The sequence below is a fragment of the Schistocerca piceifrons genome, chromosome 8 (genome assembly GCF_021461385.2).
Source record: "Schistocerca piceifrons isolate TAMUIC-IGC-003096 chromosome 8, iqSchPice1.1, whole genome shotgun sequence".
Lineage (NCBI taxonomy): Eukaryota > Metazoa > Arthropoda > Insecta > Orthoptera > Acrididae > Schistocerca > Schistocerca piceifrons.
The window spans coordinates 292,110,749-292,175,493 of NC_060145.1; the positions used below are offsets into that span (position 1 = coordinate 292,110,749).

Below are 64,745 nucleotides of genomic sequence, written 5' to 3' on the forward strand. Positions count from 1 at the left end.
TTAGAATATCGTCCACATATAAGGTGATGTGACGTTTTAAGAACTCAGGTAATATGGAATTTAGCCCACGAATGAATGCTGCCAAAGAAATGTTCAAACCAAAAGGAAGTTTCCGAAACTGATAACAAACGCCGAAACAAAGGAAAGCTGTGTATTTTCTACATTCTGGATGAAGTTCGAGCTGATAAAAGCTGGATCTGAGATCAATGGAAAACAACACTTTTACACCATTAAAATTTTGAAGAAGTTCTTCCAACGTCGATAATAATGGAACAATAAGAAAGTTCATAGAGAAGCTGTGGCTTTGACAAAAGAATTCTAAGTTGGTTTGTTGGCGTACATCTACACTTTTTCCAAAGATTGCACCTTGTAATTTAATCTTACGTAACGGAAGTGTGGGGCAATCGTTCGATTTGTTGCACTTGCTAAAAGCTGTTTCACTAATTACTGAAATGGGACTGCCAGAGTCAAGTACTGCCGTAAATTTTACGTAATTTACAGTAATGTGAATCACAGGATATGCAATGTTGTTATGTTTTACCTCGTGTTCCTGGAGTAAGATGTCCCTAATGCCTTCCATTTTTACGTAATTACTAGCTACGGCAGCTGCGTCGTCAGTTTCATAAGTACGTTTTGTGGCTGCCAGCGGTGTGAGTCATTGCCTATTGTCTCTTTGTTGGCGCGCGTCGTTATTGGGATTTGGAGACCTAACTTCTACAAATTCACTGTGACGAGAGGGCCCTGCCCTGTTTAAATCCCGCCAGTTCTGATGCAATTCAGGTCTGTCGTTACGATCATATCGTCTGTCATCATGTCGGTAGATGCCATAGTTTCTTTCTTGTCGGTCACGTGGTGGAGAATTTCTCACTGAGTCGTAACTGCGTGCTGGACCGTTGCGTCTAAAGTTATTCTGTCTCCCTTGATAATAATTATTTTGGTTCCCAAATTGTCTGATTCTCTGATTGTCTCTGTGATAGTCACTACCGCGGAGAGGTGATCTTTCCCTGTAATTATTACTACTCTGCCAACAGTTGTCATACGGGTGGTGTCTGTTTTGGTCACGATATGTGTTGTGAGAATAGCCTTGTCGTGTCCAATTATTATTTCTTTCATCGCGGAATTGTCACAGGTGTGACCTGTAATTGTTGTGCTCCTGTTTCCGCGTTCCCCGATTGTCAGTGTCAATTTCCAGTCCCTGAAAAGCCTCAGTGTCTTCTCTGCAACGTCCTGCTAAAATAATATGTCGTGAATGTTCAGGTAATTTGATTAAGCAAATGCGGATGAGTTCTGAGGGGCTGTATGGGTTTGACAGGTACTGATTCTTGTGCAACATGTCTTCAAAATATTTCACAAGACTGGAGAATTCAGATTGTTCTAAATGTTTCATCATTATGATGCCATGTTTTACTCGGTCTTGTGTGGCTTGAGACCAATATGCTGAGAGGAAGGCATGGTAAAATTCTCCTTCACTGTGGCAATCGTAAATGACCGATCGCATTCTTACAGCTGGTTCATTCTCTAAGTAGCCACACATAAATTCTAATCTGTGTTCTAACGACCAGTTGGGAGGAAAACAATGAGAGAATTGATGGAGCCATGCTTGTGGATGAATGTCGTTGCCAGAATTCTTAAATGTTTTGAATTTACGTGTAGTAATGCACAGCTTATAGTCAAAATCATCATGTCGGCGAGTCGCATATCGGTCATTGTTAGGTCGTGTCGGCCGTTCCATCTCAAAATTCGGTGCACATTGCCAATTTCTTTCATAACTTCCGAAATGCCCTGTGTTATTATTTTGCGGCTTTTCCGTATTTCTAAGTCCCTCTTCCCGTGTTGGAGCGCGAGTGTCCTCTGAAATACGTAATTCTTGTATTACTTGTGTCAGCTGATCTTGTACTTCCCGGATTTCTCTTTGGTGTTGCGTATTAATTTGATTCAGATTTTGTTTCAGTTTCCTAATTTGTTCGCTCTCTTCTGTGTCATCAAGGACTACCGGTTTTGTGTCATTCAGATTATCATCTACCTTCATAGATAAATTATTTAGCTGGTCTGAAAGTTCAACTACTTTCTCTGATAATGAACTAATTTCCTCCATGTGTCTTTCTGAACCAATTTTCAGAGTATCTACTGTGTCCTTTCAGTTTTCTTGAGTTTTTGCAAGTTGCGTAACCGAATCGGTAGATGCAACTGAGTCAATTTTAGCTTGCAGGGTCTCATGATTTTGATGAACAATAGTTTGCAGTTCTTTTATGGCTGCTTCATGATTCTGTAATGCATTTTCATGCCGCGAAAAAATAGGTTGAAAATGCTCACAAATTTGTGTTTTTACGTCATTACAGGCTTTTTGACATTTCGAGTCAATGTTATGTAACTCAGTAGTTAGATCTTCACGTGTTTGTTCAAGTGTGGTGTCTAACTTTTGAAGATTTTGTTCCATTGTGTCTAACTTTTTAAGATTTTGTTCCACTGTGTCTAACTTTTTGAGATTTTGTTCCACTGTGTCTAACTTTTTGAGATTTTGTTCCACTGTGTCTAACTTTTTGAGATTTTGTTCCACTGTGTCTAACTGTTGCTGTGTTTGTCTCTGGTGTTGTTCGATTGTGTCTAACTTTTCAAGCTTTTGTCCTATTTGTTGCATTAATTGTAATAACAATGCACTGGTGTCTGAAACATGTGCCTCAGTGCTTTTCGGCAGTGAATTTGCACCGGCAACATTCACATTTTGACAAGCGGAAAATGTGTCTTGACTCATTTGAAAAAACGGTGAGGACCCAAAACCTGAGTCTACAGTATTTGCAATATTGTGTTCTGTCATTCCCGATTCCTGAGGCGAGCTGTTGCCGACCGATCGATCGATAATGCTTCCCTGTTCACTACCTGTTTCACTGTCTACACCATTATTTGACGCCCGCTCCATTTCCCTATGCACAGTTACCAAATTACTACTTTGAATGTCTGTTAATTCATTACTCGGTGGCGCTAACACACTGCTTTCGTTTTCACTGTCATTTCTCAGTTTACTTTGGAGCCTAGTGTTACGTTTTTCACACGCCATTATTGTCACAATATTTCACACGATAACACAGAAAAGCAGAATTTGAAGAGCAAAAATAAGAGAACACATTAACATAGCACTAAAAATAATATGTAGTTGATTGCAAGCGCAGCTGCGAAATACTTGGTGCAAATCTACATGCATGCCACAACTGTTTTACTGTAAAACAATGAAAGGCTACAACTATAAAGGAGATTCTCTCTACAATTACGCGCTAGCAATAAACAATAGCTACACTAATTACACAAACTACAAGAAAAAAATCAGAAGATTCCAGTGAGGTATCCTCGGCTAAGGGTCGACATATGAAACGTCCCCTTTTTGGAATTATACATGACTGTCCTTAAACTGATACACAATATTTTTTTTAGCGCATCGCAATCTGACTTTCAAAAATCCCTACAAATAAATTGGCCCTGACTAACATTAACCTATGCGTTTCACAAATCGCTTACCTCACAAAAATCTTGGTTACTCGAACTACTGCAATACAGCAAGCGCCATTACTGCCAGCTAAATAAAAGATTCAAACTATGGAAGGCACTAACTACTGATAGGGATAGTTAGCAAATGAAAGATATTAATAGAGAACAAACAATGTATTTACCTTAATATCATATATATATATATATATATATATATATATATATATATATATATATATATATATATATATAGCAGTTCATGACAAATTTCAAAACTCCGCCATCTCTCTCCCCACATCCACCACTGCTGGCGGCTCACCTCCAACTGCGCAGCGCCACACGCTGCTAACATCCAACCGCCCAACACTACAACGGCAGATATTCCAACAACAATGCAAACTAGCCATAGACCGCACACAGCACATACAGAGCGCTACGTGGCGCTACCAACAAGGAAACATAAACAGCCTACTTACACAAGACGTCCTGTGGTTGCACGAAAAGCGTTATTCAACATGGTGGCGTTGCTGTCAGGGGTCCTCAAAGCCATAATCCGTACGTAGCGGTCATCCACTGCAGTAGTAGCCCTTGGGCGGCCTGAGCAAGGCATGTCATCAACAGTTCCTGTCTCTCTGTATCTCCTCCATGTCCAAACAACATCGATTTGGTTCACTCCGAGATGCCTGGACACTTCCCTTGTTGAGAGCCCTTCCAGACACAAAGTAACAATGTGGACGCGATCGAACGGCGGTATTGATCATCTAGGCATGGTTGAACTACAGACAACACGAGCCGTGTATCTCCTTCAGGTAGAATGACTGGAACTGATCAGATGTCGGACTCCCTCCATCTAATAGGCACTGCTCTTGCATGGCTGTTTCTTTAGGCGGGTTTAGTGACATCTCAGAACAGTCAAAGGGACTATGTCTGTGGTACAATATCCACAGTCAACGTCAACGTCTACCTTCAGGAGTTCTGGGAACTGGGATGGTGCAAAACTTTTTGTGATGTGTGTGTATATTAATGCTAGAAAGATTTGTTTACAGCACGTGATGCGACCTATTAAGTAATACAGTTATAACAAGTTTTAGGACTTTGATGTTAATAACAACCAATACAAGGTCTCTTAAATCTGTAGTTCAGAGATCATGTTCTACTGTCAGTTCAGTTCTAAAAATTCTAGAAGGCAAAGTTTTATTCAAGTGAGCTAAAACTTTTTCTGTGATTTTAACCAACTTACCTACATGTATGCAAAAATTGTGAAGATTCTAAATTGATTCATAACATTGTAATTAAATATTGTGTGTCTGAGAAACCAGTCATTTAGAGACTGCTACCGTGTGCATAAGGTGGATGACAGCAGATGTTGCCTTGGCCGTCTGCTGTGCCACATACATAAATACAGCCTGAGAGGCAAGACGAGGCTTCACTTCACACCCAGCCACCGAGAGGCAGGACGAGGCTTCACTTCACACCCAGCCACTGTAAGATCCGCATCAGTCAAATGCCGGAGTGCGCGCTGCCTCCGATGATGTCAGAAACAGGCTGTTGCAAAACTCTTATTATTTTCAGTAATAATTGGAAGTAAACTCGCGAGGACTGTACACCTTCCTGGATCGCTTAGATTTCGTAAAAGTAACTGTTAGTGTGCCGCCTGTAATATTAACAAATTCGCATGGCAAGTGGTGACAATTATTTTCCACTTTTGTGGCGACCATTTACTTTTGACTATCAGTGGTCAGGGCGAGACAATTTAGTAGGAAATTAACGCAGGGGTCGCCTCTGAACTCCTGATAATGCTGTATATGATAGAGAGATTTACTGTCAGAATGAACATAATGAACATTACAGTGTTGTGCATGTGGAACTTTACCAAATATATGTATCAATTAGAATTCAAAATCTTCATTTACAATCATAGTCCTGATCCTTCTGAGCAAATAGAGAATAGAAACATTTATTTATTTTAGTGGCCTGGACAAGAATGTGGACTTGCAGACTGGGAACTATGGTCAGTATGTTTTCCATCGCTTTCTGGCTGACCACAGAAATAGTTACCAGGCCCTCGTAAAAGACGGCAAACAATATTTACTATAATTTCAATTTCCTCCAATGACTCACGATGATTATTATGATAACCAACCCGCCACCCCACAAGTGAACAAAGCACGACATATTCGTATTACTCATACCTTCATACAAAACCAATCTATTACCCTTCGTTCACGAGCACTAGTTTTGAGCATGGCATATATGTTACAGAGAACTCATAATAAAAGTAATATGTTACCATCACTACAAGAGGGAGACGGCATCCATCTCTCAAACCAGCTGCTATGCCAGACTGAGTGCTAAAAATTATCAGGATAACGGCTCCATATGTAACTGCTGGATGATCACTCAGACGATACCTTCCTAAAATGCATATGGACACCACATACAAGGCATATAAAATATTCTCTGGTTACATCTAACTTTACACATATTTAATAGTCGACTCCTGAACTTCCATTTCCTGCCACAACATATAAATATTAAACATTACTGAAGGCTCCATGTTGCAAAAACTTGAGTGTTGGATCAGAAGCCAACAAAACAGAATAATAAAACAAGGAAATACAAAAATGGATTAAAATGTTATATCACTATAACATAGAAACTATGATTCAACCTGCCAGCAGAACTAGCACAATGGCCAGAGGTTTTATTTTCGAAAGGAAAATTTATTCATAAATAATTCAAAGTTCACGTAAATTGAAATCACTGTTTTTGATAGCTGCTAGGACAACCAAATATATGTTTAATGTCTGCACAATTAGGAGCATCAACTTGTTAATGAATGATGTCACTTACGATATCAAGACTAAAAACTTATGGCCAGTATCGAAGGCTTAAGTTGACACAAAAATTTGTTCTATTAGCACATGCAGGATTTAGTCATTCTTCTTTAAAAGTGCCGTTGATTGTAACATATGAATTACTGGCCTCTTCATGATCTTTGCACAAGCTAGGAAATAAATAGCCAAATATTTCAGACAAGGAAGAATATGAATGTCATTGCTCCTTGTTTCACTTGTAGCAATTAAAGCTGTCTTGTTAGGGTTCTGACTAACCACACACTCGGAAGTCGCCACATATTTGGAAATAAGTAGCCAAATACTTATTTCAGTCCTTGTTTTCTAATCAGACGAAAGAGTAAATAACACCGAATTTTGCAGAATGTACTGATATTACATTCATAAAAAAAGTCACACTACAACACTAAGATGAAAGAAATTTGCATATAATTCGACATGAACCTACAGTAGTTTCTTGGACTTTGCAACACACAACATTATGCAGTCACTACGTTTACATGCGACACAACTCCTGGAAGTCGAAAAACGGATTTCGGCAACCGTTTTTCTCTGTCTTGTGTACATTTTAATCTTGAAGCAGATTTGCTAGTCCAGTGAAATATGGCTTTTGGAAAACAACTGTTCTAGTTTCTGTTTTAGCCAGCACAATCGCTATTTCTCTTCAGTAAGATATTATTGGTATAGATAGCTTTATGTTCAATCTAATGTTTTTGCTTCTCCTTCATTATATAAAAAGTCACTCCATCCACATTAGTCGAATTTTTTTTTAGAACAAGACGTAACATGGCAACCCAAGCACATCCCAAAAACGGCTGTACATTTACAGGGTGACATTTATTGAACTATATGAAATAAAATCGTCATAACTTCTGAACAGTTTGCGTTAGAACATTAAATCTACCTGGTTAGCCGCAGGGGATGATTGAAATTAGTACGTGCATGTGCCTTGTTGTTGTCAGCCACTTTCGTTTGGATAGGTTTGACAATAAGGAAAACTGGCGCATTTGGGGGGCTGAGTATCCGCATTTCGCGATCAAGAAGTCTCTTCACCCTCAACAGGTGACTGTGTGGTGCACAATGTCCAGTCACGGAATAATCATTGTAATATTCCTTAATGTCATAATGACTACTGAAGTGCGTGTGAAGGTTCTGGAAAATGATTTCAACCCCATTATACAAAGTGAGCCTGATTTCGACAATATGTGGTTCATGCAAAACAGAGCTCGACCCAGTCAAAGCAGGAGAGTGTTCGATGTCCTGGAGGAGCATTTTAGGGACCGCATTTTGTCTGTGGGGTACCCAGAGGCCACTGACGTGGGCCTCAATTGGCCGCCATATCCTCCAGTTATGAACACGTGCGACTCCTTTTTGTGGGGCTATATTAAAGACAGAAATAACCCTAAAACAACTGCTGAGCTGAAAATAGCCACTCAGAAGATCATTGACAACACTGATATTCCGACACTTCAATTGGTCATGAATAATTTCTATATTCTTCTGCGCAACATCATTTCCAATGATGGTGGGCATATCGAACATGTCGTAACCCAAATATGAATATCTATAGTGATGTTTACATGTTGAATAAAGTGTATGCACGCCATAGTTTGTAGCTAATTTACGTTTTTTCATATAGATTAATAATTGTCACCCCGTAAGTGTGAGCAAGAATCAGTTGTCGAAGTGGAATACTGGGAGCCAGAACTGAATTTCCAGAATTGATTTTAGAGTGCTTGCATGATCATTCAGAAGCCCTACTCTTCTCCTGTCACCAAATATACCTTCACCCCTATTGTCTATCCCAACCATTCTTCCCTCTTAACCTGCCACATTTCCACTCTTTATGTTATCTTATTCAAATTCATATGCTTTTCTGTTGTAGCTGACACTTAATCAGTATTTGATGCATTTCTATTACAAACATCACTTCAACAACATTACTCAACAGCAACATCAGCTACTGCAACATAAATTTTATTTTCGCTGAAAATTAGGATTGTTGTTGTTGTTGTGGTCTTCAGTCCAGAGACTGGTTTGACGCAGCTCTCCAAGCTACTCCATCCTGTGCAAGCTTCTTCATCTCCCAGTACCTACTGCAACCTACGTCCTTCTGAATCTGCTTATTGTATTCATCTCTTGGTCTCCCTCTACGATTTTTACCCTCCACGCTGCCCTCCAATACTAAATTGGTGATCCCTTGATGCCTCAGAACATGTCCTACCAACCAATCCCTTCTTCTAGTCAAGTTGTGCCACAAACTTCTCTTCTCCCCAATCCTATTCAATACCTCCTCATTAGTCATGTGATCTACCCACCTTATCTTCAGCATTCTTCTGTAGCACCACATTTCGAAAGCTTCTATTCTCTTCTTGTCCAAAACATTTATCGTCCATGGTTCACTTCCATACATGACTACACTCCATACAAATACTTTCAGAAATGACTTCCTGACACTTAAATCTATACTCGATGTTAACAAATTTCTCTTCTTCAGAAACGCTTTCCTTGCCATTGCCAGTCTACATTTTATATCCTCTCTACTTTGACCATCATCAGTTATTTTGCTCCCCAAATAGCAAAACTCATTTACTACTTTAAGTGTCTCATTCCCTTATCTAATTTCCTCAGCATCACCCGAGTTAACTCGACTACAATCCATTATTCTCGTTTAGCTTTTGTTGATGTTCATCTTATATCCTCCTTTCAAGACACTATCCATTCCGTTCAACTGCTCTTCCAAGTCCTTTGCTGTCTCTGATAGAATTACAATGTCATCGGCGAACCTCAAAGTCTTTATTTTTTCTCCAGGGATTTTAATACCTACTCCGAACTTTTCTTTTGATTCCTTCACTGCTTGCTCAATATAGAGATTGAATAATATCAGGGAGAGGCTACAACCCTGTCTCACTCCCTTCCCAACCACTCCTTCCCTTTCATGTCCCTCGATTCTTATAACTGCCATCTGGTTTCTGTACAAATTGTAAATAGCCTTTCGCTCCCTATATTTTACCCCTGCCACCTTTAGAATTTGAAAGAGAGTATTCCAGTCAACATTGTCAAAAGCTTTCTCTAAGTCTACAAATGCTAGAAACGTAGGTTTGCCTTTCCTTAATCTTTCTTCTAAGATAAGTTGTAGGGTCAGTATTGCCTCACATGTTCCAATATTTCTACAGAATCCAAACTGATCTTCCCTGAGGTCGGCTTCTACCAGTTTTTCCATTCGTCTGTGAAGAATTCGCGTTAGTATTTTGCAGCTATGACTTATTAAAATGATAGTTCGGTAATTTTCACATCTGTCAACACCTGCTTTCTTTGGGATTGGAATTATTATATTCTTCTTGAAGTCTGAGGGTATTTCGCCTGTCTCATACATCTTGCTCACCAGATGGTAGAGTTTTGTCAGGACTGGATCTCCCAAAGCTGTCAATTAGCCTAATTTGAAAAATGTCATGGATAGGGCAGGCTCCTCTACACCTGCATAATCATGGTCAGCTTCATAGTGTGTGCCAAACCATGCACCACATGAAACATCTTGCTATCACATATTTCATTCCACTGATCAGTCAACACAGTAGAAAATTTTGTACAAAAGAACCATGTAACTGTAAGCCATGCCTTACATAATCGAGAGTGTAAGAAACACAGCATTTTAGAACAATACTTCGAGCTAAAAAACTCCTCCCATAAAATGTGAAGTGATCATTCCATCCAGTCTATCACCATACCACTATGCCCTAACAACTTCCTGTAACACCACAGCTGCAATATCAACCTGCATCTTGGCTGGAGCAAAACAGCTGCCTCATCACAAGTAGCAATCTCTTATCCCATCTTATTCAACATGCACTGGTAATCACATAGGTAAATAAACGTATCAGGACCAGCCCAGTTTAAAACACAGTGCAAACTCATTATACCAGAATGGTTTGAGTTATAGCACTGCAAATTGCAATACGCTACAAGGATCACACTACCACTCTGAACTTTAACCGTAAATACCCTACTTCTTTGATTGATTACTGTTCCATTTACTATGACTGTTCCATTTACTCCTGTACTGGTAGTTAGCTTTTTGCTCCAGTAAACTGAACTGCACAAGTATCCGATCGATGTTATTTGCTGTATGCTAGTTTTCTGTAGCTTTAATGAAGATAAATATATAATACATAAGTGATATTTTTGGATATTGCATGTTATCCACTTTCTTATCACTATCCCTAAACATATTGCACTGGCTGGACAACCATTCTTTTCAACTGAATCCAGCTGCCACATCCTCCTTAAACACTCTCATGTAGTCTCCATACAACTGGATATCCCTGTTTAATTCCACTTTCATCATACCCCACACACCATACTCTATCCCACTCTCCACAATTAAAAATACAGCCACATCCTACGGTTTATGTTGAACTTAAAGGCATGTTTCTATTGGCAACACTGCTTGCAACTTGCTACACCAACACATTGGCAATGTATTCGTTGTTCATCACCCACCCCCACTTAACAAAAAAACATTTGTACATATGTAATCACATTGTCTGCTACACTGAACTAGCAGCAAACATTGCACATTATGTATTCCCATCAAGATCTACGCTATGACAAGTGAAGGTGAAAAATTAATGACATGTAGTGCCATGTTAATAATACTCAATGAAATGAACAGTCGAAGAAAAAGACAAAGACTTTGCTAGTTGACAAAAACATATTGTAGAAGATGTAGTGATAGGGATCAGGACTACAATATTGTGTGACCTGGGAAAAATGGCATCTACAACGAACCATACCAATGCTGGCTTTGTTCCTGCTTTCTACATCTACATCTACATGACTACTCTGCAATTCACATTTAAGTGCTTGGCAGAGGGTTCGTCAAACCACAATCATACTATATCTCTACCATTCCACTCCCGAACAGCGCACGGGAAAAACGAACACCTAAACCTTTCTGTTCGAGTTCTGATTTCTCTTATTTTATTTTGATGATCATTCCTACCTATGTAGGTTGGGCTCAACAAAATATTTTCGCATTCGTAAGAGAAAGTTAGTGACTGAAATTTCGTAAATAGATCTCGCCGTGATGAAAAAGGTCTTTGCTTTAATTACTTCCATCCCAACTCGCGTATTATATCTGCCACACTCTCTCCCCCATTACGTGATAATACAAAACGAGCTGCCCTTTTTTGCACCCTTTCAATGTCCTCCATCAATCCCACCTGGTAAGGATCCCACACCGCGCAGCAATATTCTAACAGAGGACGAACGAGTGTAGTGTAAGCTGCCTCTTTAGTGGACTTGTTGCATCTTCTAAGTGTCCTGCCAATGAAACGCAACTTTTGGCTCGCCTTCTCCACAATATTATCTAAGTGGTCTTTCCAACTGAAGTTGTTCGTAATTTTAACACCCAGGTACTGAGTGGAATTGACAGCCTTGAGAATTGTACTATTTATCAAGTAATCGAATTCCAACGGATTTCTTTTGGAACTCATGTGGATCACCTCACACTTTTCGTTATTTAGCTTCAACTGCCACCTGCCACACCATACAGCAATCTTTTCTAAATCGCTTTGCAACTGATACTGGTCTTCGGATGACCTTACTAGACGGTAAATTACAGCATCATCTGCGAACAACCTAAGAGAACTGCTCAGATTGTCACCCAGGTCATTTATATAGATGAGGAACAGCAGAGGTCCTAGGACGCTTCCCTGGGGAACACCTGATATCACTTCAATTTTACTTGATGATTTGCCATCTATTACTACGAACTGCGACCTTCCTGACAGGAAATCACGAATCCAGTCGCACAACTGAGACGATACCCCATAGGCTCGCAGCTTGATTAGAAGTCGCTTGTGAGGAATGGTGTCAAAAGCTTTCCGGAAATCCAGAAATACGGAATCAACCTGAGATCCCCTGTCGATAGTGGCCATTACTTCGTGCGAATAAAGAGCTAGCTGCGTTGCACAAGAGCAATGTTTTCTGAAACCATGCTGATTATGTATCAATAGATCATTCCCTTCGAGGTGAATCATAATGTTTGAATACAGTACATGCTCCAAAACCCTACTGCAAACCGACGTCAATGATATAGGTCTGTAGTTCGATGGATTACTCCTACTACCCTTCTTAAACACTGGTGCGACCTGCGCAATTTTCCAACTTGTAGGTACAGATCTATCGGTGAGCGAGCGGTTGTATATGATTGCTAAGTAGGGAGCTATTGTATCAGCGTAATCTGAAAGGTACCTAATCGGTATACAATCTGGACCTGAAGACTTGCCCGTATCAAGTGATTTGAGTTGCTTCGCAACCCCTAAGGTATCTACTTCTAAGAAACTCATGCTAGCAGCTGTTCGTGTTTCAAATTCTGGAATATTCCATTCGTCTTCTTTGGTGAAGGAATTTCGGAAAACTGCGTTCAATAACTCCGCTTTAGCGGCACAGTCGTCGGTAACAGTACCATCGGCACTGTGCAGTGAAGGTATTGACTGCGTCTTGCCGCTTGTGTACTTTACATACAACCAGAATTTCTTCGGATTTTCCACCAAATTTCGGGACAGTGTTTCATTGTGGAACCTATTGAAGGCATCTCGCATTGAAGTCCGTGCCAAATTTCGCGCGTCTGTAAATTTTAGCCAATCTTCGGGATTTCGCGTTCTTCTGAACTTCGCATGCTTTTTCCGTTGCCTCTGCAACAGCGTTTGGACCTGTTTTGTGTACCATGGGGGATCAGTTCCATCTCTTACCAATTTATGAGGTATGGATCCCTCAATTGCTGTTGCTACTATATCTTTGAATTTGAGCCACATCTCGTCTACATTTGCATAGTCTGTTCGGAAGGAATGGAGATTGTCTCTTAGGAAGGCTTCTAGTGACACTTTATCCGCTTTTTTAAATAAAATTATTTTGCGTTTGTTTCTGGTGGATTTGGAAGAAACGGTATTGAGCCTAGCTACAACGACCTTGTGATCACTAATCCCTGTATCAGTCATGATGCTCTCTATTAGCTCTGGATTGTTTGTGGCTAAGAGGTCAAGTGTGTTTTCGCAACCATTTACAATTCGCGTGGGTTCGTGGACTAACTGCTCGAAATAATTTTCGAAGAAAGCATTTAGGACAATCTTGGAAGATGTTTTCTGCCTACCACCGGTTTTGAACAAGTATTTTTGCCGACATATCGAGGGAAGGTTGAAGTCCCCACCAACTATAACCGTATGAGTGGGGTATTTATTTGTTACGAGACTCAAATTTTCTCTAAACTGTTCAGCAACTATATCATCGGAGTCTGGGGGTCAGTAGAAGGAGTCAATTATTAACTTAGTTCGGCTGTTAAGTATAACCTCCACCCATACCAATTCGCATGGAGTATCTACTTCGACTTCACTACAAGATAAACCACCACGACAGACACAAACACTCCACCACCAATTCTGCCTAATCTATCTTTCCCGAACACCGTCTGAGACTTCGTAAAAATTTCTGCAGAAATTATTTCAGGCTTTAGCCAGCTTTCTGTACCTATAACGATTTCAGCTTCTGTGCTTTCTGTTAGCGCTTGTAGCTCAGGGACTTTCCCAGCACAACTACAACAATTTACAACTACAATTCCGACTGTTCCTTGATCCAAGCACGTCCTGTATTTGCCATGCATCCTTTGATATTGCAGCCCACCCCGTACTTTCCCGAGGCCTTCTAACCTATAAAAGCGCCCAGTCCACGCCACACAGCTTCCGCTACCCGTGTAGCCGCCAGCTGAGTGTAGTGTACTCCTGACCTATTCAGCGGAACCCGAAACCTCACCACCCTATGGCGCAGTATGATTGACACCAACTGAACAGCACTGTCAGGAGGGTCAGTATGGAGCTAGATCAGTTGCTTTGGGTGTCTACTTTGTAAAGCATAGGTTTGGTTCCTGTTGACACTACTGGTAGGTGGGACTTCACAAGGCATAGTCTGCAATGCAATAGCAAAGGGAAGGGTAAACTGGCTGGGACAACAGCAAAATCTTTAATGGGGGACAATGAAACTCATGGGAGTACGTCTTTTTTAGACTAAGATCAGTGTCCAATGTTTCAGCATTGAATTAAATTAAGCCTAATGAGTAGCTCAGAGAGGCAGGTACTAGAGGTGTTAAAATATAACAAGATTTTCATAAAAGTACGGTGAAAAATAATGTTAGTATATCACAAGCTCCTCATAAAAGCAATGTGGAAAATAATATTAGTAATATTTCATCAGAATATCAGGGGGCTAAAAAACGAAGTAGATGAGCTTTTTGTTTGCTCACAAGATGTACAAACTGAGGATGGAGCAGATGAACTATGCCTCTCTGAACACCATATAGTCACAGGTATGGAAAAAGATAAATGTAGGGGCAGCTCTTGCAATTTGTTGACAACATATCTCCCCTGAAGTCGGTTAATGAACCCTGTTGTCCTTGATTTCTTTGCTGCAGAGCATTCTGCGTTATTTTTGCGGCTATGTTAAAACGCCAGTTCTTTCACCCTTGTTTTCCACAATTTTTGCGGAAGATGACGCACGCTTACCGGTACACCTGGACTCACAACGTCTTTCACATCTTCTTCAGATATGTTTTGTGGAAACTGAACTCAAACTTACTTGTTTTAGTTGCCTGTGATTGAATATGAATGGTTGCAAAAGAAAGTATGTTCTGCCAGGTACAACACTCCCAAATAAATCACAGAGAACTTCAAACACATATAAAGAAATACGTAACAAATTCTCGGATTACTTTGTAAGCCCACAAGGCAAAATAATTACAGCTGAATATTGTAGCATAGTACTGAATGCAAAAAAAACATAAACAATCATAATTTTGTTTACCTCTTTGTCCACTGTAGCCCTTGTTTCATTTGATTCCTGAAAACCTAGGAGCCGGAAATAATCGAAAAAAAATCCACTTAGTTTCATACAGTGAGTCGGTCCCACTTCCTAATTTCCTTCTTTCTTCTATTTTTCTTTTCTCACGTTTATCCTGTGGTATGTGAGACACGATTTTTGTCCACACCATTGCTGCCGGTGCCAAGTGCCCCAGCAATTTTTCTGAGAGAGTCACGCTTGAGCTTCGTATTTTTGTAATTGGAACTTCTAAAGTTCCATAGGCACTCCTCAGTCTGATGGAGTGCGATAATTGCGTGAATTTTGTTTTTTGTCCACACCAGCCACAGGCTGGCAGAGTGGGGTAAGTTCGTGAACATTGCTTTTTTTCTCTATCCAGTTTAGAAAAAGAGAATCCAACCACACGGAAAACAGATGAACTATCCCGACACAGATGGTGGCAACATTTTGGCGAACATCGGTACTACAGAGCTGCATTAAACTGAGCTGGGAACATGTTGCAGAACATGTTTTGAGCTCAGTGCAAACGTGCCTTTTACCCTCTCACATCGCTCATCTGATAATTTATTTTTTTACTCTCATGCCCCCAACATCAGCTCCCACACTATATTTCATTTCTACTTCTTTCATCGTGATACCATTCAGCCAACTGTTTAACCACAGTTGGTCTTGAAACCCGCAGTGTCATCTCTATGCGATTCACTCGTTATCCAGCTTTGTATTAACGACACAACGTTGCAATGAAAAATCATCGTTAGCACGTCAGGTACGCCTGTTTTTATAATATAATATATTTTATAATATAATGTATTTTAATGTTTGTTTAAATTACACAGACCTTACAACATTTACGTAGCTGAAGTGCAGTCACATTGTTGATGTGAACGTATCCCTCATTAGGGAAATGAAAATAAAGAAATAAATGAAAACATTATTATCCGACTGAGGAATTCTTCTCTTAAGCCGTAAATATTTGTAGTCTCTAGGTGTTGGCAAATATTCACAATGTCTTCTTGCGGTCTCCAGATTCAGCATAGCATTCTAGTTGTGTTTCTGTCAAACAGCAATTATTATATCGCTGCTATTAATGCCACAGGGCACAGATGCACATGAAGCTGTCTGCGGCAAAGACCACGTAGCCACGAAGTATGGAGTGCCGTATCCGTATGTCAATTTGAAACATAATGCAGACATCGAAATAGGTAACTTACAGAATGGGAAGACAAGTACTTGCCGAGGAAGGAATTTTGCCGAATCTTCAGGCACTTGCCAAACCAGATTGTTATGAAGTCGGTTTAATTATTGGCCAGGTGTGTGCGAATGAGATTTGGCTTGTAGTTTGTTGACATTTAATATTTGAGCAGTATAGGTTATGTTTATCCGTAGACATCTGGACAGCGAGATTATGTGATACACCTGGCGAGAACGCCAAGACCTGCTAATAAGGATGAAACTGAAGATACGCAAGATGAACGAAAGAGACCGAGCGATCATGTTGTGATAAAATCATTTAAAGATCTCCAAGAACATTGGATTGCAGAGCACGCAAAACATGTAAGTTCTAACAAAGCAGCTGTGTGCCGTATAGAGTAGGCAAAATGTCAATGTGACAACGGTATTATATTGTAGTAACCAACTAACAAATGGGTGAACACTTGGTACTAACAGAATTCGCGTTCTTTGTCTGGAAACATTGTCACTGTTGCTTAAAACATTATTATTATATGGATAATTTCCTTAAAGACTATTCACAAAACAACGAGCAGTGGTTCGGAAAGACAGTGTTCTTAAATATGTGCACTAATATGTTATTAACATATTGAGCTCCATAAACACACAATCATCTTCTTATTCGTGATAATAAATACTTAGTAGCAGGCTTCCACTTAGTAAATTTTCTGATGACTACATATTTCATTGAACTTGTAAGAATAAGTGAAACAAAAACGTGTTAACTTCTTACATTATTGCTGAAACATGTTTCATAATGTTAGCTTGTGAAATATATTGGTGTACATTTTAGAGACGGTTGTATGTTAAAAACAGTAACTGTCTTGCAATAAATAAAAAAATTATGGTCCACATTGATGTTTGTGAGTCTAATTTTGTGTTGTCATTCTGCTCCATGTGTGTAGAGCTGTATACTATTATTTAGGCTACAATTTTTAGGATGGTTTTCCAATCAGTCAATTCAGAGTCAGTCTGTTTGTAAAAAATGAGTTAACTGTAGCCTGTATGTGTCCAACTATTATTGTTGTTGTTGACATGTGGAAGACATTTGAAGAAATTCACTGTTAAGGAAGTAAAACATAATTCCCACCATGTACAAACACACCGGCACAACACACAATTTCTATTTTGCCATAATTAGATCTGTTCAAATTCATGGAGGACTATTTTAACCAAATGTAGCAAATCAGAATATAACCCCAATATTTTAGGGAATAAAGGAAGTTATCAGCTGAGCCATGCTGCCTTTACAGTGTCATTATATTGAAGCAATCTGCAGTCACTGCTGGAAATACTGATTTTTCTTAATGCTGTTGTCACACCCTTATAAATAGTGTGGGACACAACATTAGTCATCTAAACCCGTGAATAGTGGGTGTGGTTTTGTTCTGTAACATAATGGTGATGTACCATGTGATACCATGCATGTGCTAACAGAAGGAGAGCATGACACTGCTATTATCTCCTTGTCTATATACTATTTTTTAGAATATAGGTTGTGGTGACAGATTGATCTGTAGCATAGTCCAAAGTATAGGTTAGGTAGAAAGGGGGCAGTTTGGTGAGAATTTGTGAAGCGGTATCAAAAGCTTCACATATTCCAAATATTATGTCAAACTAATTGAATAATTCAATATTGAACTGTTAGCTGGTCACATTAAATCACATTCTAAACAATTTTTTGTTTGTAATGAGAGTTAAAATCTTTTTTTTTTCCTTTATCTGCTCTGGATTTGGAACACTGTGACTGTCTTGTTAAAGGTTTCAGGAATTACTGCAACCAATTTCCATTTTTTCTTCAATTTTTATTTATTCATGACCGTAATAAACAGTGATTGGTTGCAGTAATTCCTGAAATCTTTTTTTCTTGTCATTCAATCATTCATTCATCATATTACATAGATCCTATCAAGCTGGATAATTTTCAGTGCTGTAGCGTGAGTCAAGATATTCTTTAATGAAGACAGATAGCATAGTTAGTTAGTAGCATGTTCCATAGATTATAGATTCTTTTACCAAAATTATGTTGAATGAGCCAGTTTTCAGCATATGTTTGTATATTTAGTGTTAACATTAATTGAAAAACTTTATTTTTGGGTCTACTAGTACTGCACTGATTAATGTTATTTATTCTTACACCATTGCAATTTAAGTTGCTGCTTTAGTAAGGAAGGTGTTACTTTGGGGAAAAAAAAGCTGTTATTCCATTAATGTGTAGTCTGCCATGAGTCGACTGGCAGCCACAGCAGATCCTCACATGTAACACCATGGCCTGGCATGGAAGTAAAACATCCATCACTATGCATGCAGCAGTCATCATTTCCCACACCATGAGTGTGGTCTTTCGGCACACATCACAAAAAATAAATTGAAGATATCTCCCTGAACATGTGATGGCTCTCACGAAGGAGACACATTAAATGGTAAACAACAGCCTTTTGAGAACAGTATTAATGGTTACCCCCTTCGAGAGAGATCTGAATAGTTGTATCCATTAGCAGTTAAATTGTGACTTAGACATGGAATATACCTCACCTGCCCTGAAGAGGGAAGTTTAGCTGGACTGTTCATCATGTTTATGTGATTGGCTACTGCTTAGTGTTTCTGATACAGGGTGATTCAGGACGTACGTCACATAATTTGTGAGGTCATTCTATGTGTGAAAATAAATATTAAAAGAATTCGTAGCAATGTGTGTCCAATTTTCGATTGTTACTGAACTGGGGTGGGTTGAAAATGACACACATCCATGGATGAATATTAGTGAAATGCTTTGTAGATGCTGTGGTGGACAGAATAATGGTGGGACAGATGACTGATCCATCCTTCAAAAGGTCTCCACAGTCCCATACCCATCTCAATGTACTTGTCCAAGGTGTGTTGTGTAGCACACCAAACATCATCTCAAAGGGCTTTAATGTGGGCTACAGCATTGGTGATACGAGCAACAAGTTCTTCATGTGTAGCCACCTTCGTAGCGTACACCTGCCCTTCAATTAGCCCCATAAACAGAAGTGTAATGGGGTTAGGTTGGATGATCTGGCAAGCCAGTTGATAGGTCTGCCATGATCAATCCACAGTTGAGGAAGTGTGTTATTCAGATACTGGGCTACATGTCTGATCATTAAATTGGTGACCCATCACATTGCAGGTACACTTGCCATTGTTGCTGTAATGTTATGTCTTCCAGAAGTGCAGACAGGTCCCAGCAAATGTATGTATGCTGTGACTTTCCTGTGATTTGTCAGGAACACAAGCCCTACCACCAGGTTATCAATCATACCACACCAGTTGTTCTCTGGCAGCCTAACTTTGAATCTTGTTTCCTTAGTGTCAAGAGAGTTCTCCATCACCCATGAATGAGAATTGTCAGCGTTTTTAATACCATTGCATGCAAATGTAGCCTCATCTGTAAATAAAGTGTGTTGCATGACACCTCTGTGTACAGCAAACATTTGACAAAATTATAGTCTCCTTACCGAATTACCTGGATGTACAAAGATGTTGCATGGGCTGCACATGGAATGGGTGCAAGCCCTCGGAATGTAAAGTTCGCCACACTTGCAGTTGTGGAATATAGAGTTGACTGCTTAAGTGCCGTGTATTGGTGATGGGACTGAATTGTACCATTGCAATAATGTCTTCCTTTTCCTCAGCTGACTCGACAGCCTCACATTCTGATGTTACTTGTATACTGGGTAGTATTTTGGATTTGTATAATGTTCAAAAAAACCCTGGGAAATTCTCTGTCGCAGGGGGTTTGTTGATCAGGAAAACGTCTCTCATGTTCTGTCACAGCCACATGTGCATAACTACCATAACTACTGTAAACAAACAATACATCTTCGTGGGTGAACATATGCTTCATGTTGATATTCACGGACATGATGGACTTGTTCAATTAAACTCTCATGCACAACACGCACACGGCCTCACAACTGCACACTGAGTCAACCCACAATTGCACACTGGGTACGCATGCAGTTGTTGCCTTGGTGCAAGTGCTTCTATCTGTTGGAGAATCCCAACACCTCTTGTAGGAGTGATCAGTCATCTGTCCCTCCAGTATTCTGTCCACTATAGTGCCCACACAGCATTTTAGTAAATAATATTCCAACTTGTTTTCACAGTCATTCATGGAAGTGCGTAGTCTTCAACCTGCTCCACGTCCATAATGATCAAAACTCGGGCACATGTTCACAGGACGTTTTTGGTTTATTTTCACAATTACAGCAACGTCACAAATTATGTGACATTTCTCCTGAAATCACCCTGTATATGGTGTACATTGTAACCTGGACGTTGGGGTATGCTACAATAAGCAAAAAAGGGTGCAAATCTCCAACAGCTAACATTTTTGTATTCTTACAGCACTTGTATCCAAAAAGTTTTCTTTAACATGTCTGACTTTGGGACTGCCTCTAATAAGCATGGTGCATTGACACAAGGAATGGTTAACATTTTTCTTTATGTTGTGTGTTCTGGCAGAATTGTGTATTGTTCCTTTTTATGCTAATATGAGATGTGATAGATGTGCAGCAGGAAGAGAGGTAGTTGCAATAGTGGTTTCATGAAAGATAGCTATGGGAAGTTCAGTAATGTAGGGCACACAAATAAGCAACGAAAAATTAGTGAGAGGAGGTTAGTATTAGCATACCCATTTTATTGTTTCATAATATCATAAAGTAAGTTTTGTATTAATGTACTGTAGTGCCTTAAATGGAGATTTGAAGAAAATAGTGTTTAACTTGTTTACTTATGTGTTTGCTGTTTTACAGGTCACTCGGATGTTGCCAGGTGGTTTCTCCGTTATGGGAGTCTTTACAGTTGGCCCTGGTGATGTTTTTGCAGATTCATTAGGGCTGAAACAGCTGCGGCAAGTTTTGGTCCGCATTAAAAAACATCTTTCCACTAATCATTTCCTTTTTGGTGATGGCTGCTCAGTTGACAAGTTATTACTTCATTTTGACAGCAAAACACACAAGTATGTTTCCTGACTTGAGTGCCTTCATTATGTTTTTGCACAACTTAGTTAAGAGATTTCGCAACATTAATGATTCAGAATTCTGTTGTTCCCGAAATTTAATGAGACTGGATAAGTTTTCTTGTGGATATTTGTCATGTAAAAACAAAAGTTTAGTTGTTTGAGAACAACCGTAAAGAGAGTGTTCCCATATTTGACACAGAATGATGAACTTTCCACTCTCTTTTCTGTCTTGCCCCTGAAGGAGAATTGTATTTATTTTCTGTTTTGTAACCTACTATAGTACAGATTTAATTAACTGGTGTGTGTACAGTTTGATTAAAATTATGAATGTGGCCCTATCGTGAATCTAACCAAGCTATATATTTGTTTTGTAGAATGCATGTGATTTCTGTTCCTACAAATCGTATCACAATTTTAATATGGTGATAGAAAGTAATGAGTGGGATACAAACACCCTATATGAGGGTTGTCTGTAAAATAAGATTCACGGTTATTTTTCACAATGAAAAATGTGTTGATTGGCATTAAATAATACATGTATGGAAAGCTTAGATATTTACCTATTTTTGAGATCAATGCGTTTATGCATGCAGTGCACCATCTTCTGTATACTTTCATCATAGAGCTCTCTCACTGTGCCATGAAGAAGTCTTAAAACCTCTTCTTTCAGCTCCTTTCTGCTTGTGAAATGCGTCCCACCCAGGTGTTTCTTCAATTCAAGGAAGAGATCGAAATAATTGGGGCTATGTCTGGACTGTAGAGCAGGTGTGTGACAGTATCCCATCCATATCTGTTGATGAGATCGGTTGCGTTACAGTCGATGTGTGGACAAGTGTTGTCCTGATGGAAATGCACTCCCATCATGAACATGCCATTCCTCTCGTTTTAGACGGTGCAGCGAAGGTTCTTAAATATTTCACAGTAATTATCTGTATTGATTGTTGTACTGGCAGTTAGGAATTTGCAGAATTATAGTCACTTCCCGTCCCAAAGCATTCTCACCATCACTTTGCTGGCAGATGGTGTTTGTTTAAACTTCTGCTGCTTCGGCGACACTGGATGTTTCCACTGACAGGATTGTTGTTTCATTTCTGGTGTTGTGTAGTAGACCCAGGTCTCGTCTCCAGTGACAATAGAGTTCCAGAATTCCTTGCCATCAGCTGTGTGGGCCTGAAGAAATTTGTGAGCTGCTTCCACACATTTCAGTTTGTGGACTTCTGGAACCATTCTCAGGACTCACCTTTGCACAAACCTTGGCATAGCCTAAATGATCCATCAAAATTTTGTCAATTCTGATCTTGCTGATATCAGGGATAATCCTGCAGAACTCCCGAACCATCACCCTTCAATCTCTCAGTATTGCTTCTCCCACTTTTACAGTTGTTTCATCCAAAACTCATGGCTGTTGAGAACAGTGTTCATCGTGGACATCTGTACTTCAATTTTTGTATTCTCTATATCATTTGCCCAAATTTTTATGCTCATACAAGTTTCTCCGAAGATTTCACACAGTTGGGAATGAATGTCTACCACCACAATCTGGTTTGCACACAAAAAATGAATCTCAGAGCAAAATTCACATCTTGTGTGAGACACAAGTGGGATTTCCATCTTAAACGACTGCCAAGCCAGGACTTAGTGTTGCAGATAGCTCGCGAGTGCGGGAAATGAGAGAGGCAGAGCCAAGCTACACACCAGTTTTGCTGGATCCTGCATAACAGCGTTGCTTGCAAGTGCAGGTTCTTGGGAACCTTATTTTGCAGACAACTCAGATACATACATGTTCTTTTGGCCTTGGCTACATTGATTTGGTGCTCCAACTCGACTGATGAGATGGGTTGTTGGGTGGGATAGGTTACAGGTGAAAGGTGAGGAAATGTTGAGGGGCTAGTGACCATGGGTTGGGGTGGAGGGGCAGCAGCAGAATGATACAGGGTTGGAAGGGGGAAATAGAACATAGGAAGAGGGAGACTGGAGAGGGCTTGTGAGTGAAAGGGAGGGCAGGGGCTACCTTCCCACATCAAGTTCACAAACCACTTTTTGCAACCTTCACCACGTTACTAGTATGTGGATCACTGTGGATGTTGCCTTTACAGGGTAGTCATAAATACTCTGAAAAAGCTTGTGAGGGTGTTGCAGGGCAGGTTGTGCCGAGAAATATTGTCAAGGAAAAAAACTGATACATTGTGCCATTTCAGAATTATTTAGCATTGGAGTTAGCCAATTAGGCCATTTTGCACACAAATTCAAGCAGCCTGCCAGAGGCAGTGTTTCGAGACACATTCTATGCATTCGAGGGACTTTTGTTAGCGAGTAATCACAAAAAAGAAATAATAATAATAATAATAATAAATCTGAATTTTTTATTTATAATTTCATGTGTTACCAATTCTGAATTTCATGTGATACCCTAGTGCCGTAAGAATAGTACTATTATAATAGTGCACAGAGTGGTGGCATAATGTAGTGGTTAAGGATATCATTAACATGCAGAAAGTTGTAGGTTCAAATCTTGTCAGATGATTTCTAGTTTTTTGTTCATTATTTGTGTGCAGTTAATTGCTTTAAATGTAATGTTTTTCATTTCTGCTTCCTTGTAGCATAATGTTAATCATGATACTAACATTTCATGCATCTATTTTTCTTCCTATGATTGTTTCACCTATTGATATCTTTGTGCATAATATTGAAAAATTTGAAATTGGCAGTTTGTCAGAAACCCAAATATGAAGTAATTTAATTATAAAGACTGTGCAGTGGTATCAGAATTTTAGTTTTTGTTAAAAGTTGTAGAGGGTAATTGTCAGTCAAACATTTGAAACATAAATTCTTGTTGTACTATGGAAAAAATAATGCAGATGAGGTAATGGGAAGATGGAATTATAAGAAAAATTAAATTCAGTCACAATAAGGGACAGAAATAATAAATGCAGTAAAATGGACAGAAACACAAAATGTTAAAACAGCTGAAATGAAATAGACAATATATAAAAATAATCAAAATCACTTGAACAGAGGTCATGAATGAAAAAAGAATGTAAATAACATTTAGACAGGGCGGTGATTCTTCTGGAAAATCTGGAATTCTCAGGGAATTACATTTCATCAGGAAAATTTGGGGAAATCTCAGGGAAGTTAAAGAATTTCATAAAATGTCAGGATATTCTGCATTTGTAACTTAACACTGAAAATGAATTTTATAATGTATTATAAATCACAAATTTTAAAATAATTAATACTTAAACAATTATGAGTATTATTCCATATAAATTACTGATGTTTAAAAACTGAAGTTAGAATACAGCTTATGGCAGGTACAGTAGCTTAGCTGAGAGGAAAGTAAAGTCATTATGTTGTATGCTGCCCCCTCTCCCTTTCCCCCCACGCACCATTATTTTATCATGAGCCTCTTGACAGCATCTTCCTCCTTACACCTGGAATTCTCAGGTATTCCCCTCTCCCATCTCCCCCCACCCCTAAGTTTGAGTAGCCACCATGTGAGAACAAATGAGAAAGTGCATGTTGTGATTACAATGATGTGACAAAGGAATAGAAATAAAAAATTAAATTTAAGAACATAATTGAATAAACATGGTGATCAAAGTAATTTTGATGATGATTTAAAAATAAAAAAAGTTAAAGCAGCCGTTGAGATTCATACCCACAACCTTCTGTGCATAAACAATGAGTTATCATCAATCTAGGCAGTACTATTATGCTTAAGGCACTAATGTATCATGCGAAATACTGGTGCTTTCAAAATAGAGATCCCAACCCTGGGGACCTCTCCTTGTTAGTAGACACTCAGAAATGTAATAAAAAACATGAAGCAATATTCCCAAGTCGTTCATTTAACAACAAAATAATCAAGAATGAAAAGTAACTAACTATTCACAACAGCTGCTAGTGTTCTCCTCCAACCCAAATGCACACATGGCACTGTTGTGTCAAGAAATCTGCAAGTTTTCTGAATTCAGAAGTTTCCCTGGTTTCATCAAAGCCTAAATTATTCTCACAAGACACTCTTTTACAATGTCTGCTGGTGTCGCTTTGACAAATCTCTGCATGTGGCCACACAGATAAAAATCTAAAAGGGCAAAATCTGGGGCTGGACCGTATTTCCCAATCCGCCTCTGCGGATACAATGCATCTAAATGCTCCTGTACCCCATCAGCGAAGTACAGTGATGTACCATCATCTTGGTACACATTACGTAACAGACTACTAGAGGAACGTCTTCTAAATACAATGGAAGGATGTTTTTGTGCAATGCTAAATACATCTATCCATGGAAATGAGGAGGAAGTAGGACAGTACCCAACAAACAGTCTCTTATATCTGCCCAAATGTTCACACCTATTTTATGCTAATATGATTTCGCATATATGCTATGTGCATTTTTGTCATTTGAAATGAGGCTGTTTAGAGGGCTCAATGGCCTTTCTCTGGTGAAACATACTTAACCTGTCCACAACACTATCCTTTTGAAATTTGGAATTTCGATGCATTGTTTTAAGTGTCACAGGGAATACTGATTCCAAGAAAGATAGTCCTCTTTCATTAAGTTGTACACTTTCTTTATGTGGTACAGACATAGGTTTTTGTCATGTAGCATGTCCAATACTGCAGCGTGCAAAACCTGTAGTGACAAACAGGTGGATACATTTTACCATGATTAATTTTCAGGCATAATTTATTTCTCAGCACAACCTCACCACCAACACTCTTACAAGCTTTTTGCACTGTTTCTGAACACCCTGTAGACCATGGTCTATCACTGTCACACACTAAATATTCTGCTGTACTACTGACTCCAAACTTATCACCTCACTCATACATGCAGCTAAGTATATGCTAACCCATAACTACTTCATGTTAGAGGGGAACTGATAGTGGTATCAGATGTGCCGTCTGCCACACACTGTAAGGTAGCATGCAGGGTGTAGATGTAGATTTAAAAGATTTACAAATAAATTTGTGCATGGCCATGAGACATCATATGCAAACCTGTTCAAGTGCAGTATTCATAATTGGTTTGTCTCTAAAACATAATTGTGATAACCCATTTATATATCTCATATCTACCAATGAACCTGGCCCCAGCTGTTAATTTAACTGTAGAAACAACTACTACTCATGTCAGATGTCAAATTTTTATGTTGTGTATATAATCAGATTTATTTATATGCTACTAAATGCAGGAAATATCCCATTGCTGTACTGCCAGGAGTAGCAATTGGTTTCATATCACCTCAAACACTAAGAATATTAACAGTAAATAAAAAATTTGTCAATTTAGGAATGGAATCCTTCTCAGCACGTAAATAAATCAGTTTTCCTGACACTATTATTATTTTCATAATTCTAATTTCAAATATGTATAAGGCAGTCATCTATGAAAACCAGTGGAATTATTTAGATCAGTGCATACTTGAAAGATAGTTTCAGTTTGAGTATTTCTGTTGTGAAAACTTTTTTTATTCATTCATTCAGTTTGTCTTTCATGAATCCCGTCAAGATGGGGAGCATTCAGGGATGTAGAAAGAGTCGAGCTGTACATTAAAGGGGCAGAAGCTGCCAGGGAATGCTACTTCTGTAATATACTGATAAGGAATTATGATTAGCGCTAATGTAACCACACTATGAATTATGGAAATTTTGTGTGTATATTATGAGAAAATGAGCTACTGTTGTTTCTCTTACTCTACTCATCCTGTTTTATCTAAAGTTTTAAACAAAGTGTTTAGGTAACTTTACACCGACAGCTGTCAGCAGTTTGCATATCAGCATAGTCAGGATCTGTTTGTATTAAAGATTAGAGTTCACATATATCAGAACAGATATTTGGAACATTATAAGAGGAGGGGCTAATGCAGTATTCTTTTACTTTTTCTTTATATCTAGGTATTTTAAATTTCTTGTCTCCTTTGTGGTGGTTACATGTTGTCATAAACTTCTGCACTAGAGTATAAAACACTCTTCTGAGCCATAGAAAGGGATGCATAGCCTATATGAATTTTTTATGCCTTATGAAATATGTACCTGCACATCTAAAAAGCTTTAGATTATTTGCAATCATACATCCAGTTTTCTCAGATTACTATCATGGCACATACTCTTTTTATTAGACTACCAAGCAAATTACAGATGCCTACCCATCTTCCTGCTGCTTAGTAAGTGTTTTTGCTGCACACCTTTATGCAGTGATGACTTCCTTTCTGAAAGATGAGTTGCTTGAATGTAAAAACCTTGGATAGTATTAAATGATAATAAGCAGAAAACTTGAAGCCCAAAATTGGTTATGCTGTATTACTTAAGATGGTCAGAAAAATGTTTTTTTCTCTCTTCTTTTCAAAATTGTTATAGTTAGTTGAGCCAGTTTATTTTTTAAGATGCTTCCTTACTTATTTATAAACTTAGACCAAGTACCAAATTTATTAAAGTCCATGTACCCTTTGGCATTCAGTAATGGAAATAGTGAGTGAGCTACCATTTGCAGAAAATGATTTGGTAATTATCTCAAAGATATGATAACTATTTCTTCCATTACAAATATATTCCATCAGATAAAAAAAACCTTCTCATGTTTTATTAACTGGAATACCTTTAACTGTTAAGAAACAGTATTGGAATTGTAGTAATAATTTATTGATCAAAAATGTCTGTCATATCAGGAAGCAATATTTATTGCTTGTAAGCTTTTGTTATTGAAAGTTCAACTGGAACCAAGCAATGTTGGAATGCAACGAAACCATAAAAGTTTGATGCAGATTTGTGAGTAAACAGATGAAGGTAAATAAAATAACAGAAAAAGTTAATTTTTACGTGGTTTTGAAAGATTTTCTCTTGAATGTTTTTTTTTTTTTAATAACACAGTTTTAAATTTGTGTAATTAGGCCCAAGACTATATCTACCACAGCCGCAAAATAAGTGGGGTATTTTTCCCCTAAATGCCAAAACTTCAGTTTTTAAACATATTTGAACTGAGCACATTACTTGTGCCAAAATATTTTTTTTGTGCATATGGGTAATTAGTACCCTGCACAATTGTTTCTCTCTTGAACGTCAAGTAGTCGAAGGGGTATGTGTATCCAATCGCCATATTATTGAGACACTGAACAGCACCTGGCACTGTCTCCCATGTGTGTTTATCTTTTTGACAATCTTTAATTCAATCATACATGTAAGCTTATGCATTTGGAAATATTTAACAGTCATTCTTTATAAGACATAATACCATCAGTATTTCATTTTTTATAAGACATAATACCAACAGTATTAAATAGTCACCATACAATTACTGTAAATCAGGTCCTATATGTTTGTACATGTCTACCACAAGATGTGAGGGACAGTAAATACATAAACAAGATGGAAATATTCACAAAGCTTTTGGACTGTGTTTTTGCTCAGAGCTGACGGACTAATAAGAACATATGGTTGCTCGACTAAATTGTCCTGGCCAGCTACACTATACCAGCAAAGTGACGTTGGGTATCCAGTTGAAGTAACTGAGGGCAACAAGAGTAAAATAAGGGATACAGAATGGAGGAGGGAACAAAAGGGTAAGAACTGGGAGGGAAAGAAAGCAACACAGTGGGGTAGGTATGGCACAGGTGAAGCCATCCTATCACAGGCCAGAGAAATTGCCTGTGGTACACAACGAAATGTTGATGGGCGAGACTACAGAAAGAATAGCGTTTGTGTACTCAACCAGCCCAAAATGTTCAGAGTTTGGATTAATAAGAAGTAGAGAAAAGTTAATTTGATGATTTTAATGTTTCAGGAGTACCACAAAGTCTCCCCCCTTTTGCATAGAACTTTCTGAACCATGTGAAACTGTAAGAAAATTCCTTCTTTGGGCTGCTGTTCAACTCTTGTGTCTCAGTGGTTTGGATGTCAATTATGTCATCAAACCATTGACCCTTCGTGAATTTCTGCATTTCAACATTTTGTGGTAGGTTTGTACTGCTAAAACTCCAACACACAACAGCTGAACATTTGCTACTTAACACTACCTGCTCAGAATGGAGTGGTTGAATGCACATCCGTTCATTACAATTGTTAGTTCAAGCTGCCACCATAGTTAATATGCTAATTTCACTTAAATGTCAGGAATAAAATCAGTCTCAGAACTTTTTGGATGGGCAGTGTAGGTTAATGGAGAGAAGTGGAAAGTGTGGGGACAGATGTGGAAATAAGTGACAGGTAGGGGCTAGTGGATGTTGGGACCAGGAGGATTAAGAGATCAAAGAATATGTTGTAAGGACAATTCTCATCTATATGAATTGGACAGTCTAGCATTGTAGGGGGGGGGGGGGGGGGGGGCAGGCTATACATGACTTACATTGTGAAGCAGCCAGTGAAGTAGAGCATCTTGTGCCCATCATAATGTTACGTCATTGAAAATCATCTCTGCTCTTAGCCACAGTTTGGCCTTGGCTATTTGTTTAGGTGGACAATTACTTGGCAGTCCAGTCCACAGAAAAGGCTGTGCAAAAGTGCCGATTGAGCATAAGGTAACTTCTTTCGCAGATGGCCCTGTCTCACTTAGGATAATATGTGCCTTTGATATGCTGAGTTGTTGTACATGATATTTCTTGCACCTGGATATGTTACGGGGCTATGGTCCATGCACCAAGGGATTAGGGGTAGACATGACGTTAGGATGGACCAAATACTTTGTAGATAGGGTGGAAGCATGCCATACTGAATTGGAGGGAACGATGTTTCTCACTCAGAGGCATGTTGAGGAATGATGATAGGATTTTGGTCCTGGCTCCAAATTGTGAAGATACGAATGAACTTAAACCTCCGGGTAGTTAACTACCTGGTGTGGTTAGGGACATTTCTCTGGATTGGCCACAAGTGGCATGTCATTTGATGATTTCATATGGGTGCACATGGCCATGCCATGGATGTAACTAACTTTTATTTTTGTCATACTGTTAGAGAATTGTCACACTGTACCTTCTGTCCAATATTCGCAAAGGTGCTGGTGCCTATGTGCCCAGTGAGCATGATCAAATTAATATGTTTTAAAATTATGGCTTATCTTACCACTGTAATACACTTGTGGTCTTGTGAATGGACCTAGGAAAGGTTGGAGACAAGGAGTTCCTGGAAAGTAACAAGAGAGTGGCTGAATGGCGGAGAGGGAAGGGTTAGGGTTCAAACCTGATATGAATTGGGAGAGGCAACGTTTTTGATTTCAGAGGTATTATAGCAAAAGTGTTCCCTCTAGTTATCAGATGAATGAGAGCAAACTTTGACCAGTGCACATGACTAGATTCATGTGTAATGCTGAAATAGAGAACTCTGGAATATACTGAAACTTCTGTATGTGATTGAACTTCTTGTTAGATAGGTTGATAGATGTACTGGACATGTTCGGGTTCTGGTTTTTGTGAAATTCTGGAGACTGGGGACTGCACATATTAATAGTAACTTGAGAAGGAAGAGATGTAATGAAGGGATGCATGTGCATGGATATTTTTTGTAGTAGTGTGTTTGACTATTTGTTGAGTTGACATGAGTAAATGCACAACGGTTCCTTAGGAATGTTATGTAGCCGTAGACATGAAGTAAATGACACTGGGTAGTTGTTACTGGTAGTAAAGTGAAAAATGTGAAATAAGGATAGGAAATATGAAAACATATGAAATGACTGTATATAGTTCACTGGAGAACTATTTCAGGGGATTGAAATATGATGCTGCAAAAAGAATTTATACTGTCAGCTGTAAGATAGTTCGGTAGAAAGAGAATATTTTGTTGTATATCTTTGACTAGCATATGCAAAGAAAACAATGCTTGGTTGGCCATATTAATCTAGTCATATGTAGAATGTGAATAATTATGAGAACAATGTGTGTTAGAGCTGGACAGGTTAAAGGATAAAAGGAAGCAGTTTAGTAATAAAATGACATTTAACTGAGGTCCTGTAAAATAGGCACCTGACACTGTGCTGTGCAGGCAGTGGCTATTACTGATGCTACAGGGTGTGGCTATTACTGATGCTACAGGGTGCCAAAAGGTTCAGTGTAATTCTGCTAGTGAGAGATGATAATACATATATGTAAAGAATGGCAAGTAGAGAAAATACAGATGGGATAGAGAATAAGACAGAATGCAGGACAGCAACAAAGGGCAGAAGGCACTAGGTAATTTGATGAAGAGAGCCACATAGTCATTTTAATATGATGATGGAAAATACTGGGAATAAAAATTATGTAAAGAGTAAGTTGACAACTCACTGTATGGCCAGTGTTACTGAACATACAATGTCTCTTCTTATTTAAAGATACTGTGTATTTACCTTATTTGATTAGGACACAATAATTAGACATTTCAAACATATTCAGTTCAAACTATGTTCTGTCACACTTCCCTACGTTTGCTTGATGATTAATCTCAAAGACATCTGGAATTTAGGGTTATGCACACATTTTTATTATTGTGAATAATAATCTCAGAAGTGTACTGTTTTTATGAAACATTTGGAGCATTCTTAGCTGTTAATATTCAGTCAGGGTGTGACAGTAATAGAAATGAAACCTAAGACCGTAACAGTTCATATTCATATTCAGTATTTCGTGTGCATGTGTATTTTGTTACACATAAAAATGTAGCTATTTTGATCTTTCCGATCTTCAGGCATACATGCAGACTGTTTAGTGCCGACAGCACCACACCATCTTCTGGCACTTCAGTAGACTGGAAATTTCAAACAGCACCTGCTAGATGGCACCAAATTGAATGCCAGTATGAGTTAGATCAGTTTTTCCCAGTCACTGAAGGCAAAGTTGCACAACCTATCAAAAAATCATTGCAGGTTTGTATTTTGATGGTATTCTATGTTTTTTAGATTTGCTAGTTGCAAACCTTCAGTTTTACTTTCTAAGATGCAAAAATTATATGTTACCATTTTCATCTGTGTTTTTAATACCATTCTTGTTCCTCTGGTTTATGGCTACAAGCTTTCAGTCTAGCCTGTACCCACTGTAAGATGATATAAATAATTCTGCTGGTAAGTGATCTATAATGAAGCTTACATGTATCTCCAAATTTGCTTAAAAATTTAGACAGTCAAACAGCATTTTCTCAATATCTGAAAATCCATCAAAAGTGGATGATAAAAATTTGATTAAAGATTTGAAGAGGAAAGAAAGAAAAAGGTTCTGTTAGCAAAGGAAAAAAAAGGGTTATAGCAGGATCACCTTTAAATTGAGTTTCAGATGTAGATTTCAAAAAATGTCATGTTCAGCAACAAAGAATGTAAATAATGTTACAGGCAGGAACATGGAATAATAATAATAATAATTCCCGTGGAGGCCCGGGAAAAGAATAGGCCTCCGGTATGTTCTGCCAGTCGTAAAAGGCGACAAAAAGAACAAACCACTAATAGGGCTAACCCGCCTTTTAGTGTGATTAGTTGGTTCAGGACAGAACGAAAGAAGCCTCGGACAAGCGCCGTCATGGTCGGGGACGACACTTGAACCCTATGCCCGCCCACAATGGTAACGACACTGCTAGCCAACTGGAAAATGATTTAAATCCAAATAGAGGTGTTTTGCAAGATATGCTTCCTGCAACCACCCTAGAAGGAAAACAGACAGAGGATGAGATGGTCAGATGAAGTTAATCGACACCTCATGTTCTGTTATTACCAAGCAACAAACCTAGGAACCAACACAACTGGATACAGATCACAAGTATACACAACATTTATTATCAGACACCCAGAATTAAAATTTTTAACAGAACAACGACTAGCTGATCAGATCCATGTAGTAATCAAAAATAACAGGATACCCAGTCAGAATTATAAAACATCAAACAACAAGTACAACAAATACTGGAACAAAATAATGTGCAATCAGAAGAAGAAGAAAATACAGTAATGGACTCAAACATCCCAGAGCAAACAAACAAAGAACAACACGCATCAATTAAACAGTCAGAGGAAAACAAAATCTTAAGACAGCCACCAGAACAAGCACAAATAGAACACGAAGTGACACACATGTTAGATATAGAAGAAAAATTTCAGCTGACATATATAGAATACAAAGACACAAATACAGACATTAGACCATTCTTGCATAGACCGCCGCCGGCCGCGGTGGTCTCGCGGTTCTAGGCGCGCAGTCCGGAACCGTGCGACTGCTACGGTCGCAGGTTCGAATCCTGCCTCGGGCATGGATGTGTGTGATGTCCTTAGGTTAGTTAGGTTTAAGTAGTTCTAAGTTCTAGGGGACTGATAACCACAGCAGTTGAGTCCCATAGTGCTCAGAGCCATTTGAACCATAGACCGCCAAATAACCCACAAGTCAAAACAACAATAAAAACTATCAACAAAATCATACACAACAAAATAAATGAAAACACAACTATGGAAGAGTTACAACTACTGGTTTATATAGGAGCACTCACTACACTAAATATACACATTAGGCAGAGATCAGAACCAACCAACACACGGAAGAAACCCACAAAACCAGCATGGCAACACCGGCTACAGATCAGAATAGAAAAACTGAGAAAAGACATTGGACAGCTAACACAATTTATAAGAAATGAAAGGTCAGAAAAAAATGAAAAAGGTTAGGTAAAATCTCACAACAAGAAGTGATAGAGCAATTAGATGAAAAGAAGCAGAAATTGCAAGCATTGGCCAAACGACTTAGAAGATACAAAAAAATTGAAAATAGAAGGAAACACAACCAAACATTCAACACAAGCCAAAAGAAATTTTACCAGACAATAGATAACACACATGTTAAAATAGACAATCCACCAAACATAACAGACATGGAACACTTCTGGAGCAACATATGGTCAAACCCGGTACAACATAACAGGCATGCACGGTGGATACAAGCAGAAACAGATTCATACAAGATGATACCACAAATGCCTGAAGTGATAATTTTGCAACATGAAGTCACCCGAGCAATTAATTCTACTCACAATTGGAAAGCCCCTGGAAAAGATAAAATAGCAAATTTCTGGCTAAAGAAATTCACCTCGACACATTCACATCTAACTAAATTATTCCATCCTTCATGAAATCCTCCCCACTCCACCAAGAGTGTCTTTCCGCCGTCCACCTAACCTTCGTAACCTCTTAGTTCATCCCTATGAAATCCCCAAACCACCTTCCCTACCCTCTGCTCCTACCCTTGTAACCGTCCCCGGTGTAAAACCTGTCCCATGCACCCTCCCACCACCACTTACTCCAGTCCTGTAACCCGGAAGGTGTACACGATCAAAGGCAGAGCCACGTGTGAAAGCACCCATGTGATTTACCAACTGACCTGCCTACACTGTGAAGCTTTCTATGTGGGAATGACCAGCAACAAACTGTCCATTCGCATGAATGGACGCAGGCAGACAGTGTTTGTTGGTAATGAGGATCACCCTGTGGCTAAACATGCCTTGGTGCACGGCCAGCACATCTTGGCACAGTGTTACACCGTCCGGGTTATCTGGATACTTCCCACTAACACCAACCTATCTGAACTCCGGAGATGGGAACTTGCTCTTCAATATATCCTCTCTTCCCGTTATCCACCAGGCCTCAATCTCCGCTAATTTCAAGTTGCTGCCACTCATACCTCACCTGTCATTCAACAATATCTTTGCCTCTGCACTTCCGCCTCGACTGACATCTCTGCCCAAACTCTTTGCCTCTGTATATGTCTGCTTGTGTCTGCATATGTGTGGATGGATATGTGTGTGTGTGCGAGTGTATACCTGTCCTTTTTTCCCCCTAAGATAAGTCTTTCCGCTCCCGGGATTGGAATGACTCCTTACCCTCTCCCTTAAAACCCACATCCTTTAGTCTTTCCCTCTCCTTCCCTCTTTCCTGATGAGGCAACCGTTTGTTGCGAAAGCTAGCATTTTGTGTGTATGTTTGTGTATGTTTGTATTTGTTTGTGTGTCTATCGATGTGCCAGCGCTTTCGTTTGGTAAGTGACATCATCTTTGTTTTTAGATATAAATTATTTAACAGTTACATTGCAGACCCACACAAATTCCCTGATACACTTACACATGGAATAACTTATCTGAAACGTAAAGACCAAGCAGACACAGCAAACCCAGCAAAATATTGCCCCATAACATGCCTACCAACAATATACAAAATATTAACTTCAGTCATTACACAGAAATTAATGGTACATACAACACAGAACAAAATTATAAATGAAGAATAAAATGGCTGTTGCAAAGGAGCACGAGGATGTAAAGAGCAACTGATAATAGATGCAGAGGTGACATATCAAGCTAAAACTAAACAAAGGTTGCTACACTATGCATACATTGATTACCAAATAGCTTTTGATAGTGTACCCCACTCATGGTTACTACAAATATTGGAAATATACAAAGTAGATTCTAAATTGATACAGTTCCTAAACATAGTAATGAAAAATTGGAAAACCACACTTAGTATCCAAACAAATTCAAATAACATCACATCACAGCCAATACAGATTAAGCGTGGAATATACCAAGGAGACTCATTAAGTCCTTTCTGGTTCTGCCTTGCTCTGAACCCACTATCCAACATGCTAAATAATACAAATTATGGATACAATATTACTGGAACATACCCACACAAAATCACACATCTGCTATACATGGATGATCTAAAACTACTTGCCAACTCAACCAATTACTAAAGATAACAGAAGTATTCAGCAACGATATAAATATGGCTTTTGGAACAGACAAATGTAAGAAAAATAGCATAGTCAAGGGAAAACACACTAAACAAGATTACATATTGGATAACCACAGTGACTGCATAGAAGCAATGGAAAAAACAGATGCCTATAAATATCTAGGATACAGACAAAAAATAGGAATAGATAATACAAATATTAAAGAAGAACTAAAAGAAAAATATAGACAAAGACTAACAAAAATACTGAAAACAGAATTGACAGCAAGAAACAAGACAAAAGCTATAAATACTTATGCTATATCAATATTGACCTACTCATTTGGAGTAGTGAAATGGAGTAAGACAAACCTAGAAGCACTCAATACACTTACACGATCACAATGCCACAAATATAGAATACATCACATACATTCAGCAACTGAAAGATTCACATTAAGCAGAAAGGAAGGGGGAAGGGGATTTATCGACATAAAAAACCTACATAATGGACAGGTAGACAATTTAAGAAACTTCTTTATAGAACGAGCAGAAACTAGCAAAATACACAAAGCAATCACTCATATAAATACATCGGCTACACCACTGCAATTTCATAACCACTTCTACAACCCTTTAGATCACATAACATCAACAGATACGAAGAAAGTAAATTGGAAAAAGAAAACACTACATGGCAAGCACCCGTATCATCTAACACAGCCACACATCGATCAAGACGCATCCAACACATGGCTAAGAAAAGGCAATATACACAGTGAGACGGAAGGATTCATGATTGCAGTACAAGATCAAACAATAAACACCAGATATTACAGCAAGCATATTATTAAAGATCCCAATTCCACAACAGATAAATGCAGACTTTGCAAACAACAAATAGAAACAGTAGATCACATCACAAGCGGATGTACAATACTAGCAAATACAGAATACCCCAGAAGACATGACAATGTAGCAAAAATAATACATCAACAGCTTGCCTTACAACATAAACTTATAAAACAACATGTTCCCACATACAAGTATGCACCACAAAATGTACTGGAGAACGATCAATACAAATTATACTGGAACAGAACCATTATAACAGATAAAACACCACATAACAAACCTGACATCATACTCACCAATAAAAAGAAGAAATTAACACAATTAATCGAATGATCCATACCCAATACAACAAATTTACAAAAGAAAACAGGAGAAAAAAATTGAAAAATACATCCAACTGGCTGAGGAAGTCAAGGACATGTGGCATCAGGATATAGTTGACATTATACCAATTATCCTATCAACTACAGGAGTCATATCACACAATATCCACCAGTACATCAATGCAATACAGCTACATCCAAACTTATATATACAACTACAGAAATCTGTAATTATTGACACTTGTTCAATTACCCGAAAGTTCCTAAATGCAATGTAACCTATACCGTACAGTTAAAAGGAAGTCACACTTGATCAAGGTCTCCGTCACCTTCCATTTTTAACCAGACATAACGTCTGAGACAAGAAAGAAATAATAATAATAGTTCAGAGTAAGTTAAAGACACAGAAGCACCAAAGAAACTGGTATTGGCATGCATATTCAAATACTGAGCTTTGTAAAAAGGCAGAATATGGCGCTGGGGTCGGCAGTGTGTATATACGTGTAAGACAACAAGTATCTGGCGCAGTTGTTAGATCGGTTACTGCTGCTACAATGGCAGGTTATCAAGAGTTAAGTGAGTCTGAACTTTGTATTATAGTTGGTGCACGAGCAATGGGTCACAGCATCTTCGAGGAAGTGATGAAGTGGGGATTTTGCCATCCAGCCATTTCACAGGTGTGCCGTGAATATCAGGAACCCAGTAAAACATCAAATCTCCGACATTGCTGCGGCCGGAAAAAGATCCTGCAAGAACAGGACCAACGATGAGTGAAGAGAATCACTCAACGTGACAGAAGTGCAGCCTTTTTGCAAATTACTGCACATTTCAATGCTGAGCCATCAACAAATGTCAATGTGAAAGCAATTCAACAAAACATCATTGATATGGGTTTTTGGAGCCAAAGGCCCCCTTGTGTACCCTCGATGACTGCACAACACAAAGCTTTACGCCTCACCTGGACCCGTCAACACTGAAATTGGACTGTTGATGGCTGGAAATATGTTGCCTGGTCGGATGAGTCTCGTTCCTAATTGTGTCAATCAGATGGACGTGTACGGGTATTCATGAATACATGGACCCTACATGTGGGGTGTGTGAAGTTGGAGTGATATGGGACCGCTGATACGTGTAGACAGGTGGCATGTGCGTAAGCATTCTGTCTGATCACCTATATCCATTCATGTCCATTGTGCATTATGATGGACTTGGGCAATTCCAGCAGGACAATGTGACGCCCCACACATCCAGAATTGCTACAGAGTGGCTCCAAGAACATTTCTGCTGGCCAGCAAACTTTCTAGACAAGAAAATTATTGAGCATATCTGGGATGCCTTGCAACATGCTGTTCAGAAGAGATCTCCATCCCATCGTACTCATGTGCTCTGCAGGATTTATGGTGTAAATTCCCTCTAGCACTACTTCAGACATTACTAGAGCCCATGCCTTATTGTTGTTGTTGTTTTATTTATTGGTCCTGTTGTCTACAAAGCAGCTTATGCATAAGACATGGGACAAGTCAAGTTATAAATATACAGCTGACAATCGTTTCTAGACATACATATTTAAGGTTACAATAAATACACTTATGTATAAGTATTTATATAACACACTTCATAAATTTAAATATTCTTCAATGGAGTGAAAGCAGTGATGCTGTAAATATGACCTAAGAGATTTTCTGAAGGTATTGATCTCAGTAATAGCATTTATGTTTTCAGGAAGTTTGTTATAAAGCTTAACTCCCATGTGAAAAGTACCTTATTGCCACAGAGCTATGCTGATTTGAGTTATATGTAAGTGTTTGTTTTGTCTGGTAAAGTGGTCATGTATATCACAGTTTTTTTGCAGCCAGCAGTCCTTACCTGTTACATTTATTTTAAAGAATAAAAGGGTTCCCGTAATCTATACACATGGTAATGGAGGAATACCAGATTTCTTAAACAGAGGTTTATGAGAGTCTCTACGCTTGCACCCAAACAAGATTCTAATGGCCGTTTTTGTAGTTTAAAAGTGCTATTAGCTGTTTTAGAGTTTCCCCAGAAGGTGACCTCATACGAGACGAGAATGAGAGTAGGCACGATACGCATTCATTACTGTTTTCTCACTGCAGCATGATTTTAATGAACAAATAAGGTAACATGTTTTGTTCAGTTCTGCATTGAGATATTCAATGTGCTTATTCCATCTGACGTTGCTCTGCAGCTGAAATCCTAAGAATTTGGTTTCAGTACTGTTACCAACTAGTTAGGCATCAAGAAAGAGCAATGAGATAAACATGCCCTTGTTAGGAACATTGTGGAATTTTAGTGCAATGGTGTTTTTTACTGTTTATTACATGCTGATTATTTTGTGCACAACTGCAAAGTTGTTTCGTGACCTCATTTGCTGTCTCCTTTTAGCAGAACTGGGGTGTCATCTGCCAATATGATTGTTTTATGTACATCAACATTTAAGTTTTATATCATTTATGTACAGAAGGGGTCCCATTACTGATCCTTGGGGTACATCACATTTAATTTGTATATACAGATGATGAGACTTACCAAACGAAAGTGCTGGCAGGTCGATAGACACACAAACATACACATGAAATTCAAGCTTTCGCAACAAACTGTTGCCTCATTATCAGGAAAGAGGGAAGGAGAGGGAAAGACAAAATGATGTGGGTTTTAAGGAAGAGGGTAAGGAGTCATTCCAATCCCGGGAGCGGAAAGACTTCCCTTAGGGGGAAAGAAGGCGTATACACTCGCGCGCGCGCACACACACACACACACATATCCATCCGCACATACACAGACACAAGCAGACATTTGTAAAGGCAAAGCTATAATGACAATGTAAAATGTTGCAGAGGAAAACAAAAAAATTGATTATGAATGAAATATTTAAAGTATGACATGGAATGATCATATTTATTTGCTTCCAGGCAAAGCAACGGCATGTTACTGTTCATTGGTATGATACTGGGATACTGCAGTTTGCTTACAAGAGGGGCTGCATACAAAACACTTGTATAGTACATACCTGTATACTGTATATATAAGTGTGTGGGAACATGGGGTAGTACTTTTTAAAATGTTCAGTAATATATAATCTATTTCCTCTCCCCCAGCAGTGTAAGGGAACAGGGTGTCCTTGGGGCTTCAGAAATGGAAAAATTTAAAGAAATGTAAAAATAAAACCACAAACTTAACAGGTTGCTACTTCGACACGAAAAATTCATTCAACACCTAATGTAGGCAGTTTGTTTATGTCAATTTCCTAAACTCAATCTGTTTCCATTTTACATTTCACTTAGGCTAGAAGACATGAGGGATCAGTCACTTAGTCTAAACAAGCCTTTCACTTTCGAAGGATGGTAGCAGTCTTGGAAAGTACAAGTCCTTGTCGTCAGTTCGTTTATGAGAATTAATTTATTTGTTCTGGTATAACTTGCATGAAATAAGTGCAAGTCAGTTGTCATCCATCAAATAAATGCTAAGGTTTCTTTTTTACAATTTGTGGGTTTGTAAATAAACTCACTCTACGTCAAAGTAATGATTTATTGGGAAAAAGCATGAATTCTGACACAGTGACTGTAAAAGCGCATGTCAAAATTAGTAGTGTTGTATCTATAATAAAGGCTGCAACAAAACTATATTGGAAGATTGTCAGCTGTTCATATGGCAAAAGCAGCCTTTAGTTATGTCAAAGACTTGAGGACAGCATCTGTTATTGCTCTCAGTATTATTGAAGAAACTTTCTGGCAGATTAAAACTGTATGCTGGACTGAAACTTGAACCCTGTACCTACTGGTGGAAGTAAAGCTGTGAGGACAGGTTTTGAGTCTTTGTTGGATATCTATCAGTAGAGCACGTGCTCGTGAACAGGCAAATTTCACAAGTCAATCTCAGCCCGTCACATAGTTTTAACATTCCAGGAAGTCATATCAGTGCACACTCCATTGCAGAGTGAAAATTTCATTGTGGAATCACTGAAGATGGCAAACAAAGAGTTGAAAGAAGGGCCAAAGTTGTCATACATGCATGCAGTCACCATACAACAGTGTCCTATAATCTAACCTATTCAATTCTTTTCACATACAGAGAGTGTCAACCTGGGGGTACCATTCCGGCAAAAACACTTGCTATTGGTTGGAACTGTCTGACAGCACAGCGAGACTGCGTAGTGCAATGTGGCATTGTGATAATATGGCAGATGTGCTGCACTACAGAGACTGTTGCATGTTACACATTTATTTTGCTTTTGGCTTGGTTCAGTACACAGTTAGACAAATCAAATCAAGTGACATGACAGATGTATTAACATTAGGACTAAAGAAATGGTAGTTAAGACAAAAAATAACTTCCTCATTTGATGAAGCAGCAGATATATTAATATAGCCTGCTCCTGATTCCTATTGCTGTTTACCAGATGAAGATGCAATCGATAGCTGCTCCCTTCTTGTGGCACTTTTCTTCATGGCTTCCAGCTTTGGTTCTTTATTCAAATAAATGTGTAATTCTTATAAATGTTGTTGTTCCGACACAAAGAGCAATCTCAGGACACTTTCATTTCAGAATAGAGCGACTTTGAAATCTCTCTCTCTCTCTCTCTCTCTCTCTCTCTCTCTCTCTCTCTCTCTCTCTCTCTCTCTCTCTCTCCCCATCCCCCTCCCCCTCCCTCCCTCCCTCCCTCCCTCCCTTTCTTGGACTCCATTTCCATGAGAAGCAGATAATTCTAATTCTTCTTCAAACTGTAACACTGTTTTCCATGCTAGCATTGCAGACTGAAGAGCAGCACAAGATACAACTGATATCCAGTATTCATTAAGCTCTCCTACTTCAGTTTTTACTGCTGGCAAACCTGATGATTTATCAATGCTTTGGTATTTAAATGCAATATAGTCTGCAATGTATTTCACCTCATCTGGTAGAATATCAGAGATTACAGAGTTATCACACACTGTTACCATATCTGTAAATAAGGTTTTGTAGACATTGACAGCTTCTGGTATTTCTACTACTGGAAATTCAACATCATCATTTATACAGAGCTCACTGGTAATGAAACTTAGGGAACAGAATCTTATTCAATGTGACATTGAAAAGACTCTGCATTTAACACTTCAGTAACTGGTCTGTTTCCAGAGAAAGAAATGTCGCTCATTACCCATCAGTATAAGGAGATGCACCTCTGTTCCTTACTATATATGATGCAGGGTTATTATAAAATACACCTAATCCTCATACTCTGGGATAAAAAATTCCAAGCAATCTTCATTTAATCAGAAAGTTAATATGTAGCTGACTTTTATACTTTTTAGGCTTTTGAAAAGACCAAAGAGAGATTTTATTGACATAATGAAACTGTTGTGGAAAGGCAGCAATCTATCTGCATCACTAACTTGCATTGCTGAGCAAATGTCTACGTATCTCTTTAGAGCATTCTCCTGAATTGTGAGATTGATTAAAAATCCATTACACATCTTTTGGAACTCTTTAGAGTTTGAGATTCAGTCTCTTTGTGAAGAAAATACTTCAAAGTGTTTACTCTTTGTGTCATCCTTACAGTCTGCCTTGTTAGAGAAGTTACATTTAAGTGTGATTCAGTAATGTCGTGTGGTATTGTTAACTATTTTGTGTGTATCAGGCTGGCAGGCAGGCAGGCAGGCAATGGGGAGTTTGCCTTGTTAGACTATCATTGTTACTTGTAAAGCTCCAGAAAATCATGCAAAATGTGCAGGTATAAGAGTTAAGTCACAAGTTGTACTATTTTCTTACACTGAAATAGATAACACATCTTCAGAATACAAACAAAATAAAGGTTATTTCCATAAGAAATGAAGCTATGCTACCTGGGAGCAAAAACCTGAGCAACATAATTTCTGTATTTGCTACACAGTTTTGTGAATCATTCACTGTCATAGAGTAATCCAGTAACATGTGAAAAAAAGCATTAAACTGATGCAAATTGATTTATGTTAAGGTAATTTTGGTTTTAAAATTATTCTGTAATTTCTTCCCCATGCCAGTTAGAATATTTATACTGGGGTTTGCTGTGAATAGCAGCTTCTTTCTTGAAGGTAACCATAGTAGTTTATTTGTCAAATCTCATTCATAATCTTCAGGTCGAAAATGAACTGAAAACACACATGCACAGTTTTCACATTCATTTTGTTTGTGTGTTTGCATCAAACTTTTCATTCACAATGCAAGTACTGATGTTTGGGAAAACCATGATAGTTAAAATTTGTCATCTTGAGCAGTATTCATGCGTTGTGCTATGGTGCAATTGCAGTGACCCCTGCTCAAGATTGACACAAAACAACTGATTTTCCTTTGCTGCTCACCACGACTTCTGTGTTTTGCTCTATGCACAGCCACCACAGTCCTCAATGTGACTTCAAGGCGCGCAGGGATGTCTGGGAATTATTTTCTTGTCTGGGACCAGAATGGCCTACTTCCTTAGGCACACAGACACAACTTGATACCAGCTCCCCCGAACTTGGATGCATGTCTCAGTTGGAATGTGCATCAAGTCCCTTTTCTGGGACCATAATAGTGTGCTCCCTGTGTGTTTCTGTACACTCCTTCCTGGTTAGTATCCTGACCGTAAATTAGGACCAATTTATTTCAAACACCTGAAGTTTGCGCCCCTCCCCCCCCCCCCTTCCCCCCTGAACTGATTGATGTTACTCTTGTCGTCCTCTGATATCTCTTATTCACAATCTACATCTACATCATTACTCTGCTATTCACAATAAAGTGCCTGGCAGAGGGTTCAGTGAACCACCTTCAAGCTGTCTCTCTACCGTTCCACTCTCGAACAGCACGCGGGAAAAACGTGCACTTAAATTTTTCTGTGTGAGCCCTGATTTCTCTTATTTTATCATGATGATCATTTCTCCCTATGTAGGTGGGTGCCAACAGAATGTTTCCACAATCAGAGGAGAAAACTGGTTATTGAAATTTCATAAGAAGATCACATTGCAGTGAAAAACGCCTTTGTTTTAATGATTGCCACTCCAATTCACGTATCATGCCTGTGGCACTATCCCCCCTATTTCGCGATAATACAAAAGGAGCTGCCCTTCTTTGAATTTTTTCAATGTCATCCGTCAGTCCCACCTGATGCGGATCCCACACCGCACAGCAATACTGCAGAATAGGGCGGACAAGCGTTGTGTAAGCAGGCTCTTTAGTAGGCCTGTTGCACCTTCTAAGTGTTCTGCCAATGAATCGCAGTCTTTGGTTTGCTCTACCCACAATATTATCTATGTGATCATTCCAATTTAGGTTATTTGTAATTGTAAACCCTAAGTATTTAGTTGAATTTACAGCCTTCAGATTTGTGTGACTTATCGTGTAATCGAAATTTATCTGATTTCTTTTAGTACTCATGTGAATAACTTCACACTTTTCCTTATTCAGGGTCAATTTCCACTTTTCGCACCATACAGATATCTTATCTAAACCATTTTTCAAGTCATTTTGATCATCTGATGACTTCACAAGACGGTAAATGACAGCATCATCTGCAAACCATCTAAGACGGCTACTCAGATTGTATCCTATGTCATTAATATAGATCAGGAACAATAGAGCGCCTCTCTCTTACGTTAATCATACTACCAGCTCAGATACTTTACTGTGGGTCTTCACTCATGTGGGTATCGAGCGACAGCTCATTTGGCTAAAGAAGCGATTACTCGCCCAACATTCACTTTGTCAATCCTAGGTGTGGATTTGCAGGTGCAAATAAGACCTCTACTCATTTGGAGTTGGAAAAACTGGTGGACTGCTGCCTTCTTTAATAAACTGTGCTCTATCAAAGAGACCACAGCTACGTGCCATTCTTCTGTAATGCATTCTGCATACTCGACACTACCTCCTCTGACAGTTTCTATTATAATCCATCTTTTACTAAGTTTTTAATTGCTTTCAATGCAGTTAGCTACCTTTTTTCGCTGCACTGTAATGTACTATTTTAGGACTCCATTTGGTAAAGCACTCTGGTGAAGCAGACCTTTAAGATTCCTTTTCCTTGATACTAGCCAATGATGAAAGAACTGTTGAATAGGTTTTTTCTATTGCTGTAGTTAACAATTTGGCTGTATCAGATTAGGGGTGGGATGCCTGCCATGACATGCTCTGCCCAGGACACGCTAGAGTGCGCCTACACTCTAATCAACCTGTTAGTTCTCACATTTTCTTTCACTGTAGTTGGACCTACTGCTATGCTAATGGAGCTTGTCTCATAGGTACATGCCATTATTTGCAGACTGGCTTAAATTGGTCCCCCCCCCCCCCTCCACCCCTCTCTGGTGGTTGTCATGTGAGTAGAAATCAGTAGTTGTAATTTCAAAACATTATGTTATTGGACTTTCAACTTCACACACACTCATTTTGGCATTCCTAGTGCTGAAACTGATTACACAGATGAAGCTTCAATTTAGTAACATTGATTGCAGAAAAAATTGAAAAAGTGCCCTAGTATTCAAATACGTAAACAAACACGTGATATTTCTCCTTAAATTTAATTAGCCACGTACATCACAAACAAATAAGCACACAGAACACATCATAAAAATAAAACTTAGCTTCATAATGGAGTATGGTGTGATAAACTTGAAACAATGAATATACATGGACTTTGCCGCACTCATATGAGGTGTCCTTTCCACCTGCCTTCCATGTTTTTTCCTTCTTTTCTCAGCATACCACACACATTCGTCCCCTTTTCCCATCTGCAATGATTACATGATGATGGAAGTATTTTTCTGACAGTTGAGCCACTTTTCCTAATCCTTGAGGAAAGCTCTCCATTGACTGCCGAGCAGCAGGTAACATGATGCTTGTACCAGAAGGGTCAGCTTCCTTAGACTATTACAGCTTCTTTTGTGTAATAAATATTTTGGAATTTTTCTGTGTATTGAAGAGAGGTGTAACTTTAAAAAGTGCATCAAATCCTTGTTAACCTTTCGTTTTTGCCGGTGTTATTCAACTGAAACTTGGATAATATGTTTATAAATCTGTCCTTTGACAAAAAACCGGGGCAAAAATTACAACTGACAAGGTGATTCTTCAAGTCAGGACTCTCACTTAATGCTATATGCAGCAAAATAGCAAGGATATTTTTCTTACACGTCTGCTGCTGTTACAGTTTTCCATTGTTTGAACCTAGTAATAGGCATGATCTTATTTCACCTTCAAAGGTTTTGCATTATATAATGATTCTTTTGTCCATTCATGTCTGTTATTAGTGCACTGTCGAAGAAATAAAAAGAACAAACTTGAAGGTTCGCTTAATTCATCAACTGCTCCATTCTGTTTCAATCAACAAAGGTCTGTGTATGCAGTTATGCCTAAAATTCGTCATTTTTATGCCTTTTTCCTACTTTGAATAGGCATAAGTGTAAAAGCTGAAGTATGCTTGGGTTCCTTTTGTAATGTTCCTATAGAAGAATCAGTGATAACACACAATCTGTGAAAGTAATACATTAAACATATGCAGCAGTTCAGTTTTAAAAAAAGTAGCCTATCACTTTTTTCAGATAAATTGTAAAATGAATTTTCATCAGATACTTCATTTTCATTATCTGTAGACTCCTCAAGGACTTCATAAATAATTTACTCTGAACACTTCTCATCTTCACCCTATATTCTGAACAAAAAATTAACACAAGAGCAAATAAAATGCACCTAACAGAGAGAACTTCCATGTCAGCTAATGCTTATGAAGCAAATGACAATATCACGTTTCAAAAATGAATACTTACAATGACGCTGCTACTGTCATCTAGCAGTCACAGCAGGAAATAATCATAACTGTTGTGGCATAATATTACATCTGCTGCACATTCCTATTTCCCACAGTCACCTTAAGATTGCAGCAGCCACATGCCAAATGTTAAGCACCTCCTTTCCACCTAATGAGAAGGAATTATTTACTCCATTACTGTCTTACTCCTGCATTGGGTCAAGGGGGATTGAGATGGGGAGGTGCCTCTCACTATAGGTGAACCCTTGGGGCCCTTGCCTGCTCCCTAGTCTGCGCGCGCGCGAGCGCCCCCCCCACACCTACACCTACCTGACCCATATAGTTTCATGTCTCATGCATTTATTTCTCATCTCTGGCATCAATGTTGCTTTCAGTACCACTGTTTTACCACTACCTTATACTATCACGAATCAATCATATTTCTGGCTGATGTCAGATGTCACTAAATCTAGATGGACTAGTCCATGAATGAGGGATTGATGACCTCACTGTTTATTCTCATATTACCACCCACCAACCAACATGTAATTTCTTGAATTAAAATTATTTTGTTAATTCTTATGTTGTATTGGGTAACACTGAGAAACTGTGTTATTGAAGTAGAGATGACAGTCAAATTATTCCATCCTGGATTTTCCATTGTTTGATCAAATTATTGTTTAATATTTTTGCAGGAAATTTTACAAACCGTGGAAGAATCTGTTCAGGCATCAGCCTGCATCATAGAAGGTCAGGCACCAGATCTGTCTGATGGTATTGAAGCTGTGGACTGGACTGGCACAGGCCACAAGGCAAAAGGAAAGAAAGAACCATTGACACTGTCTGCAGTTTTGTATCAACCATGCAAATTGGTAAGTTTCCATATGTCAGATTGGTAAATTTCCAGATTTTTGTTATGAATGAGGTAGTACTAAGAACTGATCTCTTTCCTGTGGGTTGATGATGGTGGAAGTCTCTCTCTACTTTCTCCAGCTCACTCTCATTTGTGTGTGTGGTGGGGGGGAGTGTGGAAGAGAGAACAATTTAGAGAACTTATCCAGCATTTCTGTAATATTAGGGGCACCCAAAAGTGATGAGAACTTTTTACTGTTGCTGTAGTGGTGATAATGATGTACGAGGGTCACTCCAAAAAAAAAATGCACACAACTTTTTTAAAAATACAGTTTTCATTCTGCATGTGTGAAAGTTTTACAGTGTGTAGATACATCCTTCCCGCTTGTTTTCAAACTTAGTTCAACCTGTTCCTGAGAGTGGCGCCGTCACAGCATGCCTTAAAGATGGCTGCTACACTTAACATTCATCAGAAGCAATGTGCTGTCATAGAATTCCTGTGCTATGAAAACGAGACACTGGAAAACATCCACAAGAGGTTGAAAAAGGTGCATGGAGATGCTGCTGTCGATCGCAGTACAGTTAGTCGGTGGGCAAGCAGGTTACGTGATGAAAGCAGGCACGGCAATATTGAGGATTGTCCTCGCAGCCGCAGGCCTCGTACTGCACACACACTCCAAACAGTATGCAGAGAGTCAACGAATTGGTGACTGCTGACAGACGCATCACAGTGAACGAATTGTCATGCTACGTTGGGATAGGGGAAGGAAGTGTTTGCAGAATACTGAAAGTATTGGCATTAAAAAAGGTTTGTGCTAGGTGGGTTCCCAGGATGTTGACAGTGGCGCACAAAGAAACAAGAAAAATGGTATGCAGCGAACTTTTGGAATGGTACGAGAATGGTGGAGATGAATTTCTTGGAAGGATTGTGACAGGTGATGAAGCATGGCTCCATCATTTTTCACCAGAGACAAAGAGGCAATCAGTGGAGTGGCATCATGCAAGTTCACCCAAGAAAGAAAAAAAAAATTCAAAACCCCACCTTCTGCTGCAAAAGTTATGGCTGTGGTGTTTTTCGATTCCAAAGGACTCTTGCTTGTGGACATCATCCCAAGTGGAACCACCATAAATTCTGATGCATATGTGATGACACTGAAGAAACTTCAAACTTGACTGAGTTGTGTTCGACCACATCAGCAAACGCAGGATGTTTTGCTGTTGCACAACAATGCACGGCCACATGTCAGTCAAAAAACCATGGAAGCGATCACAAAACTGAGATGGACAACACTGAAACACCCGCCTTACAGTCCTGACCTGGATCCATGTGACTATCATCTCTTTGGGAAACTGAAAGACTCTCTTCGTGGAACAAGGTTTGGAGATGATGACTCCCTTGTGCATGCTGCCATAAAGTGGCTCCAACAGGTTGTTACAGAATTTTACCGTGCGGGTATACGGGTGCTGGTTCCAAGATGGTGTAAGGCAGTTGAGAGGGATGGAAATTTTGTGAAGAAATGAAAATATTGTTCCTAAAGGAAGTATCTACACATTGTAAAACATTCAAACATGTAGAATAAAAGATGGATTAAAAAAAGTGTTTATTTCTTTTGGAGTGACCCTCGTATTCTCTAGCTGGCTGATCTGTTATGAAAAAACTACCAACTGTCTTCCATCGAAAAGCATAAGTTACGTCAGAGTTCCTGTTTTAATAAATGCTCTTTCATGTTTCAGGCAATTTTATTTTGCCTGTAGATAATAAATACGCTTACCCTAAAGCCTCTCTTCATTCTAGGAATTGGGAAAAACATTCAAAAGGGATCGGAGCCAATGAGTTATGTGCAATATAATTATTGTCATTCTGCGTTTGACAAAAAACTACCTGAGCTCATTGCTGTGCGACCAGGAGTATTTTTGTGGTAGAAGAGCCAATCTTTTGATCACTATAATGCAGGATAATTTTCTTCCACAGTGGACGGTGCAGTCATTTTAGCTGTTGGAACTGATATTACAGTTGACTGTTATGCCTTGGGGAAGAAATTCATGGTGGATTATCCACTTTTGTAAGTTAGATTTTCTCGCTGTTTTTTTGAGTCTTATAAAAATATGTGTAACAACAAATGATTTTTTTTTATGGAAGTTTAGTGAACAGTTCATTAAGATTCAGATCAGTGAATAGTAGATATAGTTATAGGGATAGCCCCCACCACTTGGCCCCTTGTTAAGTGTGAAAAGATTTCTCATTACTTTTTGGTACCGCTTCATAGTTTAAACGTACTTCCTGCCTTCCACTACTCATGTGCAGAAAGGGTGATGTAATTAAATGCCAAAAGATTTGTCAAATGCTGTTCTGTGAAGGGAGGGATAATACTGGTAAATATATGAATGAGCACCATACTAAAGGTTTACTAGCAGGGAGGAAATTCCAATGTACAAGAAGTGCAAACCAGTGTTCTCCTCGAGAGAAAAAAAAATTGTAAATCAGTTCTAAATGTTATTAAGCTTAATAATTCTTCTTTTGAATTTAATCACATAGGTATCTTTTCATGTTTACATAGTCCTATATCTTTCATTTGCATGGATGTTGATGGGTGCAATGTGAAACTTCCACATCTATAGAAACTGCAATGGCACAAAGAAAGAGACTGGAAGTATCAAAGTGGCTGGTTTATATCTTGATATTATATCATATTAAATTTAAATCACAGATGTAATCCCTTTGGATCCTGGAGCGGAAGAAAATTCTACCGGTAGCTTTGTGCCATTGAGGGCACAAAGATGCCTTTGGTATAACATATAGAATATCTGTAGTCCCCCATGTAATAAGACTAGAAGACACAGTTGATGAGTGTCCACTTAATGGGACACCTGAGTTTAGCAGACTCCTTGATGTTTTGTGAGAATAGTAGGCTATGAGACAGTACGTGCTTTTGATCCAGACTGAAGAAAGACTAACTTTGAATTGAGTACAGTGACAGGCTTATACTGTACAAAGTTTGGTAATTTTACTACTCCTGAATTTCTTTATTCTATCATTACAGGGAACTGGTGATGAAGAAGAAATGCAACTTTTGCCATGTGGAGCCAGTATGGAAGTTTACGGTACCTTGGCAAGTCGTGTTTTTGTTAATGAGAAGGCTACAGTTGGCGATGCAGTACAGGTTGGTAGGACAGTTTTTCATACCTTTTAACTTTGTTGTGGTGCATTGAATTCCTACCAAAAGATGCTGTTAAGTGTCAAAAGTGAAATTGTATTGTGATTATACTTCAGTATAACCTGGTGTTCACATTCCTGGACTTAACATTTTTCTCATTGTTGTTGACACTTTTTATTGGTCCCTTCAGAGTGTTAATTTGCAGACACTTTTGCATTATCATAATTATAAATTTCCCACAATGACACCTAATGAAACAATATTAAAGGAGAGAAACAAAAAATAAAACAGAAACATGTAATTGAAATGTAATTTAAGTTTGCAAGGCATTGTCCTTCATGTAGTGTTTCCAGACATCCCACAGAAAACTTTTTGAGTTCTGGTCTCCATAGTTGTAAATCGGTAGAAGTTGGAACAGTCGGTGACGCTAGAATTTTGTCTCTGAACACTGCCAACCTTAGAATACCTTTACTGTGTGTAGTGGGACTGGGCTGCAACTTCAGAATTAGCCCAATCAGTACAAAACTTGTCAACAATAAACAAGAGTTGTCAACAGTAAACAAGAGCTGTGGTAGCACCTCTTTCATATAATATTCTGCCTTCCTCCCAACTGTCCCAGATGTGACACACAATGTTAAAAAAGTACATACTATGTGGAGATTTTGTTAATATATTAAGTTTGATCTTCAGGGAGACATCATCAAGTGCTCTACAGTATATGCTTCTCTCTTCCCCACCCGCTCCCCCCACCACCAGTTCCCAGAGTTTGTAACGATTTTTGAAGTGTTGGGAATGAATATCAGCCACCCCCCCCCCCCCCCCCGCCCCACCCCCCAAAAAAAAGGAAAGAAAAATATATATATATATATATATAATATATAGAACGTAATTCTATTACTGGGTCCACCCTATTATGCCAAATCGCCAAATGTTATCCTTTATTTCATATAGCAAAGGCTACACAATATAAATACGACTTATAGAATGTAATTCTGTCATTGTATCCACCATATTTTATGCAAACCATCACCCATTACCAACTGCTATCATATATATATTTTTTCAAAATATCCTTTTTAACATACGATGTAGCAACTTTTATATTTTGAAGTTAAATACACTTATTGTCTACAGGTTGACTTTATGTATGTATGTTTGTAATATATTTCCAGATTTTGTGATTATGCTAAATATTTGTTGTTGATAGAAAAAATGCAGTAGAAGAAATTGAAGAAACTATAATTCTGGCTTTATTAATCAAAAAGTATAAACTATTGGTGTGCTCATGAAATGTAAAATGTATTATATGCTTGGAAAATTTGGCACTATTTACATTTTCCCACAATTTATACCATTTTCTCAAAGTCCCATGAAAAGTTTAAAAGAAGAATTTTACTGTATTAGATTATAATGCAGTGATGTACTACGTATAATGCAATGAGTGGTGAATTTGCTGCTGCTGCTTGGTCTTGTAGCAATAAAAGCACAAAATGTGCTTTTGCCGTTATTTCTGACAACCAAAAATTTTGAACACATGCTGTGTCACTACATTCCTTATTTCTAGCATTACATTATGTTGTGATCAATAACATTTGTGACAGATATTGAATTTTAAATAAGTGACTAAAAACATCTGCAGCTTCCTGAAAATGAAATTCTGTTCAATGTAGGTCATGCGAGTTCAGAAATCTTCTAATAAAGGTGATAACACTTTATTTACTTACTACTTTTTACAATCATTATCAAGCATTTATAAAATATTTTCACAGGCTCAGAAACAGTAATTGTAAATCATTCAGCATTTTAAATCATTGTTTTTTTGTGACAAGTTATGTTTCTTCAGTGTATTTTCATTTTATAAATGCAATAAATATCAGTTGAGTGTATTAGTAATGAGCTAAAGACTCATAAGCAATTATATGCTAGATGTTACATAAGCCGAATAACAACTAGGCATAGTGAGAGGAAAGAGAAATCTGTCACTTTTTTCCATCACTTGGATTTGAAGATAATAATATAATGGAATCATTATTGTCATAACAGCAGTTTTTAGTAGTCACATTGCTTAATTAAAACTGCTATGTATATTAGACATTAAATTTCTCATATTTAAGGCTTCGTATTATATGGACACCAGGCAATATTTACAGAGAATTGGCTTCAATTTTGTGCTGAGTTCATTTCCACTTTAAACTGGTGCAATGAATTTCAGCACGTTTAAACATATATCAGGTAATATTCAGGCTGTCTGTGTATATTTAAGGAATATCCAAATGAAAAGATAAAAAACGTAATAACTAAACCATTTGAAATTTGCATATGCAGCTTTGAGATAACATAGTGAGACATCTAGAGACACGAATGTAGCATCGTCATCTCCCACTAAAAATCCAGGCTGTGCCCTCATCATGCAAGGTGATGCTTACCATCTTTTTTTTATGTCAGAGGTCCGCTACTCATCGAATTCCTTGAGCACGGAAAAACGGTTAACAGTGGTGTGAACTGTGAGTCACTCCATAGTCTGTGCTAGTTCATCAAGAGCAGACAGCATGGGCTGATCACAGTGTAATGGCCAAGTTGAAGTTGAAGTGGGAGTGGCTTGAGCATCAGCTCTACAGCCTGGACGTGCCAATCTGCAAATTCCATGTGTTTGGTTCATAAAAAAAAAAAAAAAAAAAAAACCACCACATCTGAAAGGGAAGTGCTTCAACTTGGGATAAAAACTGGCTCTTTCTGGAAACGGGGAATCCCTCAGTTCATGAAACACTGGGACATTTGTTGATTTCTTTTGAACATACTTCAGTTATACCCACAATGTTGTTTCATACCTTTGGTCTTGAACAGCCCTCATGATGTTGAGATGCATATGCGGGGTGTCATCGTAAAATGCTTTTCGCCGCAGTACTAGAATTGTAAAAAGTGAGTTGTGGATTGTTCTGTGTTCAGATGAAATATGTAGTTTACAATGGAACTGGCTGAAAGCATTTTTTAATGTGTGGTTGAGTTGATTATTACGTGCTATATTTTGGCAACTAACCTAGTTGTCTTTGTTAGGAGTTGAGTAGTAATCTGAATTACGCTGTCTATACCACAACTATCTATCACCCTGGAAAAACTTTGTAAATTGCTTGAAAGTGCTTTTTGTAATATTTGTGTATTTATGATGAAGATAAGTTTTTGTTATCCAGCATAGCTCCACGTCACATAGAATTTGAAATTTTTAAAATATGGTACATATCTAAATGAATGAACAAATGTTGATTTTGATTTTAATACTTCTAGGCACTTAAAGAAGATGTAATACGGTCACTGGCTGCTAGACTTGAACTGCATTGGGACAGCCTAATAGAAGAGGAGCAAGGGTCTCCTGAAGGTATAACATGTTCGTTAGATATCTTAAGCAATGACTTGCATGAATACATGCAAAATAGAGGAGCGAGTAAAAAATGATTGTATTATAGGATTGAAATAACACAACCCAGGTAAATGGAGGAGAGAATTGGCAAGAACAAGGACTTAATAAACAGTGGAAGACTAATCCAGTCTTTTTATAGCATTTCACTGTTGATTGGAATGTACTCCTCACAAATGTAGTGAGGAAAGTTTTGGCAGAATGTAAATAATTAAAAAGTAAAGGATACCACTCACCAAACAGCAGAAGTGTTGAGACATCAACGCATTCACGAAAAGAATCAAAACTTCACTACCTTTTCAAATAAATCTTTTGATTAGATAGAGAGGTGCTCATGCCTGCTCCTGCTCCCCCCTCCCCCCCCCCCCCCCAAATCACCGCGCTCACACGCTCACACACACACACACACACACACACACACACACACACACACACACACCCCCTAGGCACCTACATTGTGCTGACTGGAAACAATGTTGGAACTGCAGTTCAGAAGGTTGACTGGGATGGAGGTTATCAGATGGGGTGGATAGAAGGGGGGGAAGGTGGGAATACAGAGGGGAGGTTGGGGATGAGGGGCTAGCAGTTTCGGAGGCAGCAGGTGTGCAGGATAGGAACGTGGGAGGGAGAGTTTGCAGGTGCAAATGCTAGGCATGCAATGTACAGCTGGTGAGATGATGATTTACATCTACACTTGTACTCCACAAGCCACCTTTTGATGTGTGGCAGGGGATACATTGTGTCACTTCCTCCTGTCTTTGTTCCATTCACATATGGCTAGTGGGAAGAATAGTTGCTGGTAACTCTCCATATAGGCTCAGATCTAATTTTATCTCCATGCTCTTTTCACAAGATACATGTCGGATTCTTTTCACAAGATACACGTTGGATTCTTTTCACAAGATACACGTTGGATGAAGCAGTAAGCTGGTTGACTTGTCAAGTAATGTACACTTTCATAACTTTTAACAGTAGACCACACCGTAATACAGAACACCTCTTGCAATATTTACCCCTGGATTGGCTGAGCACCTCCATGGCACTTTCTGCTTACTAAATGAAACTGTAATGAAAGTTTGTGTTCTTTGGAGCCTATTGGTCAATTGATTGTTTTTTAAGAGACATGATTTGTTGAAAGACAACATTTCCTGAGGATTCTTCCAATGAATATCAGTCTGGCGTCTGCCTTATGCACAACTAATTTTATATGGTTGTTGCCCTCAGTCACTCCATACGCATGCTCATGAATATTTTAAGGAAGTAACTGTTTGCATTGATGGTTCTACAATTGTGTAATAATTCAGTAAAGTTTCTCTCTGTCTGCATATTTATAATATGTTACATATATTTACTCGTACATTGATGATTGCCATAGCTTTTAATTATGCCTTTTTGAATTAATTTGATAATGTCTTAAGAGTGCAGAATATGTTGTTATTTGATAAACATTACAGCAGAGACTCTTTTATTTGGAAAAATAACAGAGAGAAAGTTAGATAAATATCATAAATTTCCTTAAGTTTTGTATAGTCCAAGAAGCACAGATAGTTAATAATAAAAATGATATTTTGGAAGTACTGCCAGACTATGCTTATGAAGAAAGCAGAGGGTAAATCTAGAAGCAAAGTAATATGAAAGGCAATTGCAAAATTATTTGCAGAATGTCTGAAGAATCCAGAAAAAAATTTGTAACAAGATAGACAAGGCAATAAAAAACCATAGGCCAATTAACTTCCTCTCTTGCGTACTGAAAAAGTAATGCTTACCAAGGCAAAGCAGTGAACCTTCTTTAGAAGTGGGTATAACACAGTGTAACATTTGCAACTAGTAAACAAAATTATAAACTGAAGCAATTTGTGTGAACTCTATTTGTAATACATTCATAGATTCTTTGGAAAGTGTTTGACTAAATTTCAGTGAAATGTGTAGTAACTGTTCTTAAGAAACTTGGCAGTGACTTAATGTAACACGTTTCCAACAACCTTTGATTTGTTGATGACATTTTACTGTTTGCTTCTAGTGTAAATAAACATATACAAAGCACTGCTTACTAAAGAGCTAGTCTGAAGTTAGGCCTAAAAATGAATTGCAATAACAGTAAAAAAAAAACAAAAACTACACATTAGCAATGAAGTTACAAATGTACTAACAAAACTTAATAATTAGGGCCACTGCAAGCAACAGTAAAAATAGTGCTTTTGGTACACTAAAAGCTTCTGATGGGTCATAAAATGAAAGTTCACAATAACTCATTGTGTGTTGTTGTGGGTTACAGCAGTGATATCAGAAATGTTCATGTGAAAGCCATTCAAAAACTGAGGATTGTTCAGCAGCAGTGGAGAGATGGATCCTGGCAAGTTCTGAGAAACATGAAAAGAAACAAGAGGATCAGGGAACTGACTGGAGTTGAAGACATAATTATAATGAAAATTATGTCAACCTTGGGATGTAGTAGCCTGGTTGGGTGATAGATGGACAAAGGAAGTTTTTCTGTTGGATTTGGAAAGATATGCAAAGGCTCAGACAATGATGTAATAGGAGGTGGGCAGATGAAATTAGAAAATATACAGGAGCATGAAGCCAAAGACAACAAACAATCCCTTAAAATCCTAGAGGAGGACTTAATTTTGTAATGGATGTCAAATGCCTGACAATGATTAAAGTCATTGTGTAGCTAGTTGAGGCAAAGTAATTTAGCTTTGAAACCAAAGTCATTTATATAGAAATGTTTCAAATATTTTTGTGATACCTGTTATCTTGGTGTATTTGATCTGTATGTTTCCTACCAGAATTTGACAAAATAATTTAACTGGAAAGATAAAAAATCTACTCGCTAAGCTGTGCCAGAACGCACACAGAAGACGGTTGTAACAGGCAAGCTTCTGGAGCCAGTTGCTCCTCCTTCAGGCAGAAGGGTTGAAGGGGAAGGAAGAGGGGTAAGGAAAAGGATTGGAGAGGCAGAGGCATAGGAAAAGGGTAGATTTCGAGAAAGTCACCCAGAACCGCTGGTCAGTGGAGACTTCCTGCATGGGATGAGAAGGAAAGACTTTTTGTTGCTTGTAAAACATGTCATCTTAGATCTCATAGCATCAGTGAGCATGTTATAGTTCCATCTACAGGTTTACTTTCCCATTGTTTACAGAAAGAGTCACCTTACATGAGCCTCCACGAAGAGTATTAGTGCCATTACCTCATTGTCGAGTGGCACTTTCTGACTATTTATTCCCTGGTGAAGGTCCTAGTGAGGCTCTTGTATCACTTCAGGAGCTGCTAGATCTTGATATGAGTGAGGATGATGTTCAGAAGGATTTGGAACTTCAAGCAGGTAATTTATTCCTTTGCTTAATGCTTTTATCTCCAAATGTACATGTATAAAAATTCATATATAAAAACAAAGATGAGGTGACTTACCGAACGAAAGCGCTGGCAGGTCGATAGACACACAAACATACACACAAAATTCAAGCTTTCGCAACAAACTGTTGCCTCATCGTGAAAGAGGGAAGGAGAGGGAAGGACGAAAGGAAGTGAGTTTTAAGGGAGAGGGTAAGGAGTCATTCCAATCCCGGGAGCGGAAAGACTTACCTTAGGGGGAAAAAAGGACAGGTATACACTCGCACACACAGTCCTTTTTTCCCCCCTAAGGTAAGTCTTTCCGCTCCCGGGATTGGAATGACTCCTTACCCTCTCCCTTAAAACCCACATCCTTTCGTCTTTCCCTCTCCTTCCCTCTTTCCTGATGAGGCAACAGTTTGTTGCGAAAGCTTGAATTTTGTGTGTATGTTTATGTGTCTATCGACCTGCCAGCGCTTTCGTTTGGTAAGTCACATCATCTTTGTTTTTAGATATATTTTTCCCACGTGGAATGTTTCCCTTGTGTGTGTGTGTGTGTGTGTGTGTGTGTGTGTGTGTGTGTGTGTGTGTTGTAAATGCTCTCACCTGAGCTGGTGCAGTTTGTACCTTCCTATCCCTTAAGTCACTGATTATGTGCATGAGAAATTTATATTAATACCATGGCCTATAGTATCTCTCAAGTAAAATGTTCTATAAATTATATATAGGTCAACAGTTGAATCAAATAACTGCAAACCTTATATATGTGTTTAGATCCAGAGGATTTCTGTCCCCCAGAAGTGGAGCGAGAATCTTCAGATGTGGCCTCATCAGCACCTTTATCCAAAAATCGAGGAAAGGCTTCATCTTCACAACAACACCAACAGCAGACAAACGTTCTTCTTGCTGGACTAATTGTAGCAGCAGCTGTTTTAATTCTATCTGTGACTGCACAGCTGACTGGATGGTTTGACAGAACATAAGAAAAGTCTGAAGATATATTTGTAGAAACTGACTAATAAAGTTTGTTATACCTTTCCAGTATTCATTGTGGCTATTTCTTATTTAAGTGTAGCTCCTCAAATTCCTTCTCCTTTGTACAGTCCAGGCAAGATGTGGAACTCCAATCTCAGATAAATATTTCTGTGCCATCCATAAATTTTCCAGGGAATGACTCAAAACTCCTATTGTCTTTTTGAAATTTCTCCTGTGTGTTCATGACTATTCAGGTAATAAACTGAATAATTGGGTGAGTTTCGTACTAGACAGAATAAACAATCCAGCAGTATGCTAAGAACAGCATTGAAAGGAAAGTTTTTAAAGGGCCAAGTGCATAGGTTTTTATGAGGGAGATTGTCACAGCAGATACATCAGAACCTTTGAGGTTTTAATGTGTCTGCTAAGGACTAACCAAAAGGCACTGCAGTCACAAAGGCTGTGTAAATGGGATAGATTCTGAACTATACACTCCACTTAATCACAACGTGAACATTGATGAAGCAGATCTAAAACCAATGGGAAATTGCAGTTTTTTTTTTTAATTACAAAGGCCATTCAACATTGTACCTTCACATTCCCCTCCCTTCCCGTCCCTCTTTGTTTAATATGATTCAGATTCTTTTTTTTGCAATTGACCACACACAGTAGAACAGGCTTCCTCAGTGATAAATTAGAATTGCAATCAATGTACTAAAATGTTAATTTACTTGTATAGTGTAAGTATCTTACAACTATGATCTTAAATACTGATATCAACACTGGCCCTATCACAGAACTCTTCTATTGTAACATGGATTTTTGATCATCCAGTCAGAATTTTATCTGAATTTTTTAAAAGGAAAGGAAACATCAAAAAAATTTGAGGGCACTAACTTTACTGTTATTGTTATCCTGTACCTTGGAATATCAGTGTTTGCATTTCTTGTGTTGTTTATGAACCATTCCCTGATAACATATTCTTTAATGTTGTTCATGACAGAAGACAGACATGAGCCTGCTAAAAAGAAGGTTGCAGTGCTCTATACGACAAGCTGTGCACATGATCCAGACAGGTTTTTTCTTTACTTTTTAACTGTTACTAATATGAAAAGAATGTCCCCATATAAGATATGACAAAATGAAAAAAAGGGCCATTCAGAGACAATTATTACTGACCATATATCTGTTTCCACATGAGGTACATCACTGATATCTTTTTACAGTCTTCGTTGACTCATAGTTAATTATTCATGTGAAATATACAGTATGTTACTCTTTCTTCTTATATGCATATTGAGTCAGCTATTTCGTACAGCTTCAACTGCTACTTGTCTTGTAGCATACACTGATAAGCCAAAACATTGTGGCTTCTGCCCACTGTGATGTTGGATGCCACCTGGTTGCATTGAGGCACGTGATGTGGTAAAAAAAGTATGTAAGTGGAGCAAACGCAAACGAGGGATCACCCTAGCAAAGATATGGGTTGCAGATCGGAAAATCCATGTGACTGACAAAGGGTAGATTATTATTACACAAAGCTGTGAACGAGTATGTCAAAAATGATGAAGCAGGTTGAATGTTCATGTACTTCTTTTGTGAACATCTATGGAAAAAGGTAGGACAGTGAAACTACCAATGGTTGGATGTCCGCAACTCTTCACAGAATGTGGGGGCTCAGAGGGTTGTTTTCTCTATAAGGCAGGATATAATGTGATGTGTGGCATCTCAGCTGAAAGAGCACCATGCCGGTACACCGCACAAGTGTTTCGGAGCACACCATTCATTGTAAATTGTTGAACATGGAGCTCTGAAGCAGACCACCCCTGTGTGTTCACATGTTGACCCATCATCATCTACTACGATTCCACTGTGCATGGAACCATTGAACCATTGAGATTCAACTATCGATCAATGGAAATGTCGGCTCTTCGGGCAAATCGCATTTTTGCTTCACTATGTTGCTGGTCATCTCCACAAACACCATGATCCAGGTGAATGGTGGCTCGAAACATGCAGCGTGCCATGGATGAAGGCTAGTGGGAGCAGTATTATGCTATTGGAGATATTCTCCTGCACTTTGCTTGGGACCTGTGGTAGTAATCGAAAACTCGCTCATAGCTGCAAACCAACTGTACTGCGAAGTCACTTGCAGTGTGAATAGAAAATTAAATCAGTTTCATTGGCTGTGGGCAAAGGGACATACAGTGTGCATTTTTGTATTGTGTGGCCCTAGTAGTACAATGTCTAGTGACTATTAGTGATGATGATATTATAATACAGTATTATTATTACCACCGGTACAGAAGGAGAAGAGTGAGAAAGTTGTGGGTTCATCATTACACTGAGAATAATATAAATTGTAGGTTTACCAGTTGCCTAATTACTTGGGAGCATTTGCACAGGAAACATATCCGCATTGAAAAATTACCTGGGACAGGCTCAACCAACTAAACAGAAATCACTCCATAGTATTGTTGGCATGCAGAGAGGCTGATGGCTTATTTATCATCATTTAAACTGATTATGCAGGTAGAAATAGTGATGGAGGAATATTTCGTGCTTCAGCAACCAAACAGTTGACTACAAATTGAAGATTAAACTTGCATTGCCTTTGAGATAACTAGATAATGAAAATGAATATGATTTCCCTTATAATTTTGTAGATGAAGTGTTTCCATTATCACTCTACTTGATGCGACCGTACCCACAAAGAATACTTCATAATGTGAAGAGAATTTACTATCATAGATTAAGCAGAGGGAGAAAATCTGGGGGAATGCTGACACAGAAGTTCCAAGTCCTGATCAGTCCTATTCATTCTCGAACTACAGAAAGAGTGGTGTGCCGTGCATACTGCATATTTTCATTCGAAAACATGAAGGTATCCAATACAATTGTGGTGAACAACACTGCAACAACTCCAAAATGCCAAGTCAGAGTACAGCCAAGGAAAGACATTGCACTGCGTCCCCATATCTACTGCTAATGAAGTAAGGAATTATTTAGCCAACTATTTTCTGACACCTAGTGCTTCCTTTGATCGCAGTGGAAGTACTGTATCAATAATAATCAGGATCTACTATAATTATCTTTCTCTACAATCTTTTTTGGTGCGAGATGTGTATTTCAGCAAAAATTATAAATGAGTTTCTGTATGTTTTTATTTATGTATTAATAAGTAATTAAAAAGTTTTGTTACATATTTATTACAATTATTGTATAGTGGGTGCTTATAAATTGCTTAGTTTTTCAATAAATGTATCTTAAAGCATAGTGTGTAGGGAGTATTTATTTTATGTTAAATATTTTAACTACTGATAATGAACTTATCTGATAGATTAACCCCCTTGGTTACTTCGTGCCATACTTTGTCACCTCCTCCTTTCAATACGCTTTCAAATTTGCAATTTTATAGTTCCAGATATTTCTCCACTTCTCCTACGAATTTCAAACTAAACATTTGTTCGCAAGTTGTGCAACTCAGTAATAGGAATGCAACTGGGAGACTCAGTAACTAGCATGTCGGGTCACATAGTATCCAAGTTGCGGCTACATGGGACACCATCAATGTAGTATCCCTGTGTGAACAATTCCACCTAATTATACATGCTGGGTCTCTTGGTTGCAGAGTATCTCAGTTGCTCGGAGCATTAATTCTGTGTGAATATGACCTAAACCATCCAGGCAACAATTGCTGTGTGTGTGTGAAATTCATCCCAAACTCTCAAGAAAATCATCACTGATTTACTCTAAAAGCACGTATAATATATTTTGATTGTCCTGTTGCTGATCAAAATAAACATTTTGCACATCATATTGTCTGCGTAACTTGTTCTACTACTTAAACTGAATGGCTGAAAGAATGTGGAGCCATGCCCTTCACTGTTCCAGTGGTATTGTGTGGTGTGGTGTGAGCCTAAAGACCATTTTTCAGACTGTTACTTCTCCCTCACAAATACTGCAGGGCACTCAAGCAAAACTAGACATTAAATATAGTTATCCAAATGGTAACTTAAATGCATTTGTCTATGTCCTGAGATGGAAGGGGTGTCTTTTCCTATCTGTACTTGTATGCCACAGATTTACAGGACGGATTCACTCACAAATACTGCTGTTTTTGTGCCTATGGAACAGCCATTACTACAAGAACCACCATACAGCGAAGGAATGGCTAGATTGAATTCATATGTATCTAGAAAAGAAAATGTAAAAAATGCTCCATTGGTTGAGCCCAAAAATTATTTCAACTCCTCTTCCTTTCAAGTTGTGCCTGTTTAACTCTGCAACAGCTATGGACAAAGGAGGTTGGGCCTTGTCATTGGGAAGGGGGGAGGGGGGTGCCAACAGCTATGGACAAAGAAGGTTGGGCCTTGTCGTGTGTGTGTGTGGGGGGGGGGGTGAATTTCCTAAATTGCGTGAAGTACATATTTGTACTTTCTCGGCTATTTCTCTCCCTTCACCAAGTCCACTTCATGGTTTAGGTGTTCCATGACAGATGGATTATACGTCCAGTTTCCTTGGTGGCTATTATACATTACACATGGTTTTATGACCAATGGGTCACGTATTTTAGTTCACGTTGTCTGTGTAGCTGCGCAAGACAGGACCATGACCTTTTCCTTCATTTGAATCTAACTGACTGGTTTCTTGTTCTTGGGGAGAATCTGATGATCCCCCAAAAAAGGGTGAAATGCGTCATTGACATTAATAATTTTGTAACCAAGACTGTTTTTGTTCAGAAATGCCGAAAGAGTAAGTATTTGTTGGACCACAAATAACAAAACCGATGAAATGTCCTACGGTTGATACCAAACTCTCAAAAGAATTAGCTGCTTGGTCTTCTTTCAAAGTAGTTGTGAAATGCTTTTTGGCAGCAGAAGAGACAATAACTACATTCCCACTGAGAGTGATCTGTTTGGCAGCTACAAGGACATGGGGTGTAGAATGTAACTTAAAATTCATTTTTTATAATTCCACCATCAGTTCTTTCCAGACAATTTGGGAGCTGCAAGTGATGAGCACGGTGAACGCTTTCACCAATACATCCATACTATGGAACACCATTATTCAGGCCATTGGAACCCTTCAGTGAAATGAAAAACAGAAGACAAGCAAGCATAGTTGTTACATTTTTTAAATATAAAAAATGATTAAGTTGAAAATACGTTGTGAACTAATTTAGACCTCCTACAGGTGTCGTCATATTACTTAGTTCTAAAGTTCTGAATGTGTGTTTTCTTCTTTTAATTCTGGCCATGTTCGCCAGTACTATTTTTGGTTCTGCTGTGTATGTAGGAAAAGTGACAGGATAGAAAAAAAAACTGATTTTATGAGTGAATCTACAAACCAGAAGCAGAAAAAAAAGTTTAAAGTTGATCTACATGAGTACTTTGAAATTCACAATTAAGTGCCAAGTAGAGGTTTCATTAAACTACCTTCAAGCCACTGTTCCTATCTCTAACAGCACGCGGGAAAACCAAACACACAGTTCCTCTCTATGTAAGCCCTGACCTCTCCCACTTCATCACACTTATCATCCCTCTGTACAAAAACATAATCTGTGGAAGACCCATAATGTTATCTCTGTGGACTACCTGTAAGAAGATCTTTGTAACTGTTTTGTTTATATAAGATATTTTTGATGTGTAAAGTGTACAACAAGTTGTGTGTGTGTGTGTGTGTGTGTGTGTGTGTGTGTGTGTGTGTGAGAGAGAGAGAGAGAGAGAGAGAGAGAGAGAGAGAGAGAGAGAGAGACTGCACAAATGGACCATTAGAAAACTAAGTAAAAATTCTTCCAAATTTCACCTCTAACTTCACAAAAAGAATTGATACCCAACTAAAAATTTGTGTGTTTTTATGTATTGCAGTAAAAGTCAATGAAATGAAGCAGGCTCACACACATGGACAACATCAAAAGAAATGGCTTAATACACACAAAAAACACACTTGAAAATGGGAATTATTTCTCAAAACGCGTTGTGCAAAAAGTAAAATATAGAAA

General features: G+C 38.5%; 1 protein-coding gene across 1 annotated transcript; it reads left to right on the plus strand.

Moving 5' to 3' along the window:
* Positions 1–16,303: 16,303 nt before the first annotated feature.
* Positions 16,304–58,810, plus strand: LOC124711940 (protein odr-4 homolog). The gene is made up of 9 exons (XM_047242199.1): positions 16,304–16,513; positions 16,590–16,757; positions 21,212–21,417; positions 32,077–32,254; positions 47,710–47,886; positions 50,908–51,027; positions 54,304–54,394; positions 57,576–57,758; positions 58,541–58,810. The coding sequence occupies exons 1-9, from the start codon at positions 16,418–16,420 to the stop codon at positions 58,747–58,749; spliced, it is 1,428 nt and encodes a 475-aa protein (XP_047098155.1). The 5' UTR covers positions 16,304–16,417; the 3' UTR covers positions 58,750–58,810.
* The last annotated feature ends 5,935 nt before the right edge of the window (positions 58,811–64,745 follow it).

What these genes read in the sequence shown, in the direction of transcription:
- LOC124711940 (XM_047242199.1), top strand. Translation starts at nt 16,418, where the DNA reads ATGGGAAGACAAGTACTTGCCGAGGAAGGAATTTTGCCGAATCTTCAG. An exon ending in TCGGTTTAATTATTGGCCAG is followed by an intron (nt 16,514 to 16,589) that starts GTGTGTGCGAAT and finishes GTTTATCCGTAG; the next exon opens with ACATCTGGACAGCGAGATTA. An exon ending in GGAGCAAGGGTCTCCTGAAG is followed by an intron (nt 54,395 to 57,575) that starts GTATAACATGTT and finishes CATTGTTTACAG; the next exon opens with AAAGAGTCACCTTACATGAG.